The 72089-nt window shown below is 43.3% G+C and overlaps 2 protein-coding genes across 2 annotated transcripts in view; one reads left to right on the top strand and one right to left on the bottom strand.

The window, feature by feature from the left end:
* The first annotated feature begins 1511 nt into the window (after positions 1-1511).
* On the top strand, positions 1512-24615 carry LOC130276403 (borealin-2-like). The gene is made up of 10 exons (XM_056525721.1): positions 1512-2082; positions 17920-18048; positions 18247-18290; positions 18367-18427; positions 18513-18598; positions 19777-19841; positions 20303-20386; positions 20466-20583; positions 22175-22261; positions 24434-24615. Exons 1-10 carry the CDS (start codon positions 1944-1946, stop codon positions 24494-24496), a joined length of 876 nt encoding a protein of 291 aa, XP_056381696.1. The 5' UTR covers positions 1512-1943; the 3' UTR covers positions 24497-24615.
* A 24566-nt stretch (positions 24616-49181) lies between these two features.
* Positions 49182-72089, bottom strand: part of DNAJA2 (DnaJ heat shock protein family (Hsp40) member A2) — a 33565-nt gene continuing 10657 nt past the window's right edge. The window contains exons 2-9 of the mRNA XM_056525722.1: positions 69136-69195; positions 61444-61667; positions 61285-61365; positions 56359-56492; positions 55279-55475; positions 51897-52041; positions 51682-51809; positions 49182-49843 (exon numbers count right to left, since the gene is read on the bottom strand). Of these exons, the coding sequence (XP_056381697.1) occupies positions 49655-49843; positions 51682-51809; positions 51897-52041; positions 55279-55475; positions 56359-56492; positions 61285-61365; positions 61444-61667; positions 69136-69195 (1158 nt within the window). The 3' untranslated portion in view covers positions 49182-49654. The remainder of the gene's footprint in view (positions 49844-51681; positions 51810-51896; positions 52042-55278; positions 55476-56358; positions 56493-61284; positions 61366-61443; positions 61668-69135; positions 69196-72089) is intronic.

Here is a 72089-nt window from a genome sequence, read left to right on the forward strand (position 1 = left end):
CTCCTCATTATCATAGGTAGGATTACATTCATGGCTGGCATAAATATTTCTGGGAAATGATTCCTCCCATTTTTTTTTTTTAATGGAGGCTGGAGACTGTGTAGTGAGAGTAGTGGATGCACGGAATAGCTTTCCAGAAGTGGTAGCTGCTAAACAGTTAAAGGGGTACTCCCGTGGATTATATATATATATATATATTTTTTTAATCAACTGGTGCCAGAAAGTTAAACAGATTTGTAAATGACTTCTATTAAAAAATCTTTATCCTTCCAGTCTTTACCCTTCCTTTTTGAATTTCTATTACTATTAAAAAAAATCTTTACACTTCAAGTACTTTTTTAGAAGCTGTATGCTACAGAGGAAATTCTTTTCTTTTTGAATTCTTTTTTGTCTTGTCCACAGTGCTCTCTGCTGACACCTGATGCCCGTATCAGGAACTGTCCAGAGCAGGAGAAAATCCCCATTGCAAACCTATGCTGCTCTGGACAGTTCCTGATATGGGCATCAGGTGTCAGCAGAGAGCACTGTGGACAAGACAAAAAAGAATTCAAAAAGAAAGAATTTCCTCTGTAGCATACAGCTTCTAAAAAAGTATTTGAAGTGTAAAGATTTTTTTAATAGTAGTCATTTACAAATATGTTTAACTTTCTGGCACCAGTTGATTAAAAAAAATGTTTTCCACTAGAGTACCCCTTTAAGCATGCATGGGATAGGCATAAGGCTATTCTTCATATAAGATAGAGATAGGCATAAAGCTATCCTTCATATAAGATAGGGCCAGGGACTATTTATAGTATTCCGGATATTGGGCAGACTAGATGGACAGAATGGCTCTCCTCTGCTAACACATTCTATGTTTCCATCCTATTTTCTTGCCTCCATTAGTCTTATCTGTCAGCAGGGAAGCATCGGACTCCAACAACTTTTTCTGCTGAATAGAGTCACCTAGTGACACAGTTCGGGACTATCCGCTGTTTTCATCGGACTAAAAAATGCGGGCTCCTGTGCTTTTAAAATAGCGCATAGGTCCCAAACTGAGTCACTAGGGGACCATAGAAGTCAATGGGGTCTGCTGGTCCCATTAAGAGTATACATCGGCATCACGTTTTCAGAAGGATGTCGACGAATATGAATAATGGGGACGCAAACTAAAGTTTGCAGGAGACAAGGAGAATCAGCAGGGGTCCCTTTCTGATTACAATGAAAAATGACACTTTTATATAGATAACTCAAGGTCCACCATTCACAATAGGTGAAAATCACATCCCCTTCCCTCTATAATAACCTACTTGGGATACAGAGCATGCCTAGAAAACACTTCTAATCTAATGACAACGCTTTAGACTATTGTTTCCTATGGGCCATATGGCTACTGTAAAGCAAATCTCTAAAAGCTGTTAAAAGCAGCTCAACCTAGAATTTCTCCTTCTTAATCATCTAAAGAAAACATGAAAATCTACTGGAAAATACAAATATAAGAAGAAAAGACTGGGTTTCGGTATCTGGTTTTAATTAGTTAAAAAATATAAGGAAAAAAATCTACATTACAAGAAGCTTGTAGCCTTATTGATGGAGGAGGCACTAGGTATAACTGACAAGTCCTCTTTCATGCATAGGCTCTATATGGAGACTCTGGGGTGATTTATCAAACCTTTTGCAAACAGGAGTAGTTGCCCATAGCAACCAACCAGAGTCCCGCTTTTGTTTTTCAGCGGCCTTTTTCAAAATGAAAGGTGGATTCTGGTTGCTATGGACAACTGCTCCCTTGCACAGGTTTGATAGATCTCCCTCTCTGTCCTTACCTCATTCCCTGTTAGAGTGACTCCGCCCCTGTGTTTGCAGCCGCAGGTGTTACAATGCAGCCTCACTTCCTCCTAATATAAAGACAAGCTCTGGAAGACTTGTATAGTTTACTTGCAAGGCCAGTTTGATTTCCTAGGAAAATGCCCCCAAAGAGAACCAGGAAGAGGTTGGGATCCAGGGCTCAGGGGAGTGGGGATTCTGGGTTGGGAATGGTGGATCCACTGCAGGAACAGAAGAATGAGAAAATCCGACTATTCATGCAGGACTTCATACAGCAAAGTGAGTGTCACTCAAATATATTTTGTGGGGCTTTTCAATTCAGACCAGACTGAGTGTTGCAGCTTATAAAGCTGATATAAAAAGTTGACTTTCACAATGAGCTGATGGTCCTATGGTAAGAAGCGGATGTTTTCATAGCTGATGGGGAGCCATGACTGATAAAAGTAACTGTATGACTAATCTTTTCTATGGCCGCTGCAGCTCAGCACACTAGCCACATTTGGACTTTATAAGAAGCGTATGTAAAACAGAACCTTTCCAATGCGCTGTTTTAATGATTTTTTTTTTTTTCCTTTATCTGTGAGGAGTATTTGCATAAAAAAAAAAAAGCCTTTACAGACCTGCTTTTAGGGTAGGTCCACACTGTTTCTGCGCGCCCCCCCTTAATTATATCTGTCAGTATAATGCTGAAAACTGGATGTTAAAATATACTATTAAAGGGAGCAGCAGTTTTACTTCTGTGGCTGAACAGAGTGAAAAGCACAAGACTGTTTTTAAGGCCACTTAAAATAGCGGCTGCATCCCAAATGGAGTTACTAGGAAGTTTAGCCATGAACGTGTTTTGTCCGCTGGTAGCATTAACAATTTATCAACTGACCTGCTGTAATAACTAATACTATTACTGGGGGCCGGAATGCAGTGTGGACCTACAGCAGCTTTGAAGCCAAAACCAGGTGTGCATTAGAATATACAAAATGCAGATATTACTTATTTAATCTTTTAATTCTATTTCACACCAGGCTTAAAAAAGATTACAAGTAGCATCTATTCTTTACACACCATACATGCTGGGAGTTTTACAACAGCTGGAGGCACACCGGTGGGGAATCACTGAGTTTGTTACCTAAGAGTTTCCCCACCAGTGTGCCTCCAGCTGTAGCAAAACTACAACTCCCAGCATGTATGATGTAAGTGCATGCTGGGAGTTGTAATTTTGCAATGGCTGGAGGCGCACTGGTGGAAAACCCGGAGTTAGTACAGGGTACATGCACATGGTCGGGTTTACAGGGAGTTTCCCTGCTGCAAGATTCAGCTGCAGCAAACTTTTTCCCGTGTGCATCTACCCTAATGACTACACTACACAAAATAAGAGTAAAACACTACGGGGGAGACTGATCAAAACCTGTGCAGAGGAAAAGTTGATTGCTTATTTTACAGTGGCCTTGTTAAAAATGAAAGTGAGCGGATTGGGTCCAATGGGCAACTTTTTCCCTCTGGTTTTGATAAATCTCCCACACACACCATAAAAAGTTAAATGGATTGTACAGCACTGTATTCTAAATAGAGCCTCCAGCATTGCCGGACAGCTATTGACTGTCCAGGCATGTTGAGATTTAGGGCTGGGCGGTATACCGGTTCATACCGACATTTTTGGGCTGCACGATATGAATTTTAGCCCATACTGCAATACCGGTTTGTCCCCTCCCCCTTGGGAATGTATTATCAGCACAGCGTTGTCCTGTGCTGGTCAATGCTGTCCGGGCATGCTGGGAGTTGTAGTTTTGTAACAGCTGGAGATCCGCAGGTTGGAGACCACTGCTGTACGCTGTATCCCTATGTCGGCTGCAAAAGATAAAGAAAATAAACTTTTAACTTGCCTACGTCTGCCCTGGAACGCCGGACAGCCATCAGCCTATCACCGGCCGGTGGGATGTCCCACCCCTGCCAGTGATAGGCTGAGCCCACTGTCATGTAAGAAGCCGGCTTCTTACATGACAGTGGGCTCAGCCTATCCCTGGCAGGGGCGGGACATCGCTCCGGCCGGTGATAGGCTAACAGCTGTCCACGTTCCAGTCCCCTGCGTGCGGCCGAGGTGGGAGAGTTAAAAGTTTATTTTCTGTATCTTTTGCAGCCCGGGCATAGGTATACAGCATACAGCAGTGGTCACAAACCTGCGGACCTCCAGTTGTTGCAAAAAACTCCCGGGCATGCTGGGAGTTGTAGTTTTGCAACAACTGGAGGTCCGCAGGTTGGACACAACTGGCATACAGTGAGTTTCAGCGCCCGGCGGCCCCCAACAAAGAGGAGAGCAGTGCTTGAGATCTGGGAGTAGTACCCCGCTGGTCTGATCATTAATTGGGGGGGAGCAGAACAGTGCTGGCTGGGGTCAGATGATTTGGGGGGGGGGGGGGGAAGCTAAACTCCGCGCGCTGGTCACATGGTGGGGGGGGGGGGGGGGGTAGAACAACGCTGTCAGGTCACATGATTTGGGGGGGGGGGTGAGAAAATACCGTTACATACCGTGGAACCGCCGTAAGTTAAAAAAAAAATACCGTGATACACATATTTGGTCATACCGCCCAGCCCTACTGAGTCTTGAAACAGCTGGAGGCACCCTGTCTGGGGAAACACTGCCTCACAGTATTTTTGGTGCTTTCATCCGGGTCTGCCCCTATGTAAATACCAAATTTAGGCCTCAAATGCACATGGCGCTCACTCCAGAACCCTTTCGTATTTTAAGATAACAATTTAGTTCCACAAATGGGTTATTTCCATACTCTGGAATAGTTGTGCAACCAATTTTTTTTTTTTTTTTTTTTTTTTTTTTTCCTTCTCCTTTTACCCCTATGAAAAAGAAAGAAGAAAGTATGGGGCAACACCAGCATGTTAGTGTAAAAAGTTTATTTTGTTACATTAACATGCTGGTGTTGCTGCTTCCTTTTTTTTTTTTTTTTTTTTTTTTTTTTTCTTTTTCACAAGGAGGTAAAAGGAGAAAAAGACCAAAACTTGTAAAACAACTTGTCCAGCGTACGGAAGTACCCCATATGTATACGCAAAGCGATCTGTGGGTGGATAACATGTCTCAGGAGTGACAGCGCCATGTACATTTGAGGCCTAAATTGGTGACTTGCACAGGGGTGGCTGATAGTTGCAGCGGTTCTGACATAAAACCACCCACGTGATCCCATTTTGGAAACTACAACCGTCTAGGCATGTAATAAGGGGTTTACACCCCACTGGCGTTTGACAGATTTTCGGACAAGTGGGCTGTGCAAATGAAAAATTTTAAAAATTACATTTTTCATTTGCACAGCCCACTGTTCCAAAAATCTGTGAAACGCCAGTGGGGTGTAAATACTCACTGCAGCCCTTATTACATTCCTTGAGGGATTTTGTTTCGAAAATGGGGTCACATGGTGGGAGGGGGGGGGTTGTCCACTGTTCGGCCACCATGGGGGCTTTGTAAATGCTCTTGGCCCTCGCTAGAGATGAGCGAACTTAGAGTAAATTCGATTCATCACGAACTTCTCGGCTCGGCGGTTGATGACTTTTCCTGCATAAATTAGTTCAGCTTTCAGGTGCTCCTGTGGGCTGGGAAAGGTGGATACAGTCCTAGGAGACTCTTTCCTATGACTTTATCCACCTTTTCCAGCCCACCGGAGCGCCGGAAAGCTGAACTAATTTATGCAGGAAAAGTCAGCAACCGCCGAGCTGAGTTCGTGACAAATCGAATTTACTGTCAGTTCGCTCATCTCTAGCCCTCGACTTCAATTTCAACCAAATTCTCTCTCCAAAAAACCAAATTTCTCGGTCGCTCTTCATTGGGGGGGACACCTATACTGATGGGTATATGCTCTTGCCACTAAGAGGCGCTGACACTAGGGGAAAAAGTCAGCTACTCCTTGGCAGGATATAACCGCCCACTGGAAGTGAGGTAATCGGTTTTATCTAGTGTCATTAGGAGGCAAGACATGGGTCTTGGAGTTCCCCAGACCATGTCTCTTTTTTTTATTTTCTAGTAAGGGTTGTTTAGTTTATTATTTTTTTTTTTTTCCCCTCCCTTTTGTTTCCCTTTTTCAGGAGGGGGTTCAGGAGCATGGTGCTACCTGGTTCCCCCCCCCCCCCCCCCCCCCCATATGCGACAAAGGGGCACGGAACATAGAGTATGGGCTGTCAACCCCTTATCCCCCAACAGCTAGTGCGTGGAGGTTGTACCCTGGGTCCGGGTCCCCTGCTTGCCCCGCTATATTAGCCTGGTACGATGCAGCGTGGCCAGAAGCTGGTTGAAGACTTCAGGGTGACTATGTACTACAACCCCCTCTCCCTCCCTCTGGCTCATCCAGGGGTCCCCGTCCTCTATGTGCCCAGCTCCTCAGTCGCCATTACACAAGGCTGTGCTGGGCCAGATGGTGAACCTTTCCCTCCCCCACATGTATTGGGACCAGGCACAGTGCCCTGGCCACGTTATCTTTACTACCGGCCGGAGACTCTATGCTGCTGCTCCAGTTTCAGTCTCTGGGGCAGCAGGTCTCCAGTTCCACACGGCTGCCCGCTTAACACCTTGTGTGGCCAGGTGCAGTGTCCTGGCCGTGTTATTTCTAAGGCTGGGTTCACACTACGTTTTTGCCATACTGTTTTCAATCCGTTTTCTAAAGAAAACCGTATGGCAAAAAAACGGATGGAACAGTATGGAAAAAAGTAAACAGTGTACTGTTTAAAAACGCATACGGTTTTTAAAAGTGCATACAGTTCCGACAGTTTTTATAGAAAAAAAAACCCATACGTTTTTGAAAATTTTGACCATTCTTAATGGGAGGGGTCTTTGGTGGGGACTTTAGGATTCAAATGCGCATGTGCAAAGTAAAAACATATACGTTTTTCCCGTATGGAACCGTATAAATGTGCGTTTCCCATTGACGTCCATGTTAAAAAAAATAAAAAAAAAAAAACGTATGCGGTTGCAGTACGGTTTTTAAACCGGAGACAAAATTGTGGTCAACCACGGTTTTGACTCCGGTTTAAAAACCGTACTGCAACCGCATACGTTTTTTTTTTAACATGGACTTCAATGGGAAACGCACATTTATACGGTTCCATACGGGAAAAACGTATATGTTTTTACTTTGCACATACGCATTTGAATCCTAAAGTCCCCACCAAAGACCCCTCCCATTAAGAATGGACAAAATTTTCAAAAACTTGTGGGGGTTTGTTTCTATAAAAACTGACAGAACTGTATACACTTTTAAAAACAGTATACTGTTTAAAAACGCATACAGTTTACTTTTTTCCATACTGTTCCATCCGTTTTTTTTGCCAAACGGTTTTCTTTAGAAAAACGGATTGAAAACAGTATGGCAAAAACGTAGTGTGAACCCAGCCTTAGGCTGACTGGAGACCTAAAGCTGCAGGCAGCGGGTCTCCAGTCCCAGGCTTATTCCATCCTTGCGGCCAGGCACAGTGTTCTGCCCGCATTCTTAATGGGCTGACTGGAGACCTACAGCTGCAGGTCTCCGGTCCCATGTGGCTAACTGCCCTCAGTGCAGGCAAACCAGCCTGCTTACTGCTCCCCATGTGGCTGGGCGCTTCCCCAGTGGGGGAGGAACCGGCCGTGTCTTTCAGCCAGTTCCTTATCCCCCTTCCTGTAATGGTCGCAGATTGTGCGTGGCCGGCGCCCCGTTCATGCGGCTGGGTGCCGCATCTTACTAAAAGTCCACGGCTCCGGGGGTGGTGGTCTTCCAGCATGCCCTCCCTTCTTGGCGGGCTGCACTGTCTGTAAAAGTTTAAAATAAATCAAAATGTCACCACTGGTCACTCAGATGGTTGTGGTGGTTGGTGCCCTCTTGTGGTCATCAATTGTATTGCGCCCTGGAATTTTCACTGCTTCTTGAGGCACCCCCCCCCCCCCCAATGGCAACAAAGCGCTATTAGTCTTGACCTGTCACATCTGGTTTTTATCAGTTTAATATCTGCAGGGTCCCTTTTATAGGGATGGAATCGGGGAGGGCCGCTTTATTCCTCCAGTCTCCCTGTGCAGTGGCCTGCATTAGACTTTCAGTTGTGGTATGTGGTATGCCGGCTGCTCAGTCGGGCTGTTTGGGACCACCGCGGTGAAATCGCGGCGTCCCGAACAGCTTACAGGACACCGGGAGGGCCCTTACCTGCCTCCTCGGTGTCCGATCGACGAATGACTGCTCCGTGCCTGAGATCCAGGCAGGAGCAGTCATGCGCCGATAACACTGAGCACAGGCGTGTTAATACACACCAGTGATCTGTGTAAAAGATCAGTGTGTGCAGTGTTATAGGTCCCTATGGGAACTATAACACTGCAAAAAAAGTGTTTAATAAAGGTCATTTAACCCCTTCCCTAATAAGTTTGAATCACCCCCCTTTTCCCATAAAAAAAAAATGTGGCATCGCCGTGTGCGTAAATGTCCGAACTATAAAAATATATAGTTAATTAAACCGCACGGGCAATGGCGTACACGTAAAAAAAAAAAAAATTCCAAAGTCCAAAAAAGCGTCTTTTTGGTCACTTTGATCACTTTTTTTATTCTTTAATGGTATACAAAGTCTGATCAAAACAAAAATGGTACCGATAAAAACTTCAGATCATGGTGCATAAAATGAGTAATCATACCGCCCTGTACGTGGAAAAATAAGTTATAGGGGTTAGAGGACATTTTTAAACGTATAAATTTTCCTGCATGGTTATATGTTATTTATTTTTTTCCCAGAAGTACGACAAAATGAAACCTATATAAGTAGGGTACCATTTTAACCGTATGGACCGACAGAATAATAAGGTATAATTTTTACAGAAATATGCACTGTGTAGAAACGGAAGCCCCCAAAATTTACAAAATGGCGGTTTTTCTTTGTTTTTTGTCGCACAATGATTTTATTTTTTTCTGTTTCGCCATGAATTTTTGGGTAAAATGACTGTCACTGCAAAGTAGAATTGGTGACGCAAAAAAGCCATAATATGGATTTTTAGGTGGAAAATTGAAAGTTATGAATTTTTTTTTAAAGGTAAGGAGGAAAAAACGGAAAAACCCTGGTTCCTTAAGGGGTTAAAGAGCGGCTTATTTAATTTTTTTTATCCATTGGGTCCGACAAAGACCTGGGAGGCGGCCACAGCTTCTATTAGAACAAATGTAGCTTCTACATGTGTCGCTTGCTCTCTAATAGTCTGGGTTTCACAATTATAATCCCATCTTGTTAACCCGACCCCTAGAGAAGAGAGCTTAGAATCCTTATCTGTAATCTCCTCCAAGGGGGGGGGGGGTGTGTGTGTGTGTGTGTGTGTTTGTTTTTTTGCATACTCTTCGGCAGATTCAGGAAGATTGGGCGCCAGAGCAGCCGCTCTATCTAATTTTTCTAGGAGAGCCACATGGCTTAGGCAGTGGAAGGGTGCTGTGGGCTCAAAAGGCAAACTATGTTCCATCCCTTACATTGGAGATTGCCTTTTTGGTCCTATCTTGGACAAAGTTCTTGAAAAGGGACTGCAAGAAAACCACTTTAAAATCTTGACTCGCTGGTACAAAGTACCTGAATTCTTACATGCACATGTCCTCTCTGAATCGAGCCTTTGCTGGAGATGCAATGCGCACATTGGCTCACATGCACACGTTTGGTGGCAATGCCCTCAGATTGTGCCCTTCTGGAACGAGGTGGAATCTGTACTCTCCACACTCTTAGACACGACCATACAACTCTCTCCTGAGGGGGTCCTATTGGGATGCCCATCTGTCTCATATGTTCCCTCCTCTGACCTGTTAGTGACCCATCTCCTAGCTGCGGCTAAGAGCCAATCAACTGGCTTCTGCCAATCCCTTCCTCCAGACAGGACTGGCTCGCCAAGGTTGCCCAGATATGCAGGTTCGAGGAAATGTCCAGTAGAATTAACAGAACTCATGACTCCTTTCTCAAGATCTGGTTAGATTTGAACCTTACTGCCCTTGGTAGTGGACCCCCACCCTGACTCTTTTTGCCTCCAACCATAGCCCTCTGACATTTCCTCATCTTCCATTTTCCTTTTCTGTGCTGCCTTCCTTTGCTATGCTGCTACCTGCCTCTTCTGGATTTGCTGAACATCGACCCACCTATTCTCTTCTATTTTCTTTCTTCTCGCGCTTTTTTTTTTTTTTCCCTCCCTTACCTCCATCTCGCCTTCACGCTCATCATTCTATGCCCATCACATGTTGATAAGGGGGGGTAAATACTGTGGAACCGCCATGTTGTTCAATGTGCATTCTGTACTGTAAATGAATAAGCCCTGTCCTGAAAATAGGCCCTAGTGTGTTTTTTGTGGCTAAATTTAATAAGACCCGGTGCTATTTTCTGAGAAACACGGTTATACCATATTAAGCTCAAAACCTAGCTTGTTGCTACCCCTTCTTTCTTTTCCCACACTTAGTGTAGCGATGTACTCCTCCTCAGTCCGGACAACATTTTCATTCCCAACGAGCAAAATTGTGTCAGGTTCGATATAACTGCACCTCCCCTTATTTTGTCGTATTTTGATATCGTTTGTATATGTTTTATCTTTGATGCTTGTGATTATTGAAAATTACGGGCAATGCATTCTACCCCACCTGCAAGTGGGATGGACTGTCAGTTCTACGTTTTTGTGATACAATGTGCTCAATAAAAATTATAGTTGAGAAAAAAAGTTCTTGAAAAGGCTTCTGAGAGGAAGAGAGGATTTCCCACTCAAGGTCGTGCCCCTGATTCCTTTTGTAGCAAAAAACGATCCAGAAAGCTTAATCAGAAGTTTCAGGACAATAGGAAATTTAAAGTCCCTAGCAAGGGTAGAGGTTTCCTCTTCAATCCCAACAGTCTAGTTCTAAAGATCCCAAACAATGACTGCTTTCTCCTTGGGGTGGGGGGGGTGCCTGTCCAGGTTTGCGGGGGCCTGGGAGAAAATTTCTTCCAGCCCCTGGTTTCTTACCACCCTGAGATCGGGTTTCCTTCTGGTGTTCCGGTCTTTTCCTCCGGACAGATTCTTTCGCACTGGGATAGTGAGAGATTCCCTGAAACAAAAGGCCATGATAACAGAAATAAAATCACTTTTGCTCAAAAAGGTCCTGGTTCCAGTCCCCCAGGGGGAGGGGATTCTATTTCCCTCTCTTCTTAGTTAAAAAAAAAAGCTCTTTCAGAGTTATTCAGGATGGAGTCCCTAAAATCAACAACCCCTCTTTCCAAATTGCATGATGGCCAATGTAGATTTAGAAGACTCCTACTACCATATTCCCATCCACAAATCTGATGGAAAGTTACTAAGAGTTTTAGTGTTTATGGAGGGTGCTTGGGTCCATTTAAAATACAAGCCCTTGCCTTTGGGGTCTCTCAGGCCCCAAGGATATTCACCAAAGGGATGGCGGAGGAGGCTGCTTTTAGAAGAACCCAAAACATTGTTAGTGCCATATCTGGATGATTTACTGATTGTATCAGACTCCCCAGAAACCCTTCACTTGCACGTTAAAGTTTGCGCCATACTGAAAGATCTAGGTTGGAATCTAAAAGTCAAACTTAACCCCTTCCAGGCAGTGTGTGTTTTCTTAGGCATCCTTCTAGATTCAGTGTCTCCGCTCTCCCTTCGGCCTCTAGCCAAACAGATCCTCATCAAGGACAGAGTAGAAGTTCTTTTCCGGTCTCGCCTATGCACCTTCAGGGAAGCAATGTCAGTACTAGGTCTTATGACTTCTTGTATTGTAGCAGTGAAATGGGCTCAGTATAGATGTCCTTCAAAAGTAAGGGTCTCCTTGATATGCTGGATGAGCCCCCCAACAACCTATCTCAAGGGGTACCTTGATCTCACTTGTCGGTAGTGACTATAACTACAGACGCCAGTCGTTGGGGTGCCTCCTGCAGCCAGCGTCTCCTTCAAGGCAGATGGTCTCCTCAGCTGAATCAGTCTACATCAAATTACAAGGGTCTCTATGCAGTGTTTCAGGCAATAGCTCTGCTTATTCCTCAAATGAAAGGGAACAATGTGCTGATATATTCAGACAACACCACCACTGTAGCTCACCTAAACAAACGGGGGGATAAGATCAGACTACCTGTTAAATCTCTCCTTCCAGATTTTTTAATTTTTTTTTTTCCCTAGCAGAAGCCAGGTTGGCTTCTCTCTCTCTGCGATTCACCTGAAAGGGAAAGACAACAAGGTGGCAGACTTCCTCAGCTGAGTTCATCTTCAGTCCGAATGGTGTCTAAACAAGGAGATATTTGGAATGATAGGAGAGGTTTGGAAAATTCTCTATAGATCTTTGCTTACAGGAATAATCACAGGTTCTATTCTCTCATCCTACTGCATTATCTGACAGCAGTAGACGCCTTCTCTCAGGACTGGGAAAGAGGGTATGCTTTCCCACCTCTTCGCCTTATCCATCAGATCTCAAAAAAGACAGGACAGAGCCTTAGTGCTACTGATAGTGCCCTTCTGGCCTTGAAGGCTCTGGTTTACCTTTCTAAGGACAATGTCAGTCTCGTAGCCATGGGTTCTTCCAAACAGAGAGGATTCACTGTACCAGGGACCAGTTCAAATCCTCAGTTGACTCTCCTTCATCTGACAGCCTGGATGCTGATCTAAAAAGCTAGAGGCCTCTCTGACCAATTAATAAACACCTTGCTTACTAGTAGGAAAGACATAACATCCACCATATACCTAAAGAACATGGAGAGCCTTCTTAAAGGGGTACTCCGGTGGTCAATGTGTTTTTCTGTTTTTGACTTACCATATTTGTTTTGTTTAATTTCTATTCTTGTTGTTTAGCCTACTCTATTTCCGTTCTTTGTCTTTTAATCCCCACTTTGTTTTCCTATCTTTGCTTCTATTTCCTGTTTCTTGCTGTGCTGAAAACTACAAATCCCAGCATGTCACATGCATTGCTGGTTTGGGGCAGCTCCTATTTTATTAATTTTTTTGTTCCGCCCTTTACCCACCCTACTATTTTTCCCAGGTCGGCCCCCTTATACACAGCACACTAATATAATCAGCCTGGTTGGGATACATTGGCATACACTCTCAAAAGGGACTACAACTCCCAGCATGTAATTCAGGAGTCTTCAGTCTGTGGTATAACACCAGCATGCTGCCTCTGTAGTCTCCTGGGGGTTGTAGTTCACCACACCTCTCTAGGGCATACAGCAGTGTTTCCCAACCAGGGTGCCTCCAGGTGTTGCAAACCTACTACCAGCATGCCCGGACAGCCAAAACCTGTCTGGGTATGCTGGGAGTTGTAGTTTTGATACAGCTGAAGACACCCTGATTGGGAAACAATGCACCTTGTTTGTGATATGCTGAATTGGCTAGGCCAGTGTTTCCCAGTGTGCCTCCAGCTGTTGCAAAACTAAAACTCCCAGCATGCCCAAAGGCTGGAGGCACACTGGTTTGGAAACACTAGCATACACACATAACAGGGACTACAACTCCAAGCATGTGTCATTCAGGAGTGGTCATCGTCCCTGCCCCCCCCCCCCCAATTCACACATAGAAATGATCCCCCAGTCTGAGATTTATTCCCTTGCAGTCTATACATCCCCAGCCCGTGCACTTTGTTATCCTCCCCTTCAGATAACACTCTTATCTTCTGTCTCCTTTCAGTGCAGACCTGTGTCCTCAGAAGAGACTGACTGTCGTGCTCTCCCTTCTGTCTCGTCCTCTGTCTCACCCTCTCGTCTCTCTCATGCAGTTCTGAAATAACGGGGGGGGGGGGGGGGGGGGTTTGGAAGCCCTGGTGCGTTGTCCACAGCCTAATCCTAACATGGCTGACGTTGTGGACAACAGTAAGAGATCCAATACAGAACTGCCTGGCCCACAAATGGGTAAGAAAAAGACACATGCTACACAAACATATAATACATGTCAATTGCAAAAAACATGAACATTAAAAGAAGATACAATATAGACAAAAATCTTAACCACCGGAGTACCCTTTTAAGAGTAGTAGGACCTGCAGTCGATCCATTGGGAGATCCTAATATCCCTCAAATCCTTCATTTCCTCCAGTAAGGCATGGATAAGAAGTGGTGTCCTAGTACCCTTAAAGTACAAACTTCAGCTTTCTTAGATGACAGAGTAGTAATGACAACGTTACCATCTTTTCTGCCAAAAGTGGTCTTAAATCTCAGATTATTCTTCCCTCTTTTTGTGATGAGCCAAGACATGAAGGTGAAATTTAAGTTCCATTACCTTGATGTCAGAAGATGCCTCCTAGAGTATCTGGACTCTAAGGACTTTCGTTCTACAGAATCTCAGTCCAATTTTCTGGCCCTAACAAAGGAAAGATTGTTTAGAAGCAGTCTATTAGTAGATGGATCAGGACATCATCTACTTTAGCTTATACTACAGATTTAGGATCCACCTTCCTTTTTCAGCTCTCTACCAGAGCAGTGGCTTCTTCCTGGGCAGAGAAGCCTCTTTGGAGCAGATCTGTAGCTACATGGTCCTCAAAACATACTTTTTTTTTTTTAAACATAAAGGTTGCAATTAAATCCTGTTCCTGATCTTTCCTTTTGAATGTAAAGTCCTTCAGGCGCTAGTCCCGCCCTGATTGGTTGCTATTCTAAGTCTCCAAGGGTGCTGTCATGAGCGATTAGGTAAAGAGAGATGACTTGCCCGGTAATATGTTTTTCATTAGCTCATGACTAGAGATGAGCGAAGTTTCAGTGATTCAATTAGTCACGAACCTTGCAGCTCGGCATTTGCTGACTTTAGCCTGCATAAACTAATTCAGGTTTCAGGTGTTCCGGTGGGCTGGAAAAGGTGGATACAGTCCTAGGACTCTGTCGAGCCGAGAAGTTTGTGACTAATCAAATTACTGTAACTTTGCTCATATCTACTCATGACAGCCCCCCCTCATGTATCCCACTTTAAAATTAAAAAAATTAAATAAAACATTTAAAGAATGAAACATTAATTTTTCCTTTTTTTACTGGCTCCTTTTGGAGTACATTACTTTGAACTGAGGTGTGGAGAGGCATGTCCCATTTTATATTCCCAGGTTTCCTGTCCTGCGGTGGGAGGTCCTCTCCAAGGGTGCCGTGGTAAGCTAATGAAAAACAGATTACCGGGTAAGTAATCTTTCCCCTCATCTATATAGGTGGGGTACCTGGCTGGGCCCTTGGTGTGTGTTGTCTCTCTTCCAGGTGTTCCACAGTGTGTGTACCTGTGGGTTCTTGGGACCTTTTTCTTCCAGTCGGTCAGTGTGTCTGCATTTTCCAGCTCCACATTCTTCATCGTCTGAGTCTGCCGCCTTGGTGTCTGGCACCATAGGACATTTTAGTGTGGGCTTTTTTTTTTTTTTTTTTTTTTTTCTGCAGGTCACAAGGACTTTCTCAGCAACAGCAGCATCACTCTGTTGTCCTTTCTTAGTTTGCACTCTTGGTCTGCTAGAGGCATACCTCCCTTTCTGCTGGTCCCTTCGATGTCTGCAGTTTCTTTCGTGTCCACAGTCTTTGTACCCCACTGCTATTGTAGTGTGCCCATGTCTGGGTTCCTACATATGCTAGCACCACCCTGTAGGTATGGAGCCCCCACTTTCCTTTTTGTTCAGTGGGGTGTGCCTCGGGGCTTCCAGGGACTTTATTTCCGCAGTTCTGTGGTGGTTGAGCACTTCTGTTCTGACATGGGGCCTGCTGGGGCGACAGTCTATTCAGCTTCTCCCTATGCCTCCAGGGGTGTTTCCCGGGGTTTTGCTCTGGGGTGGCTCAGGCACCTACTCGTCACTGTCTGTCTGGAATGGCTCTAAACACATCTTGTAGTTTTTGCCCAGCTCCAGTGTAAAGGATTCCGATCCTGCCACAAGGTGGCTCCTCCAGACAGTTGGGTTGCAGTTGGGGCCTGGGGCTCCATCCTCCCAGTACTTGTTCCGTGGCTGTGGGGCTGCATTTCCCTGCTCCTCCTGCACCTGGCACGCTTTACCATTTCCCTTCCACAGGGGGTACGGGGATCTGGGTGCTTGGCATGGGTCTATACTTGAGTTTTCCTTTCGACCACCCTTGTTTTCCCTCCTGGAGGGACTTTTTCTGGCCACATGTGCACATATGATATTCCGGTCATGCACTCATTTAGTTTATTCAGGCATATGATCATACACTTGGGCCATACTGTCATTTAGTTTGTTCTGCGTATAAGCCCATATAGTTTGTGCTGTACATACACACACCGAACCAACTATGTGACTATTTGTTTAGTGTGTTCTGGCAATTCGTTTGGATTCTAAGGTCGGTGCATTCAGTCCTAGGTTCTCCTGGGTATACGCGTTGATAGTCTGCTCTGTCTACACGTCCTGATAGCCTGGTTGGTGAGAATAAGTGTTTCATAAATATGGGCAGTGGGAGACAGCGTTGGTAGGAATTCATGTATAGTGTTACGCATCAGGGCGTTTGGCAGTCATACAGTTCTGGCCATGCGTGATATTGGGCAAGTGTTCGTATAGTCGGTGCATACACTCGCTCATGTAGTTCTTTTTAGCCTCACGTTCATATAGTTTGTGCAGTATAGGCTCGGTCGGTGTATACTGTCGTGGTGTCTGGTTTGGATATGTGTTATTGATGTACACATGGTCTGGTTGCTTACGCTGGGCCCACGTTCAGTGCTATGCTCATCATATGTGTCAAGGAGTTAGGTGTACGCTTATAGCATTAATACTCGGTACATGTTCGTATGCATTCGGCACATACGTTACTTTTGTGTTTTTCAATTTCGGATTGACCAGTCATGTCTACAGGTCGGTCCGGATACAACCTGACACGGCTTAAGGTTGGCGATAATGTCATTACATACGTTGTGTTTAGTTAGCAGTTGGGTTAGGCTACAGCGGTTCTGAAAGGTGTGCTAAGAAGTCAAGGATCCAAGCCTTCTTCCCATCAGCCTTTGTCGGCCGACTTGTTCAGACAGTGAGTCGTTGTTCCAGACAGTGCCCCGTTCGGCTTCAAAGAGTCTGTGTTGGAAAGCAGCTTTGTTTCTGGGTTACTATAGCTATCTCAGACCTGGTGAATTCACTAGTGAAACATTAAATGATACTTGTTTGAGGCTGAATCAACTAAAATGGAATTCTGACCACTATGAGCTTGAGTTGAGCACTACCAAAATGTCTTTACCCGGGCTAGTCATTACCATCCGCTGCTTTTCCACATTTCATAGGTGGTGCCGGTTCGTGTTCTAGATAACCTGTTGATCACATGCCAGGGAACCAGTAGGTCGCAGCCGTTATTATTATTCTGAGGTGTCGCTCTCACCACTCCGCAATTCGTTAAACAAGTATGCATTTTAGTGGTAGGTTCAGGGGGTGACCCGGCTGTGTTATGTGGACACTCCCTTCGCATCGGTGCTGCCTCATCAGCATCACGTCAGGGGATGCCAGCCCGTGTGATTCGTAAACGGAGTCACTGGAAATCTAGCTAATACATGCGCTTCATCCTCAATTCAAAGTCTGGAATGTCCCATGCTTTCGGTCTCTGGTTCGGTAATGTTGTCTTGTTTTAATAAAGCGTTTTTGTTTCAAATATTGAAGTTTTGCCCTCTATTTTATTCAGGTGTACCTACATGCGGCAGTATGTGTCACAACTCAGACTGCCTGTTAGTTTGCATACCATGTGGTTAGGCTGTTAGGTAGGTACGTAGCGTACCTACCTAACAGCCTAACCACATGGTATGCAAACTAACAGGCAGTCTGAGTTGTGACACATAATGCCGCATTTGAGCCGCCGATCACAAGTGTGAAGGCTAACGCAGTAAGCCTGTATTTGTGAGAGGGGGCAGGGGTTATCATTATAAGAACCTGTGGCGTCCCTAGCGCAGTACGCCGCGGGTTTCCTCACGTCCCAAGAACGGAGAAGTGGTCTGTGGTCACCACCTACAGAACCACTCTTTTATTGGTTGTCTTGCTAATTGCCTATAATTTCCACCTGTTGTCTATTCCATTTGCACAACTGGATGTGAAATTGTCAGTGTTGCTTCCTGAGTGGACAGTGTGATTTCACAGTAGTGTGATTGACTTGGAGTTACATTGTGGTGTGTTTTAGTGTTCCCTTTATTTTCGTGTGTGTGTGTATTTTTTTTCATATATAAAATGTTACTATATATAATTTTTTTTATTCATCCAGGGAAGGAACGTATGAAAGATGTCAAGAAGGAGCTAGAGGTTCTCACAATGCTCCCAGACCAAATCCTGGAGGTGGAGCTTTTGAAGATGCCCATGTCCGTAAGACAGATGACGGTTGGGGAATATTACAGTGAGTGGAATATTTTGAATGGAGCCGAAACCATAGGTGTTCAATTGTGTTTAAAAACTTTTTTTTTGTTTTTTTTTGTTTTTACATTTGAAAAACCTACTGTCCCTGAACATTATTGTAACTCTTAGTATGGGACAAGTAATTTTGTACTGTTTTTAAAAGGTCAATTTGGACTTTAACCTCTGTTTTGCCTTTTAGAGCTGATGGAATTGAACAAGGCAGAGTCTGCTCCTGTTCTGAAGGTGAGGTCTCCTGACTGCAGTGCTTTTGTATCTCCTTGGAATTGCATTATGAACTACGCAGGTTCCTCCGTTGCAGGCTGACAGTCTGGATGAAGAGCTGCGAGAGGCAAAAGTTGTAAGAAAGAATAGCAAGAAAGGTAAGTGTGTGTGTGTGTGTGTGTGTAACAGGATTTGGGCGACCCTTGTTAAAGGAGAAAATTTACCAGCAGACTCTGTTCTCAGTTAAGGTGACCACATCTGTGGAATATCATGAAACTTTGGCCTCTAAAGTGATGTCCACAACGCAGAAGAATAGGACCATCCAAAAGGTGAGCATACAGAGTGCAATAAGCAGGAGGTGAAGTACAGTCTCTAAATTCATGTTTCCAAATGAAGGTATCTGCATATGGCAGAAGGAATCTCCTAGATCTCTGTGCAATAGCTTGTTCTGTTGCCACCACCCGTGGCCTTACCATATGTGAGTGACTAGAGATCAGCGAATCGTACGATTTCTAAATATGTATAAGTGATGTGAATTCTATTCACATCACTGGCCAGCCGGAGTATAGTGCAGAGATGCGAGCACAGGAGAAAGCTGCTCCATCTCTGCAATAGAAAGGACAGTCGCATCGGGTGTCAGTACAGGTACTACAGCTCCCATCATGGAACAGTTGTTCCATGCTAGGAGTAGTAGTAGTACTACCTAAAAAATTAATAGGGGGGTGAGTGAAACACACACACTTTATTAAACACAATTAAATTACTAATATAAAAAAAATAATTGTTTGGAAGAGATGTATATTTTTCAATCTCTATCAGCAGCGGTCATAAGTTGTTCTTTTCCACAGGTTGACATTGAATAGAACTAATGATCAGGACTAACAGCAAAAATTGGGGTTGGGGTGTGTGTGTGTGTGTGTAAAATATATACATCTATACATTATACGGGACGATCGCTTCGGGTGTCAGAAGTTACACTCGCTGTGATCGGTCTTTTGCGGGTACTACAGCTCCATGTTGGGAGCAGTAGCACCTGCAGTTAAAGACAGATCACAGCTGGTGTCCCTCCTGACACCCGATGCTATCATCCTATCTAGATGCGAGAAAGCCGCCCACAGCGATACACTATACAGGACGATCACAGTGGGTGTCAGGAGTGTTACCTGGGACGATCTGTCTAGCACAGGTGCTACTACTCCCATCATGGAACATTTATTAAAACACACTTTATTTATTCTGATCTAATGTGGTTTTTTTTTCCTCATATCTAGTGAGGACCTACACAAGACCTTTGTAAGAATCCTCTACAGTGTTCTGTGTGTGTGTGTGTATAGTATATTATGTTATATATTATAGCATTGCTTAGGAAATTTGAGTCATTGTGCCTCCATGCTGACTGCATATAGTAGTGCTGTACTTGCCATTTGGGACCTACAAGGTCTCGGATGTAGAAGTCAAGCTATAACTGCTACCCTGCTAATATACCTATTTTATTTCCATTTTCTAGGTTTCCAAAAGTAAATCTCTTGTTTCACTCGTAAATGATGGGAAGAAAACGCCATCTCTAGCCAGGTAACTCCAGTTCAGCACTGTAGCCTCTGAATGCAGCAACATCAGTAGAATGACCTAGGATGCACAGACGGTTTTATCAGACCTTTACATTGGTTTTCTCCCATATCAACAAAAAAAAAATTACATGTCATAATAGGCAAGTTAGTGAGCCCCATTGAGCAGAAATGTTATTTGAGCTTATAGAGCATAGGCCCCAGTGCAAAATCATTAACTAACTGGGCCCCTCCACGTACGATTTCGAATGCTGGTGGGTATTACATTAAAGGCTTTTGCGATCCCTTGGGTACAACTGATACACCTGCAGCCCCTGTATGCTAATATACTGACTTTCATGAGAATATATATATATATATATATATATATATATATATATATATATATATATATATATATATATATATATATATATATATATATATATATTAATTTTTTTTGTTTGTTTTTTTTGTTTCCTTTCATAGGTCTATATCTGCAACTCCACTTAATAAAGCTTCCAAGAAGATGGCCTCAGTATCTTCTTGCAGAACTGCATCCAGAACCTCAAGGTGCCTGTAGCCTCATGCCTGAGCACTATGGGTGTCCTTTGGCTGCCCATTGCTTGACAAGGAATTTTTATCTTGACAGAAATGCCACAGGCCCTCCCACTCGGTCCTCAAAAACCAGAGCCTTCTCATCGCTGAGTGACAACCTTCCATTACATGAAGGCCTTCCGTTTGTACATATACCATTGTTGGATGGGCAGGTAATGGCATGGCACCTGCATGCTGCTGTAAAGGAGTGACTACCACATATCCAAGGCCAGTGGCATACAAAGCAGAGAGTAGGGGCCACTTAACAGTGATGACAAAATGGGCCCTTATTAGGCTTTGCCCCCCCTTAAACAGAACAAATTTGTTCGTCGTTCCATCCCATAACATTTACATGAATGAATGGTGGGCCACTTTCCTGCCCTTTTTTGTTTGCTATCCAGTTTCTTTGAAAAAGAGTTCTGCACAGGTTCTAGCCACGCAAAAGGTATCAAAGGGAATGTAACAAGAATATAACTAATTTCCCATCAAGGGTCATAGAAGGTGTGTGTGTGTGTGTGTATTATGTTCTGCACACCTCTTTAATAGTTCGTAATCTAATAAAGGTGTGTGTGTGTGTGTGTATATATGTATATATATGTATATATATATATATATATGTGTATATATGTAATTATATTATATTATATTATAATAAATTATAAATTATAATTATAATTATAATTATAATATTATATATTATAATTATATTATAATATTATATTATTATTATTATAATATTATATTATTATTATTATAATATTATAATATTATATTATATTATTATTATAATATTATATTATATTATTATTATAATATTATATTATATTATTATTATAATATTATATTATATTATTATTATAATATTATTATTATATTATTATTATAATATTATTATAATATTATTATTATAATATTATTATTATATTATTATTATAATATTATTATTATATTATTATTATAATATTATTATTATAATATTATTATAATATTATTATTATAATATTATTATTATATTATTATTATAATATTATTATATTATATTATTATTATAATATTATTATTATAATATTATTATATTATATTATTATTATAATATTATTATTATAATATTATTATTATATAATATTATTATTATTATATTATATTATTATTATAATTATAATATTATTATTATAATTATAATATTATTATTATATTATAATTATAATATTATTATTATTATTATTATTATTATTATTATTATTATATTATTATTATATTATTATTATTATATTATAATATTATTATTATATTATAATATTATTATTATATTATAATATTATTATTATATTATAATATTATTATTATATTATAAATATAATTTTATGAAAAGGAAGAGCAGCACTACTAGTTCAGTTGCAAAAAGTACAAGGTGCACGCTGGTAAAAAGACCTTGGTAAGGGGTCCTCACTAAAGTAGAAATCCAAGAATTCAGCAGCACACAAATTTGTGAAAAAATAGGTGGGTGTTTATTGCATCACCAGAAAAACGGAAGCAACGTTTCCGCGACCTCTCGCCGCCGTTATTGCCGCCGTTATTTTTTCACAAATTTGTGTGCTGCTGAATTCTTGGATTTCTACTTTAGTGAGGACCCCTTACCAAGGTCTTTTTACCAGCGTGCACCTTGTACTTTTTGCAACTGAACTAGTAGTGCTGCTCTTCCTTTTCATAAAATATATTTATATTATATATATATTATAATTTTTTTTTTTCTTATGTCTGCAGACTTTATCATCAGAATATGATGACCTGGAGTCACTGGATGTGGAGCTGCTAAGACAAGACACTGTGCAGCACATACACACGCTTGTGGTAAGTGGTCTGAATATCGAGGCATGTAGTTTGTCTATGCTGTAGCGCTAATAAAGACTACTAGACCTCTACTAACCTCTCGTGCTATTGTAAATTATGCCTTCAGAAACAAGCAGGTTTAGACTCTAAACTTTTGGCTTTGAGATTCTCTTGTCAAGCCTGTCCACTGTTAATCCAGCAACCATACCTGTATTGCCACACTATTGGTAGCCTTGCACGGATGCAAGGATGAGCATATATAAACACAAATGACTGACCCTTGCAGAGTGCCACAGCTCCTTTACTGAATAGCAAGGTTGCCAGGAGACTACAGTGACCCCTCGACCTACGATGGCCCCGACATACGATAATTTCAACATGCGATGGCCTCTAAGAGGACATCGCATGTTGAAGGCAGCATCAACATACGATGCTTTTTTTATGTCGGGGCCATCGCATAAACGGCAGACTGCTTCAGCTGCCGCCGGATAGCCGTTTACTGTGCCCTGTGAGCTCCGGTGATTGTCACTCACCTGTCCTCGGGGCTCCAGCGTGTCCTCTTCGGGATCCCTTGCATCGTCGGCGCTCTTCGTCGTCATCCAATAGGAGCGGCGTGCGTAGCGACGTGATGGCGGCGACGACAGAGCGGGGAAGCAGAGGCCTTACCGGAGCGTCGGGGACGCGGCGGCAGCAATTCACAGCGACATCCTGGGCAGCGGTGGTGATGGTCCGGAGCGGCAGGGACAGGTGAGTACAACTTCCTCTAACAGTGGTCTACAACCTGCGGACCTCTAGATGTTGCAAAACTACAACACCCAGCATGCCCGGACAGCCAACGGCTGTCCGGGCATGTTGGGTGTTGTAGTTTTGCAACATATGGAGGTCCGCAGGTTGTAGACCACTGTCCTATACTTTACATTGCACGGATCCCTCAACATGCGATGGTTTCAACAAACGATGGTCCGTCTGGAACAGATTACCATCGTGTGTGGGATCACTGTATAGTATATAATCAATTTCAAAAGCTTGGATGACCTCCTTTTAAAACCACAAACATCCAGTGAGGGCCTGACACAATGGGGTATTCCAGGATTTAGTCTGTCATGGAATTGGCTTGACAAGGTTTGGATTGAATATAGCTGTACTTTTATAAAAATAAAATAAAAAGTTTCACCATTTTGAAGATCGGTGAATGGAAAATTTCTTGCTTACATACTGAGGCTACTAAAAAAAAACACAACTGTCAGCTGTGAGATGCAATTTGTGAAGATGTGTTATAAAGTGAATCTGTTAATGGTACCCTCTAACCTAGCTATAGTCTTGTAGTGCAAGTGACACTGATAAAATTGATACCTGCCATCCCTTGATCATGCCTCTGTTTGGCAATATACTTGCTTTAAGAAAAAAATATGAGCTTTAAAAAAAGGCGTGTTATCGCTTAAGTCTGTGAGAGCCGTGCCTCACCATGCCCTGCACACACTTCCTGAGTTTGGTCTCCTGCCAGGCTGAAAAAACAGCCACTAGGTGGCTCTGTTCCCTGCACAGGTCAATCACATAAAAAACAAAGGTTGAGAATTTTAACAGCAAGTAAATAGCAAAGTGTCTTATTACATAAGGAACAATATACTAAGTTTAGTTTGGTGACGGTACTCTTAAGACGAGTGTTTAATTGACTGTCAGATTTGTTATAGTTGGAACGTGATCCATGCAAATTTCTATCACTCTTAAAGGGGAACGCTGGTTAAACAGATTTGTAAATTGCTTTTATTTAAAAAAAAAAAATCTGAAGCTTCCAGTACTTATCAGCTGCTGTATACTATAGAGAAATTTGTGAATTTATTTTCTGTTTAACAGTGCTCTCTGCTGACACCTCTGTCTGTTTCAAGAGTTGTCCAGAGCAGAAGAAAATCCCCACCTCTTCTCTTCTGGACAGTTCCTGATACGGACAGAGGTGTCAGCAGAGATCACTGTGGTCAGACTGGGAAGAACTTCACAAATTTCTCTGTAGTATACAGCAGCTAAGTATAAAAGGGGTTGATATTTTTAAATGTAAGTAATCTACAAATCTGTTTAATGTTCTGGAGCCAAGTGTCTTAAAGAGGAACTCCAGTGGAAATAAAATGTTTAAAGTGATGGGCTTTGTAGAGACTCTTGAAGTACCTGTGTAGCACCAATCACCTTTTGTCTCCTCAGGGACAGCTTACCAGCCTATGTGCAAAAGCATCAACGCAGCATCTTGCGGGTGGCCAGGGGTAATTTTCATGACGCTGTAACTTTGGCTCAGTCGTTGGGTGAAGGACAGGAGGCCATCCCAGCAGTAGTTTTAGTAATGTCTTTATTTATGTGAATGACTTTGTAATACAAATAAACATTAATTGGTCATGTCCTGAGCACTGAACTGCATGAATCTTTGCATACACATGCTGCTGCCACAGATTGACCTCCATGTATCTATTAACCCAAATAATTGGTATGTGAGAAGGTAAACCCAGAAGTGGAAATTGTCAGTGTCTTTAACCCATTAAGGACACAGGGTGTACTTGTACGCCCATGGGAATTCCGGTCCCCGTGCCAACCCCTGGGGGAGTCCTGAGGCAACCACGGGGGGAAAAAAAGGGCGATTGCTGCAGTTATGGAACAGCCGGAGGCACACTTTTTCATAACTACAACTCCCACCATGCACGGAAAGCCAAAGGGCATGCTGGAAGTTTGTGTTTCGCAACCAGTGTGCCTACAGCTGTTGCAGAACTAAAAAACCCAGCATACAATGACAGCCAAAGGACAGGCTGGGAGTTGTAGTTTTGCCCCACCCCCATGTGAATGTACAGGGTACATTCACACAGGTGGGAGTTTACAGCGAGTTTCTCGCTGCAAGTGTGAAATGCAGCAAATCTTCCACTGCAGCACAAACTCCCAGCAGGAAACTCGCTGCGAAACCCCCCCCCCCCCCCGGTAAAAAATGAAACGTCTGGTATGGCAGCGTTTCCAAAACGGGCCTCCAGCTGTGCAAAACTCCCAGTATTGCCAGACTGCCATTGACTGTCCAGGCATGCTGGAAGTTTTGCAAAAGCTGGTGGCACTGTTTGGGAAAACGCTGCCGTAGGGTAATCTTGGTATCGGAGGAAAGTGTAATTTTTGTATCTGGGTCTGTCCCATGCAAATCCCTAATTTAGGCCTCAAATGCGCATGGCGCGCTCACTTTTGAATTTCAAGGCAACAGTTTAGTGCCACATATGGGGTATTTCTGTACTCAGGAGAAACTAACAAATTTTGGGGGGCTTTTTCTCTCTACCCCCTTATGAAAAGGTAGTTGGGGTCTACACCAGCATGTTGGTGTTAAAAAAAAAAAAAAAATTCCTGTTTTTGCCTTATACTTTTTCATTTTCACAAGAGAGAAAAGGAGAAATTGCATTACAAATTTGGGTCTTTTTTCCGGAGTACGGAAATACCCCATATATGGACATAAACTGCTCCGGGCGTACAACGAGGAGCGAGAGCGCCATCTACATTTGAGGTGACTTGCACAGGGGTGGCTGATCGTTACAGCGGTTCTGACATGCAAAAAAAATGTGACCCCATTTTGGAAACTACACCCCTCACGGAACGTAACAAAAGGTATAGTGAGCCTCAACACCCCACAGATGTTTGAAGAATTTTTGTTAAAGTTGGACGTGAAAATGAGAAATTTGGGAGAACACCAGCATTTCAGTAAAAAAAAAAAAATATTTTCATTTTCACAAAGGGTAATAGGAAAAAAGCCCCCCATAATTTGTAACACCATTCCTTCTGAGTATATAACTACCCCATCTGTGATCATAAAGTGCTCTGTGGGTGCACTACAGGGCTCAGAAGAGGAGCACCATTGGGCTTTTGGAGAGAGAATTTGGCTGGAATTGAAGGCAATGTGTGTTTACAAAGCTCCCATGATGCCAGAACAGTGGACCCCTACCACATGTGACCTTATTTTGGAAACTACACCCCTCATGGAATGTAATAAGGGATGCAGTGAGTATTTACACCCCACTGGCGTTTGACAGACTTTTGGAACTGGGCTGTGCAAATCAAAAAAAAAAAAATCTGCCAATGAAAAATGTAATTTTTCATTTGCACAGCCCATTGTTCCAAAAGTCTGTCAGACACCAGTGGGGTGAAAATACTCACTGCACCCCTTATTACATTCTGTGAGGGGTGTAGTTTCCAGAAATAGGGTCGCATTGGGGGGGTCCACTGTCGTGGCACTATGGGGGCTTTGTAAACTCGCATGGCCCCTGACTTCCATTAAAAACAAATTCTCTCTCCAAAAGCCCAATGGCGCTCCTTCTCTTCTGAGCATTGTAGTGTGCCCACAGAGCACTTTACATCCACACATGGGATATTTCCATACGCAAAAGAAATGGGGTTATAAATTTTATTTTTTTTGGGGGGGGGGGGGGGGCAGTTTTCTCCTATAACCTCTTGTAAAAATGGTAAATTTGGGAAAACTGCATTTTGGTGAAGAGAAATAAAATTTACACATCCAACTTTAACAAAAAGTCGTCAAACACCTGTGGGGTGTAAAGGCTCACTGTACCCCTTGTAACGTGCCTTGAGGGGTGTAATTTCCCAAAATGTTTTTTATTTTTTGCTGTTATGGCACCATAGGGGATTTCTAAATGTGACATGCCCCCCCCCCCCAAAAAAAAACATTCCCGCAGTTCTTTTTGCATTCCTTGCTTACCCTGATACCCAAACCCCGGAAAGATCCCCACGATTGCTCCAGCTATCGGCCTACTGCCCTCTTGAACACTGACTTTTTTTAAGTTGTTTTCCAAAGTTTTAGCAACCCGCCTTTGTTGTCTCCTCCCGACACTTATCCATAAGGACCAGGTGGGAGTCATCCCCTGCAGGCAAAGGGGTGACAACATGAGGCGGGTGATCGATTTTAATAGACTTGGTTAATCGCAGGGCTGAACAGGCCATAGTCCTTAGCTTGGATGCTGAGAATGCCTTCGATAGGCTGGGCTGGCCTTTTCGGTTTGCTACTCTTAAGAAGTTTGGGATCTCGGGTGCTTTCCTCACTGCACTGCGGGGCCTTAATTCCTCTCACGGCTTCTCTCAAACTTCCGCATGCCCCCTCTCCCTCCTTCCCTATAAGTAACAGTACCAGGCAGGGTTGTCCGCTGTCTCCTCTGATCTTTGCCTTTACGTATTGAACCCCTAGCTGCCATGATCCAGGGATCAGCGGACATCTCGGGGTTTACTCTTCATGATGGGGAATTTAAAATCTGACTCTTTGCTGATGATGATCTTCTTACTCTTGCCAAACCTATCCTTACTCTGCCTAACCTTTTATAGGGTCCTGCACACCTATGGCATTGTCTCCGGCTACAAAGTCAACCTCTCTAAAACTGAAATTCTACCCTTGAACCTCCCTCCTTCCCTGTCAACTCTGCTTAGGGCTAACTACTCCTTCCGGTGGTCCCCCTCAGCGATTACTTATATTGGTGTCTGTCTTACCTCTAGCTATGCCTCTCTCTATTCTACTAACTACACTCCTTTAATTTCAGCAGTTGCGCGCGCTCATTGACTCTTGGCGTTCTCACTAGATTTCTTTTTTTCGGCTGGATAGCGGCGGTGAAGATGACTATTCTCCCCAAATTGCTTCACTTTTTTGAGACTCTCCCGGTTCGGGTGCTGCTGGCCACCCTTGAGGCCTTCCAATCCGCCATTTTCCGTTTTTATTTGGGACAGCAAATGACACTGACTTCCGATGTCGGTTATGCTTGTGTGTAGGGCTGGGGGGGGGGGGGGGGGGTGTTGTCGGTACCGGATGACACTAAGTATTATTGGGCTGCCCATCTGTGCCATTTAGCTACGTGGTCAAAGTACTATGCTTCGCTGGATGGAGTTGGAAAAGCTATGGTTGGTCCCGATCCATCCCAATACATTCCTGTTGGGCCTTATGGCCTTTTCACGCTATGTCAGGGGGGGTATTGCTCTCGGAAGTTCCAGCTCTCTTCTCGTACCTCCCCTTTGCAATCTTTTCTTTATCATCCGTCTTTCCCTCCCAGGCCTTACATCTCCCATGGTTGGGGAATGGGGGGGATAGGGAGCTTTTCTGCTGGGCAGACCTGGTTAACCCCCTCACCCGTATATTACTACTTTTTGAGGATCTGGTCTCTATCTCGTTTTGGTCTTCCCTCCTCTGAACAGCTTTATTATCTTCAACTTAGACACTTTATGATGTCGACCCTGGGGTCCTATGAGGTTTCCCTGCTGTCGGCTTTTGAGCGACTTTGCCGCTCCGGGCCACAAACTAAAGGCCTGCTCTCTGACATTTACTCAATTATTATAGCCCCTCCAGATGGGCCTGCCCCATCACATTGATATATGAGCTGTTGAGAGGAGGCATTGAACACCACTATCTCCTTTCCTCAGTGGCAAATTATTTGGGAGAGGGAGTCTAAGGCTTCCATATGTACTGCCTACAAAGAGACACAGTTGAAGATGCTGATGGGTTGGTATCATACCCCTGCTTTGTTGAATACTTTAAATCCTGATATACCGCCCCAGTGCTGGCATTGTGGGGTAGGGCTAGGAACGGTCTTCCATATATTTTGGTCCTGCCCTTTTTGGTTATACCTTATTGGGCTATGGTTAGGCGCTTGGTGGAGGAGGTGACTGGGGCGGAGGTCCCTCTAGACCCATTGGTGTATTTGTTATTCCTTTGTTGTAGGCTCCTTCAACTCATTATGCATATGGTCTTTGTGGCCAAAACTCTGATTGCCAAACACTGGAAGTCTCCCCTTCCCCCTTCTGAGTTAGACCTGATGGGTAGAATTTGGGAGATCTCTAGAGTCCCTTACTGCTTCACCGACAATACCTAGGCTCTTTCTCTCTGGGAGCCACGGGACAGGTTTGTGAACTGTCAAACTCCTTAGTTTTCTTCCCCCCCCCCCCATTCTGTCTTGTGCCCCTTCTTTGGTTGTGTGTGGTGTTCGTGTACTTGTTAGTTTTTAGTCTGTCTGGTCTTGTGGCATGATGTCTTATACAAGAACCCTGTGGGTGTCTCCTGGACCACTCCGGGAGCTTAATAGTGCTTAACTTTTTGCTTGACGATGTCTTAGCCTGATTCAACATTGTGCTGTTCTCGTATTCCAATTTCTATATGTGCTTGTTGTTGTACTTATAAAACTTTTAAACTTTAATAAAAATTTACAGTTGGGGAAAAAAAACGTCACCTTTATGATGCAAGCATAGTAGACATAACAAATTATGTATTCATTCACATATACCATTTGTCTATTTTCCTTACAAGCAGAGAGCTTTAAAGTTGGAAAAATGCTAAATTTTCTAATTGTTCATGACATTTTGGAATCTTTCACCAAGAAATGATGCAAGAATCGATGAAAAATTACCACTGCGAAAGTAGAATGTCACGAAAAATACTTTCTCAGAATCAAAATCGTAAGTAAAAAGCATCCCAGAGTTAGTCATGCTTAAAGTGACAGTGGTCAGATGTGCAAAAAATGCTCTGGTCTTTAAGGTTCTTTATGGGCTTGGTCCTTAAGGGGTTAAAATCTTCCAATCACACAACTTTAGTGCTTGGGTGAGAGATCATAAATTAAAAAGCAATATCAGCTGAAATTTCCAAACTGCTGACAACGTGATCTAAAAGGTATGGGTCTCCTTAACCTATATCTGTTTTTGACTACATGGAAAAATGATCTTTCTATGATGCTAAGTGTCGGAGTTCCCAATCCCCTGACAAGCTGAAGGCTGGAACGCCTCCCCTGGCCCTGCTTGATTGATTGACAGTCAAGCCCTGTTTTCAATCTCATACTTGTGCACAATTTGTATACAGAGCACATAAGCTAGATATGGAAATGGGACCCTGCATCAAAAAAAGATATATGAAAAGGAACTGTCTCCATGGTGATAGAAAAAAAAAAAAAAAGGCTAATATATAACAGGTTACAATGTCAGTAGTTTGGAACATGATTTGCAGCCAAAAGGTCACGTTTAACTGCAGGATGTAAAATGGAATGTTTGAACGATGTATATACCATCTAGGTGATGGCAAACCTTTTTGAGCCAGAGTGCCCAAACCGTAATGCACGCCAACTTTTTTTCCCTCAAAGTGCCAGCACAGCAATTAAATCACAATACTGAGGTTTAAGTTTAGAAAAAACTCCTACAGTTGCCATAACTAACATCATTTGTTTGAGGGGTGCTGTGTGGGGGTCTGCTGTTTGTGGGGGATGGGGTGCTGTGTGTGAAGTGTAAGTATTTAATACATTTAGAAATGCTCATTTTATTTTTATTTTTTTAAGTTATTTCCCAGGCCCCCCCCCCCCCCCCCCTCTCTTCTTCTTACCTTTTGGAGAAGGAGGGGGGAGGACACAGTCAGTCCTGGTGGTCCAGTTGTAAGTATGGTTTCTTCAGCGCAGAATGCTGTGTGGCGCAGCAACACTCCACACAGCCTGCTCTCAGGAGGACGGATCTTTTCCGATTCCTCTTCCAGTCTTCAGGGTAGCGTAGCGGAAGTCCGGCGCTGGCGGAGCGCATCAAAAGGCATCCATGGCGAACTATGGCCGCGTGCCCAAAGAGGGGGCTCGGCGTGCCACAGGTTCGTCATCACTGATCTAGAATGAACTGGCACAGCAAATGGGTGAAGACTTTAGTGTCATAATTGTCAGATCAGGGAAAAGTTACTGCTTTCTGTATAAGAATAGAAAATGAGATGATACTAATGGTATTTGCAAGAGCAATTGTTTGTCATTGACAGTGCTACCTTTTGGATTTAATAGGTGGGGGAAATGTGGTCAGTATGGATATCGTGCAAATTTATGAACATCAGTAAACACCAACCTATAGGTATTAAAACCTATTTCAGTTATTGTACTGTCTAGGAGAAGAGGTAAAAATGACAGGTGAGGTTTAAATTGGAAGGGATGATTTCCCCCACCTTCATGTCCTACTGAAGGAATAAATGGAAAAGGAGGAAAATGGGAAAACTGAATAACCCCTTAAAGGAGAACTCCGGAATAGGAAAATTATCGTCCATACTGCCGCAGTAAAAAAAAAAATAAACAGGTACATACCTTCCTTCTCTCCTCCGGTAACCGGCCTCCGCCGCGATCCTCTTCCTGGTTGCCAGTGGTCGGCGAGTCATACTGCGCTCAGCCAATCACCGGCTGCAGCAAAGTCCTGACTCGGCTGGCGATAGGCTGAGCGGCAGTGTGACGTTTTCGGCCCCGGCAGCAGATGCCGGTGTAGTGAAGAATTGTGTGTCTTGAAGTGTTCTCACACTGCCGCTCAGCCTATCACCAGCCGAGTCAGTGCAGTATGACTCGCCGACCGCCGGCAACCAGGAAGAGGATCGCAGCGGAGACCGGAGCTGGTTACCGGAGGCACTGGGGGAGCGAAGGAAGGTATGTACCTGTTTATTTTTTTTTACTGCCGGCAGTATGGACGATCATTTTCCTATTCCAGAGTTCTCCTTTAAGGACCAAGGTCATTTCGGCCTTAGTGGTCAGATGTGCAAAAAAAATAAAAAAAATGCTCTGGTCCTTGTCACTAGAGATGAGCGAACTTCTCGGCTCGGCAGTTGATGGCTTTAGTCTGCATAAAATTAGTTAAGCTTTCAGGTGCTCCCGTGGGCTGGAAAAGGTCAATACAGTCCCTAGAGGACTCTTTTCCTAGGATGCATCCACCCTTTTCCAGCCACCGGAGCACCTGAAAGCTGAACTAATTTATGCAGGATAAGTCAGCAACTGCCGAGCTGACAAGTTTGTGACGAATCGAAATTTACTGTAATTTCGCTCATCTCTACTTGTCACTTTAAGCATTAATAACTCTGGGATGCTTTTACTTATGAATTTGATTCAGAGATTTTTTCGTGACATATTCTATTTTATCATAGTGGTACATTTTTGGCGATACTTGCATAATTTCTTGGTGAAAAATTAGAAAATACCAAATGTTCTATTGATTCACATATATAGTATGTCAACTTTATGCTTGCATCATAAAGTTGACAAGTTTTTAATTTTGGAAGACATCAGAGTGCTTCAAAATTCAGCAGCAATTTTTCACACAATTTTCAAAATCTGAATTTTTCAGGGACCAGTTCAGTTTTTGAAGTGGATTTGAGGGGTCTTCATATTAGAAATACCCCATAAACTACCACATTAGAAAAACTGCACCCATCAAAGTATAAAAAATGATATTCAGAATGTTTGTGAATAGCAGCAAAGTGAAGGAGAAAATTCCAAAATCTAATATATATATATTTTTTTTTAACACGAACATGTTCTTGTAGACCCAGCTTTTGAATTTTTACAAGGGGTAAAAGGAGAAAACTCCCTCTCCCCCCCCCCCCCCCCCCCCCCCCCCCCCGTAAGGACCATTTCTCTCGAATAAGGAAATGCCTAATATGTGAATGTAAAGTGCTTTGTGGGTGCACTAGAGGGCTCAGAAGGGAGGAGCGACAATGTGATTTTGGAGAGTGAATTTTGCTGAAATGATTTTTTGGGGCATGTCGCATTTAGGAAGCCCCTATGGTTCCATAAAAGCAAAAAATAAAAACACATGGCATACTATTTTGGAAACTACACCCCTAAAGGCGCGTAACAAGGGGTACAGGGGTACAGTGAGCCTTTGACAACTTTTCATTAAAGGTCAGATGTGTAAATAAAAAAAGTTTTCACTGAAAATGCAGCCCCCCCCCCCCCCCCAAATTTTACTATTTTTACAAGAGGTTATAGGAGAAAATGCCCCATAAAATTTGTAACCCCATTTCTTAGGAGTATGGAAATACCTCAAATGTGGATATAAAGTGCTCTGCTCGTGCACTACAATGCTCAGAAAAGAAGGAGCATCATTGGGCTTTAGGAGAGAGAATTTGTTTGGAATGGAAGTCGGGGGCTGGTGCGCGTTTACAAAGTCTTCTGCATGGTGCCAGAACGGTGGACCCAACCACATGTGACCCCATTTTGGAAACTACACCCCTCACGAAATGTAATAAGGAGTGCAGTGAGCATTTACACCCCACTGGTGTGCAACAGACAGGCTGTGCAAATGAAAAATTAGAATTTTTCATTTTCATGGACCACTGTTCCAAAAATCTGTCAGACACCTGTGGGCTGTAAATGCTCACTGTATCCCTTATTACATTAAGTGAGGGGTGTAGTTTCCAAAATGGGGTCACAGCGTTCTGGCACCATGGGGGCTTTGGCATTGAAGGCCATGTGCGTTTACAGACACATTCTCTCTCCAAAAATCCCAATGGCGCTCATTCTCTTTTGAGCACTGTAGTTCGCCCGCAGAGCACTTTACATCTACATGTGGGGATTTATATACTTGGGGGGGGGGGGGGGGGAGAAAATTTGTAACCTCATTTCTATTACCCCTTGTGAAAATGAAAATTTGGGGTAACACCAGCATAAAATTTTTCATATTAAACGAAAATTCTTCAAACACCGGTGGGGTGTTGCAGCTCACTATACCCTTTGTTATGTTCCTTGAGGGGTGTATTGTTCCAAAATGGGGTCACATGTGGGTGTTTTGTCAGAACCGCTGTAACGATCAGCCAACCCTGTGCAAAGCACCTCAAATGTACATGGCGCTCTCACTTCTGAGCCTTATTGTGCGCCTGCAGAGCAGTTTACGCCCCACATATGGGGTATTTCCGTACTTGCGAGAAATTGTGTTACAAATTTTGTTTTTTGTTTTTTTAACATGCTGGAGTGGGTCCCAACTTTTTCATAAGGGGGAAAAAGCCCCCAAAATTTGTTAGGCAAATTTCTACAGAGTACGGAAAAATCCCATGTGTGGCCCTAAACTGTTGGCTTGAAATACGACAGGGCTCTGAAGTGAGAGAGTACCATGCGCATTTGAGGCCTAAATTAGGGATTGCATAGGGTGGACATGGGTGTATTCTATGCCAGTGATTCCCAAACGGGGTGTTGCAAAACTCCCAGCATGCCTGGACATGACGGCCAAATTGCAAAGCCTCTATACAACGCTTACTGCGCTGGAGACCTTGCATAAACAATCTCTCCAGGAATCCACCATACGGGACCTGATTAAGGTACACCATGACATCAATACCCTCCTGAACGACTCTTACAAACCTTTTCGACAACGATGCTCCAAATGATTTTACGAATGGGGCAACAAACCTGGGAGATACCTAGCTAGAGCCCTTAGAGCGGCCCTTTATGTAAACACGCAGGGTGGGACTAAAAGCCACCTTACCAGAGACAAGCGAGCTTTTGAAGCCTACTACGCCGATTTATATAATCTCCCTCCTCCGCCTGACCATTCTCCTGGGGCTGGACCTCGTCCTACTCTAGAGGACTTGGAGAGGCCGTTCGCGGAGGAGGAGATTGAAGAGGTGATAAAGGTATTACCCTCTGGGAAAAGCCCGGGCCTGGACGGTTTTACGGGCAAATTCTTTAAATTACTTAGAACTGAACTTGTCCCCCCCCATGTGTAAATCTTTTAATAGCATTGACGCTTCAGTGAAATTCCCTGCCTCGGCGCTTACTGCACTCATCAGTCATACCCAGAGGGTAGGGATCCAAACCAGTGCTCCAGCTATTGTCCAATCTCCCTGCTTAACGTGGACACGAAAATATTTGCGAAGCTGTTGGCAAACCAACTGGTGGGGGTCCTGAGGCCCCTAGTTCACCCCGATCAATCTGGCTTAATTCGTTTGCGAGAAGCCCGAGATAACAACACTGTCCGCACGTTCTCCATAATTGACCGAGCCACAGCTCGCGACCAACCACTGATGCTCCTCTCGCTACACGACAAAAAGGCTTTTGATCGGGTGAGCTGGGGGTTCCTGGAAGCCTCTTTGACTCAGCATGGAGGGCCCGATCCCAATCTGAGTCGTATTCTAGCCCTATATGACAATCCCCGAGCACAAGTTCGGGTGAATGGCTCCCTATCCTCCCCCTTTCCCATCCGCAATGGTACGAGGCAGGGGTGCCCGCTCTCTCTATGTTTTATGCATGGAACACCTCATTGCACTTCGTAAGAACCCGAACTTTAAGGGATTCGAGGTTGGGGGCAGCTGGCATCTCTGTTCTGCCTTTGCGGACGACCTCCTTTTTGTGTCCTCTCCGATCACTTCCCTTCCCGCTATTATCCACACCCTACACTCCTATTCAGTCCACGGCAATCACAAGGTTAATACGTGTAAGAGTGTGGCGCTAAATGTTACACTTCCCCCTGCTGACCTGACCGTGGCCCGCTCCGACCATCCGTTTCGATGGGCGTATACGTTCTTCAAATATCTGGGCATCCAAGTCCCCCCCAACTTGCAGGATAGCTATATGCTCAACTTTCTACCTTTTTACTCTCAACCCTGGAACATGACCTGACTCGCTGGTCGAGAGGTACGTTCTCCTGGCTGGGTCGGTCGAATATACTGAAAATGAACGCTCTCCCCTGCCTATTGTACCTTTTCCAGACTATCCCGATTGCTCTGCCGCTTGCCTTCTTCAAGAAGGTGGAGAGGCTTGTCCGCTCCTTCATCTGGGTGGGGCGGCCGTCGAGGATCTCCAGAAAGACTCTCACAAGACGCAAACGGATAGTGGTCCCGGACTGCAGGGCCTATTATCTCTCTGCAACGTTGGCTAGGTTTCTGGATTTCTTTCACGGCCGCTCTTCCAAAAGATGGATTGAGGTGGAGTTGGGGGGAACGGACTTGGAAATGACAGCTCTACTCTGGCTGCCACCCAGGGTGGTGTCCGTGCGGACTGGGAACGCTCTTCCATGGGTCTCAAGGGAACTACTTACTGTCATTCGTAGGTACTTGCCTAAAGATACGCTATTCTCCACAGATGGACCCCTGACACCAATCTTAGGTAAACCTCAGTTCCCTCCCGGACTACGGGGCTCTTCTTTCCTCGGAGTCTCGGAACCACCTGCCCTACCGTTGAGAGTATTTCTGGACGGTATGGCTTTACGCCCCTATGAATCTCTGGTCCCAGCCCAACTGCGAACACCATTGCTACACATGCAATATCGGCAGCTCAAACACTTCATAGCCACGGAAGGTAGCCGCCTTCACTTAGCCAGACCTCTCTTATCCCTAGAGCAGCTGTGCATTTCTTCCTGCCTGCTTGAAGCCGCAGCTGAAACCCCACCGGCCTTTGTTACGGCTTGGGAGAACGAACTGCAGACCTCTTTTGCCCCCTCTGATTGGAAAGCCTCCTTTACGTTATGCCACAAACTTTCGATCTCGTGTACCAATTATAAAATTCTCTCCCGATGGTACAGGGTCCCGGTGACCTTGCATAAAATGTTCCCCTCGGTCTCTGAGCTTTGCTGGCGTTGTGGTCTTGAAAGAGGCACGATGACACAAGTCTGGTGGTCTTGCTCCCTCCTCACTCCCTTCTGGATGGCAGTGGTATCTCGAATAACTTCGATTACTGGTGTAATATACCTGAATGACCCCAAGGTCTTACTCCTGACTATCTTGCCTATGTCCCGCAAGTCACCGGCCACAAGACTGCCCAGTTCCTGTTAATGGCAGTGCGTATGGTGATTCCCAGAAAATGGAAGGACCCCAGCCCACCGACAATGTCTGAGTGGTACTCAGAAATCCTTTTCCTAGGATGTAGGATGGAGGAGTTGATGGCCAACTCCTCAGGCCGCAATGAACGGCTCTCATTTGTAGATTCTCCGCTGTTTAGAGAAAATTAGGTCATACCCATATCTTTAAATATGAAAAAAAAATATTTTTTTTTTAATAGAAGTAATTTTCAAATCCCTTTAACATATTTGCCTGTGACATCATGGCAAGAGGGAGACTGATAAATGCCTGTCAGGCATCACATAGAACTAAGTCCCAGCTATTAAGAGGCAAAAATAAACTGACTAAATCATACACAAGTAACCTGACTACATGACACAATAGAGATGAGCGAACTTACAGTAAATTCGATTTGTCACGAACTTCTCGGCTCGGCAGTTGATGACTTATCCTGCGTAAATTAGTTCAGCCTTCAGGTGCTCCGGTGGGCTGAAAAGGTGGATACATTCCTAGGAAAGAGTGCTCTAGGACTGTATCCACCTTTTCCAGCCCACCGGAGCACCTGAAAGCTGAACTAATTTATGCAGGAAAAGTCATCAACTGCAAAGCCGAGAAGTTCGTGACGAATCGAATTTACTGTAAGTTCGTTCATCTCTAGGACACACCTTTAGGGATAACGATCTTGTGGCGACATATCGCCTGTACACAACTAGATTTGAGAAAGCACCTTACCTAAAGACTAAACCAGACTGTACAGTCAGCCACACCATAAACCGCCAATATTCTGACACGAACTGACCTCAGGAGTGATGGCCCACTGGAGGTGACTGATCCCAGCATAACCATTGTGACCCATACCAGGGATGTGGAAATCCTATAGCCCGACGCCTCCAGCTGTTGCCCTGGGCATGCTGGGAGTTGTAGTTTTGCAACAGCTGGAGGCACCCTGGTTGGGAAACACTGGTGGATATGTATGGTGTGAGTGTATGTGTGTATGATGTCTATGTAATGTATAATGTGTGTATAATGTCTGTGTGATGTGTATGTAATGTATAATGTGTGTATAATGTCTGTGTGATGTGTATGTAATGTATAATGTCTGTGTGATGTGTATGTAATGTATAATGTGTGTATGATGTCTGTGTGTGATGTGTATGTAATGTATAGTGTGTATGATGTTGATGTGTATGTAATGTATGATGTGTGTATAATGTCTAAGTGTGATGTCTGTGTATGTGATGTATGATGTGGGGGGGCAGCGGCAGGTGTATGTATGATGTGTGCACATGTATGGTGTGAGTGTATGTGTGTATGTAATGTAAGATGCGGGGGGGGGGTGTATGTATGATATGGGGGCAGTGGCTGGTGCATGTATGATGTGTATGCATGAATGTTTTGTATAGGAGCGGAGTGTCACGTCGGGCATTAGGGCAGTTGTACCATCTCATTTTATTTATTTTTAGTGGCCCCCGCACTAAATTGCACCCCCAGAATCCCCCCTTCATACTCACCCGCCAACCAAGAGCCCCACGGATGCACGCAAACACGCCTGAACCAAAACTACAACTCCCAGCATGTTGGACCATAACCTAAACTGTAGAACTATAAAGTGTAACATGCTGGGAGTTGTAGTTTTGGTTCGGGTCAGCTGCAGAGCTATAGGCTGCATCAGGGCATGCTGGGTGTTGTAGTTACTAACTGTAATTCCCAGTATTCCTTGACACAGACTATGGCTCTGCAGCTGACACAAACCAAAACTACAACTCCCAGCATGTTACACAATAACCTTAACTGTACTACTATACAGTGCAACCTGCTGCAACACCCACAGAACCATAGGCTACATCAGGGCATGCTGGGTGTTGTAGTTATCTAGTAACTAAATGCAACTTCCAGCATTTTCTGACACAAAATGCACCATATAAACTGGAGAAGCAGAACCCCCCCCCCCCCAGTAACATAAAAACTGAAAAAAAGTGATTAAAATATTTTTAAAAAGTGCGTATATATGTGAATAAGCCCCTTTCCTAATAAGTTTCCAATTTTCTTTAAATAAAAATAATGTACAAAAATAAACATAAGTGGTATCGCTGCATGTGGAAATGTCCAGACTATTAAAATATAATGTTAATTAAACCGTACGGTGAACGGTGTAAATGTAAAAAATAGTCCAGAATTGTTCATTTTTGGTCACTTCATATTAGAAATTTTTTATAAGGATCAAAAAGTAACATCTAGACTTTTCTGGGCTTGTCTGGGGTGTAAGAGGATCTACAGCTCTCCCCCCGCTAATATCCTGACATACTGTGATCACCTATTAACCCATTAGATCACCGCTGTCAGCAATGTCTAAAGGATCTTATATCCATCCCTGGTGGTCTAGTGGGGGGGATCGTACTATTTTGGTGAAAATTATTTTATCTACCAGGACAAGTGGATTTTCTTGAGGGACAAGTAGATTGTGTTCCGCTTTAGTCCCTTGGACAAGTAGTTTTTTTTTTTATATTTCCACACCCCTGCATACATGACTAAACTTGCATAGCCATCGTGCCTGTAAATGTGACAGGTCTTGCACAACCTTAATTTTTTTTTCCACCACCTGTGTCTCATGATGTTATTGCTCTGAAGACGTATCCGTAACAACTACCGTACGCATTATTTATGAAAAGGGTGCTCGGACTTGATAAATATTGCGTTTTTTTTTTTTTTCATTACCTTAGAATGCATTGGAAGCCGCCAAAAGCAGTTTGTCTTATAAAACAGTATACTCAGCTAGGTGAGAGTTGTTTAGCCAATTTTGACCTGAGGATAAATGGTGGTCAAAATTGTCAAGAACCTGGCGGCTCGGTGGTTGCTGACTTTAGCCTGCACAAATTAGTTCAGCTTTCAGGTGCTCCGGTGGGCTGGAAAAGGTGGATACAGTCCTAGGAGAGAGTCCACTGGAGCACTTGAAAGCTGAACCAATTTAAGCAAGCTAAAGTCACGAACCTGACGGCCAAGCTGTTGCTGACTAATCGAATTACTGTAACTTCGCTCATCTCTAACCACAATCTGAAGAAACCAAACACAGAAATTTTTCATTGTCAAAGGGTTAAATAATTTAACCACGCTGTGCTATTTACAGAACATAAGAAAAATACAAACTTGAAATGACTGAAAATGAAAAAAAAAGTTTGTATTTCTTTAATGAAAAATTATACACCATTCTAACAGATGCAGGCAGGAGGAGATATTAAAGAAAAACTGTTACAGAAAAAAGGCAGAATTGTACATTGGAAAGAAATGAGATTTGGTACATTAAATTGGTTAAGTAATTTAAACATGGATACACGCCATCTGTTTAAAATTGTAAATGCAAGAGTGTGGGGGAAATAAAATACCGGTTGGGTTTAACCTTAAGGACCTAGCTGCCTAGCAGGTCGGTCCTGGCGGCTAATGAAAGACGGGACCTTGGGCTAATAGAGTGCAGCACCGATTGTTGTGCCGTGCGCTATTGACCCTTTACACGTGGCGTTCAAAGTTGATCACCACGTCTAAAGTAACAAAAATACACTCCTGACATCTCAGTCAGGCTGATCGGGACCATCGCAATGAAATCGTGATGTCCCAATTAGCTAGAATACGAGCGGAGGGTACGTTACCTGCCTCCGGCGCGTCCGATCAACGATTGATTGCTCCAAGCATGAAATCCAGGCTTGAGCAATCGACCGCCGATAACACTTATCATTGCCGTGTTGATGCATGGTGGTGATCTGTGAAGATCAGTGTGTAGTGTTATAGCCCCTAGAGGGGGCTATGACACTGCAAAAAAAAAAAAAGTGTAAAATTATAGTTATCCCCTTCCCTAATAAAAGTAAGAATCCCCTTCCTTTTCCCACAAAAAAACCCTAAATAAAAATAAACATGGTAGCGATGCGTGTGGAAATGTCCGAACTATAAAAAATATCAAACCGCACGGTTAATGGCGTAAGAGCAAAAAAATTCCAAAGTCCAAAACAGATTATTTTTGGTCACTTATATCATGAAAAAATGAATAAAAAGCGATCAAAAAGTCCGACCAATACAAAAATGGTACCTATAAAACAAAAAAATTAGCCCTCATACCACCACGTACACAGAAAAATAAAGTTATAGGGGTCAAAAGATGACAATTTTAACCTGTTAAGGACCCATGTCGTACCGGTACATAATGGGACCCTGTTAGTTAAGGACCCATGACGTACATGTACGTCCGTGGGAATTTCGGGCCCTGCCGTGTGCCAGGGCGGGGACCAGGTGACTGCCGATATCTATCAGCTGGCACCACGCGCAAATGCCCAGGGGGTCATCAGAACCCCCCCCATGTCGGCAATCGCCACAAATCACCGGTGAATTCACAGGGTCTATGGTGACACGGAATATAAGTGGGATCGCAGTTGTCCAAGAAACCCACGATCCCCCTGAAGGGATAGGAGTGAGGTGGAAGGGGTGCCACCCCTCCTATCCCTGCTATTGGTCATCAAGAAGCGACCACCAATAGCAGATCGGGGTGGGGGGTTAACTTTCGGTTTCCCTGTTCTGCCCACCCACAATAGGCGGAGCAGAACGGGGAAACCGAGGAGAACCGGCGCTGAAGTCCACTTACCCATCGGCGGCGGCGGCAGCGGGTGGTGACCGTCGCGGGGAACGGCGGAAGAGGACGGCAATGCAGCTCCCTGGATCCTACGTAAGCCGGTGAGTTGCCTATACAGTGGTCTCTAAACTGTAGCCCTCCAGATGTTGCAAAACTACAACTAGCATGCCCAGACAGCTGTTTGCTGTGTGGGCATGCTGGGAATTGCAGTTTTGCAAAAGCTGGAGGGTCACAGTTTGGAGATCACTGTGCAGTGGTCTCTAGACTGTGACCCTCTAGATCTTGCAAAACTACAACTCCCAGCATGCCTAGACAGCTGTTTGGGCATGCTGGGATTTGCAGTTTTGCAACATCTGGAGGGCTACACTTTATAGAGACCACGGCACAGTGATCTCCAAACAGCAGTCTCGGCATGCTGGGAGTTGTAGTTATGAAACAGCTGGAGGTACGCAACTACATCTCCCAGCATGCCCTTCGGCGATCAGTACATCCTTGGAGTTGAAGTTTTGCAACAGCTGGAGGCACACTGGTTGGAAAATACCGAGTTAGGTAACAGAACCTAACTGAAGGTTTTCCAACCAGTGTGCCTCCAGCTGCTGCAAAAGTACAACTCCCAGCATGCATGGTCTGTCAGTTCATGCTGGGAGTTGTAGTTTTGAAACAGCTGGAGGTTTGTGCCCCCCATGTGAATGTACAGGGTACATTCACACGGGCGGGTTTACAGCGAGTTCTCTGCTTAAAGTTTGGGCTGCAGCAAATTTTTCGCCGCAGCGGAAACTCACCGTAATCCGCCAGTGCGAATGTACCCTAAAAACACTACACTACCACAAAGGGTAAAACACTACATATACACCCCCTTACACTGTCCCCCCCCCCCCCCCCCCCTAATAAAAATGAAAAACGTATTGTACGGCAATGTTTCCAATACGGAGCCTCCAGCTGTTGCAAAACAACAACTCCCAGCATTTCCGGACAGCCACTGTCCAGGCATGCTGGGAGTTAAGCATCAGCTGGAGGCACCCTGTTTGGGAATCACTGGGGTAGAATAGCCCTATGTCCACCCCAATGCAATTCCGAATGTAGTCCTCAAATGCGCATGACGCTCTCTCCCTTCGGAGCCTTGTCGTATTTCAAGGAAACAGTTTAAGGCCACATATGGGGTATTTCCGTACTCGAGAAATTGCACTACAAATTTGGGGGGCTTTTTCTCCTTTTACCCCTTATGAAACTGAAAATTTGGGTGCTACACCAGCCTGTCAGTGTAAATTTTTTAAATTTTTTTACACTAACATGCTGGTGTTGCCCCATACTTTTTATTTTTACAAGCGGTAAAAGCAAAATTTGTAACAATTTCTCCTGAGTACGGAAATACCCCATATGTGGGCATAAAATGCTCTGCAGGTGCACAAGAGGGGTCAGGAGTGGGAGCGCACCATGTACATTTGAGGCCTAAATTGGTGATTTGCACAGGGGTGGCTGATTGTACAACTGTTCTGACAAACGCAAAAAAATACCCACATGTGACCCCATTTTGGAAACTATACTCACAGAACGTAATGTATAGTGAGCTTTAACACCCCACAGGTGTTTGAAGAATTTTCATTAAAAGGTAGCTCCCATCACTTTTTCTTTTTTCTGTCCCTGCCTATTACCCATCTATCCCTAACACTCTCCCTGCCTTAAATTTTTTTTTTTACATATTATAAAATGCCTTTTTGTCTGCCTGGTAGTGTGCTCACTACCAGGCAGACTTCCCCAGCAGGCACCACGTCACTGATGCCTGCTGGGGCCGACACTTCCGCCCATAGTTCACCTATACAGGGCGCCTCCAGCTGTTTCCCCACTGCAACTCCCAGCTCGTCCTGACATCTATTGGCTGTCAGGGCATGCTGGGAGTTGTAGTGGGGGAAACAACTGGAGGCATACTGTATAGGTGAATGGCCGCACATCCCGCCGCGAAGCCCGCAACCCCCCTGGGCCCGCTGCCCGCAACCCCCCCTGGGCCCGCTGCGCCCCACTACCCCCCTCCTCTCCCCCCGCAAAAGCACAAAAACCCATTGAAAACAGACGCAACATAGATATTTTTACCTGTCGCCGCGAGCCTGCCAGGGATCCTGCGCGTATCCTCTTCTTTCAAAGCGCTCGCTCCCGCCTGTCTGACAGGCGGGAGCAAGCACCGCAGTGAATGAATTCCGACTCGTTGCCAGGCTTTAACGAGTCGAAATTCATTAGTGACGTCACTGCCTAATGCATTCGGCCAATAGGAGGGCGACCCCTAGCGGCCGAATTTAAAAGTGATTTTAAACTAATTAAAAAAAGTGATTTTAAAACAAAGTATATTAGAGTTATGTTGTAGTACTTAAGTACTACAACATATACGTTTTTTGATTTCATGACAGTGCCCATTTAAAGTTGGATGGGAAAATGAAAAAAATTTCTCACTAAAATGCTGGTGTTTCCCTAAATTTTTCATTTTCACGAGGGAAAATAGGAAAAAAAAAGCCCACCAAAATTTGTAACCCCATTTCTTAAGAAGTTAGAATATACCCCATATGTGGCTGTAAAGTGCTCTGCGGGTGCACTACAATGCTCAGAAGAGAAGGAGCACCATTGGGCTTTTGAGGAGAAAATTTGTCCGGAATTGAAGGCCATGTGTGTATACAAAGCCCCCATAGTGCAAGAACAATGGACCCCCCCCCATTTTGGAAACTACACCCCTCACGTAATGTAATAAGGGGTACAGTGAGCATTTACTCCCCACAGGTGTCAGAATTTTGGAACAGTGGTCCGCGAAAATGAAAAATGTAATTTTTCATTTGCACAGCCAACTGTTCCAAAGATCTGTCAAACACCAGTGGGGTGTAAATACTCACTGCACCCTTTTATGAAATTCTGTGAGGGGTGTAGTTTGCAAAGTGGGGTCACATGTGGTGGGCCCACTGTTCTGGCACCATGGGGGGGCTTTCTAAACGCACATGACCCCTGACTTCCATTCCAAACAAATTCTCTTTACAAATGCTCCTCCTCTCCTGAGCATTGTAGTGCGCCAGCAGAGCACTTAATGTCCACAGCAAAGAAATGGAGAGTCCAGCTCACCTCCCATGTCGTGCTATGCACGGACCGGTGCCCGGCCAGGCGCCCCGGATACTGGAAATGAAGAAGGAGTCCAGCACTGCAATGAAGGCAGCTTTATTAAGTGAGGAGCAAGCAATAAAAGCACACTAGTCAGCTTGATGTCCACACATGGGGTATTTCCATACGCAGAAGAAATTGGGTTACAAATTTAGGGGGACATTTTTTCCTATTACCACTTGTAAAAATGTAAAATTTGGGGGGAAAAACTGCATTTACACATCCAACTTTGACAAAAAGTCTTCAAACACCTGTGAAGTATTAAGGCTCACTGTACCCCTTGTTATGTTCCTTAAGGGGTGTAGTTTCCAAAATAGTATGTCGTGTTTTTTTTTTTGCGCTGTTCTGGCACCACAGGGGCTTCCTAAATTTGCTTTCCAAAAACCAAATGTGACTCCTCTTCTGAGCATTGTAGTTCACCCGCAGAGTATTTTACGTCCTAACATGGGGTATTTACAGACTCAAGAGATGGGGTTACAAATTTTGAGGGGCATTTCTCCCATTACCCTTTGTAAAAATTGGAAATTTGGGGAACAACATTTTTTTTTTTCTCATTTACACATCCGGCTTTAACGAAAAGTGGTCAAACACCTGTGGGGTGTTAAGGCTCACTGGACCACTTGTTACGTGCCTTGAGGGGTGTAGTTTCCAAAATGGTATGCCATGTGGGATTTTTATGCTGTTCTGACACCATAGGGGCTTTCTAAATAGGACATGATCCCCAAAAACCATTTCAGCAAAATTCACTCTCCAAAATCCCATTGTCGCTCCTTCCCTTTTGAGCCCTCTACTGCACCTGCCGAACACTTGACATACACATATGAGGTATTTCTTTACTCAAGCGAAATTGGGTTACACATTTTGGGGGGCTTTTTCTCCTATTGCCCCTTGTAAAAATTCAAAAACTGGGTCTACAAGAACAAAAGAGTGTAAAAAAATGAAGATTTTGAATTTTCTCCTTCACATTGCTACTATTCCTGTGAAACACCTAAAGGGTTAACACACTTACTGAATGTCATTTTGGATACTTTGAGGGGTGCAGTCTTTATAATGGGGTCATTTATGAGGTATTTCTAATATGAAGGTCCTTCAAATCCACTTCAAAACTGAACTGGTACCTGAAAAATTCAGATTTTGAAAATTATGAAAAATTGGAAAATTGCTGCTGAACTTTGAAGCCCTCTGATGTCTTCCAAAAGTAAAAACATGTCAACTTTATGATGCCAACATAAAGTAGACATATTGTATTTGTGAATATATAATTTGGAATGTCTGTTTTCCTTACAAGCAGAGAGCTTCTAAGTTAGAAAAATGCAAAAGTTTCAATTTTTTCATCAAATTTTGGATTTTTCACCAAGAAATGATGCAAGTATCAACGAAAATTTACCACTAACATGAAGTAGAATATGTTACAAAAAAACAATCTCTGAATCAGAATGAAAAGTAAAAGCATGCCAGAGTTATTAATGCTTAAAGTGACAGTGGTCAAATGTGCAAAAAAATGTCTGGGTCCTTAAGGTGAAAATGGGCTGGGTCCTTAAAGGGTTAAATGACAATAAAATTTCAATTTAAGGGGATGGAAGGTTGGACAATGGTACTCTAAGTACGGTCACTGTGGATGTTTCCAGGAGTGGATAAGCTTCAACAGAGGTATTCATAGGTGTGGACCCTGGAGCTTAGACATAATCCTTCAAAAGATCTTAGAACAGAGGTCTATTGAGAAAACTGGTGGTCTGTCAGCTTGAGTGAATTATGACACATCTGCCCAAAAAACACACATTATGACACATTTGCCCCACTTCCGGTATCTACTCCCAGAATCACACTGGTTGCGGCAACACCTCCAGCTCTCGGACTACCACACGCACATACTGTAATTGCCCAGTGCTACTGCAGAGCTCCATTCCATTTCTTTCAGCCACCAGGACCAACAACAGCCTCCATCAACCTTTCACTCAGAGAAGATCGGGAACATTTTTTTTTTATAAAACCAGCACAGAGAAACCAGTTGCCCATAGCAACCAGATTACTTTTATTTTGAGAGGCCTTTTTAATAACTAATCCAATTGGTTGCTTTGGTAAACATTTTCTTTGCGCAGGTTTTGATAAATCCCCCCCATTTTTTCAACACTGGCCGAGCACCAGCACTCACACCAGAGCATGCTCATTGACCCAAGGTTGGTAAAAGGCCTATTTAAGCTAGAGGGAAGGGAGAGACCATGAAACATTACATATCTCCAATTTTCATTCCTGGCTTCAGAATTGTAATAGGTGACCCCCAACTACCAAAAGTATTGATAAGCCCTAAAACCCCATTTTGAGGATACAAATTGGTAGCTCTCCTTCCACATAAATCTACTAAGCATAAAGACAAATCTGGCTTTCATCCAGAACACATGAAAATACCCTATAAGTCATCATTTGCTAGTTTGTCAGTATGCCCTCCAACCTAACAAACACAATATTTCTATGTCTGATAATACAGAACATTTCATAAGAAGGCACCACGTAAATGCCACATTAAAGGAATGTTCTTATACAGGGTGGGCCATTTATATGGATACACCTTAATAAAATGGGAACGGTTGGTGATATTAACTTGCTGTTTGTGGCACATTAGTATATGTGAGGGGGGAAACTTTTCAAGATGGGGGGTGACCATGGTGGCCATTTTGAATCCAACTTTAGTTTTTTCAATAGGAAGAGGGTCATGTGACACAAACTTATTGGGAATTTCACAAGAAAAACAATGATGTGCTTGGTTTTAACGTAACTTTATTCTTTCATGAGTTATTTACAAGTTTCTGACCACTTATAAAATGTGTTCAATGTGCTGCCCATTGTGTTGGATTGTCAATGCAACCCTCTTCTCCCACTCTGCACACACTGATAGCAACACCGCAGGAGAAATGCTAGCACAGGCTTCCAGTATCCGTATACACTGCTATATACTACTATATACACCGCAGGAGAAATGCTAGCACAGGCTTCCAGTATCCGTATACACTGCTATATACTACTATATACACCGCAGGAGAAATGCTAGCACAGGCTTCCAGTATTCGTAGTTTCAGGTGCTGCACATCTCGTATCTTCACAGCATAGACAATTGCCTTCAGATAACCCCAAAGATAAAAGTCTAAGGGGTCAGATCAGGAGACCTTGGGGGCCATTCAACTGGCCCACGATGACCAATCCACTTTCCAGGAAACTGTACATCTAGGAATGCTCGGACCTGACACCCATAATGTGGTGGTGCACCATCTTGCTGGAAAAACTCAGGGAACGTGCCGGCTTCAGTGCATAAAGAGGGAAACACATCATCATGTAGCAATTTCGCATATCCAGTGGCCTTGAGGTTTCCATTGATGAAGAATGGCCCCACTATCTTTGTACCCCATATACCACACCATACCATCAATTTTTGTGTTCCAACAGTCTTGGAGGGATCTATCCAATGTGGGTTAGTGTCAGACCAATAGCGGTGGTTTTATTTGTTAACTTCAGCATTCACATAAGAGTTTTCCTCATCACTGAACAAAATCTTCTGCGTAAACTGAGGGCCCTGTTCCAATTTTTGTTTTGCCCATTCTGCAGCACCTGAAACTACGGATACTGGAAGCCTGTGCTAGCATTTCTCCTGCGGTGTATATAGTAGTATATAGCAGTGTATACGGATACTGGAAGCCTGTGCTAGCATTTCTCCTGCGGTGTATATAGTAGTATATAGCAGTGTATACGGATACTGGAAGCCTGTGCTAGCATTTCTCCTGCGGTGTATATAGTAGTATATAGCAGTGTATACGGATACTGGAAGCCTGTGCTAGCATTTCTCCTGCGGTGTTGCTATCAGTGTGTGAAGAGTGGGAGAAGAGGGTTGCATTGACAATCCAACACAATGGGCAGCACATTGAACACATTTTATAAGTGGTCAGAAACTTGTAAATAAGGCTGGGTTCACACTACGTTTTCTACCATACGGGAGCGTATACGGCTTGGGGGGAGCTGAAACATTGCGCTCCTGTATGCCTTCGTATGCCTTCGTATGCGCTCTCGTATGTCATTCATTTCAATGAGCCGGCTGGAGTGAAACGTTCGGCTCATTTTTGCGCTGTATGCGCTTTTTCCCCGGACCTAAAACTGGTCAACCACGGTTTTAGATCCGGTTGTAAAAGCACATACAGCGCAAAAATGAGCCGACCGAACGTTTCACTCCGGCCGGCTCATTGAAATGAATGACATACGGGAGCGCGAGGTTTCAGCTCCCCCCTGCCGTATGCGCTCCCGTATGGGAGAAAACGTAGTGTGAACCCAGCCTAACTCATGAAAGAATAAAGTTACGTTAAAACCAAGCACATCATTGATTTTCTTGTGTAATTCCCAATAGGTTTGATGTGTCACATGACCCTCTTCCTATTGAAAAAAACTAAAGTTGGATTCAAAATGGCCACCATGGTCACCCCCCATCTTGAAAAGTTTCCCCCCTCACATATACTAATGTGCCACAAACAGGAAGTTAATATCACCAACCATTCCCATTTTATTAAGGTGTATCCATATAAATGGCACACCCTGCAGTGTAGACTTTAAGATACCACAAGATGCTGACTCCTGACCATTCATCTGCCGCCATGAGTTGACAGTAATTAGGTTAGCAATAGCGGAGATACAGACCAGGAAATTGTTTATTCTATATGTAAGCAGGTCATTTAAGTGCAGCCAAATACACAGCTCCAGAAAAAAAACAAAAAAACACACATTTACAGGTATGAACGTAAATAGGAAACTAAATCTACACAGACTGATAAAAATCAAGCGGTCAGTACAAAGAGCGGCAGATTCATGTCTTGTCTTCCTTTTTTTGGAGGATTTTATTATTTTCACTATAGAACAGTCAAAACTGCAGGTAAAGCCTTGTGGTTAGTTTTACGGTTTAAATTATACACTCTGAAAATACTATAGAACCAATTTAAAAGTTACACGTACAGCGACAGATGTCCGTCACATCTGAACGATTGTTTGGGCGATTCACTGGGTCGCGGAAACAAAAAATAAAACAAAAATAGAACAGGCAAAAAAAAAAAAAGTTATAATTATTTGAAAGAAAATCCTTTTGTTGTGCAATTCTGTATATAAATGGTTACTGGTGTGCACACTGCACTCCGGGGCCGTGGTGGCTGCTCTCATCATCTGAACTATCATTGTATGCCTCACGTCTCTGTCCTCCTGCTGAGCCACGGGTGCTGTCAAATTCTTGAAGGTCTACCTCTTCTGTTTCTCCAGTGATGTTGGCGGTTTCTGGTCTGGCTGGAAGCAAATCTTCAAGTTCCTGTGGAAAAAAGGATAATTAACTATGACATCATGGCCTGTGAGAGAATATCCACACATAAAGCTATGGTCAACAGAAACCACCCCACCCCAAGTCTTTTATTAAAAAATATTGTGGGAAAACTACTCTAAACTACATCAATGGAAAGCTGGCATGCCATCTTTGCATTGTTTCCCCCAACTTATGCAAATGGAGGACCAACTATGGCAGAAGGTGAAGTACACAATAGAACTCCCAGCAAGTATATTCTAAGTTAGTAACAGATGTGAGAGCCATAGGTTGGAGAACACTGTAAATAGAAAGTCTTAAACAATGTTCCATTTATTTGTGGGTGGTGTTTCAGTGTACAGACTCCTCCCCCAGTAACAGATTCTGATGAGCCTGTAGCAACACTTAGGGGAAGATTTATAAGGCTTTTAGTAAGATTTCTTTGGTTAACCATAGCAACTAATTAAAACTTTGCTTTCATTTTTCATATTGCTCTGGTAAAATAAGAATCTGAGATAGAAGAAAGAGAATCTTGCTATTAAACAGCTTCATAAATCTCCCTCTAATCATTTGCACAGACATACATTTCTAGCTGTTTGCAGCCACAAAAACGGTGGAGCTTAATGCATTGTATCTTATAAATCTAAGGAAATTAAGGCCTGTCTGCAGTTTTAGACCTAAAAACCGCATAATAATCCAGGGCTCAAGAAATCCTAGATGTGGTGGCATCTAGGAGTTTGTCAGAAAAAGTTAGCCTGCCACCTGTTTCCCACCCGCACTTAGACGAGTGCCTTGGTCCCAGCAGAGAGGACTGCGAAGACTGCACCTCTGCAGTGAACTGTAGTAACTAATATTAAATGTACTCAGTACCCTAGTCAAGGAGAAGCCGGTGCTCCTCCCACCCCCACATCTGTACGTTGCTTTCTTCTCCTGGGACTGGTTTTGGCTGTTCGCTACGTGGCAACCTCCACCTGGGGCTCTTCCAGGGTACCACTGGCCCAAGCAGGGAGAAACTGAGATAAGAGGCTTCTCTACTCTCCCAGCCCCTTCAGAAACCAAAGGAAACCCTGAAGAACATCCGTGGGGATTCCCTCCTCTTGGGGGCAACCCTTAAGGTTGTCATCACCTGATAATGTTGCTGGGGCAATGGGAGATGAAGGGGTCAATGTGATCATATGATGTCACGTTGCATGATGTGCAACATCTTGGCTTCTAACTTTTTCTCTACCTCCGAGATTTGTAACATTTGTTTAAGCGTACCCGTCAGATTCAACAAAAACAAAATTTTTAAAAATATATTACTTGGTACCTAATCCTACCTATGTACATCTAATTTGTATGCGTTCTAGCACCTTTATTTTTTTTATTACACTTAATTTAGCTCACTAGTCTGAATTCTTCTCAAAGGGAGGGGGCGTGGCCTCACTGTGCAGGTCTCCGCCCCCTCCCTCAGTATGCTATCTGCTCACATCTCCCCTAGCATTAGCAAAACTACAACTCCCAGCTTGTCCTCACTGACAGTAGCGGGACCCAAGCTGACAGTGGGAGGATTTTTCCTGTGCTCACAGCTGTCAATCAAGGAAGTGTGTCCATGACGTAGGTGATGATGCATGGACACAGCAGGACTAGTACGTATCCCAGGAGGCAGTTTGACTGGCTTTTTCAGCATGAAATACTAAAAATTTTCTAATGAAAGCAATTGCAAAACCTATTGGTTTTGCATGCATTACAACATATCAAAAGTTTTTGTATCTGATAGTGCCCATTTAAGCCCTGTCATAACCTTTCATATGTGCCTGGATATATCATAGTAAAAGGCAGGCAGACAAATCTAATCACGCTAGGCTCACCGTAAGTTTTTCTGGGTTAATCCAATTGTTTTCTGGAAATTGGACATCAAACTTGATGAAGAGGTCACCTTTTTCAAACGGATTACGGTACTGTGGCATGCCTTCACCCCGAACAACACGAACAGAGCCTGGCCAGGAAAAAAACAAGTAGGTAAATCCTAAATCAGATAGAGTGCCAACTATTTCAAGGCCTGAGTAGGGAATGGTACAATTACCTGGCTCAATTACTTTTCCTGGAGGATATTTGACAACAATCTGACGTGCATCAAGGTGCTTGAAAGAAAACTGAAACCCACACAAAGCTTCAACAAGCCCTATCTTGTGTGTCATGTGTAGATCATTGCCATCTCTCTGAAAAGACTACAGACAAAATACATATAGTTAATTTACTTCCAGGTTACATTAGGGATGATAAGGCTGTAAGGAGGAGAAGACCTTTCAAACTTTTTGCACTGAAGAGCATATATGGGTCCTAGCTCTGTTAAGTAAATACTCCCCGTCGGCTTGGCTTTTTGACGATGATATTAATCTTATTTTTTCCCTCTCTATGGACTATCACTCAGCCCTTGGTAGTCCCGCTGCATTGCCATAGAATGAAATTTGCCATAGAATGAAATGCTCCACCTCCATCACATCCTATTGGCTCACACTTGCCACGTGACATTTAACAGTCACGCATTGATGCGCACAGCAGTCTCAGTTTGGCTATCACAGGGAGAGGATCTCCTCTCCCTGTGATAGCTGAAGCTGCACGGAGCTTGCGCCCGATGCTCTACTGTATGTTAACTCCCGAGAGTTAACGGGGGACGGGGAGTAGAGCTGTGGGCGTGGGGTGTAATAAGCGCTCGTGGGGAGGCACGCTGATGACAGCGCTCTCGGGCATAGGGGTCCTGATAGCGCTGTGGATCTATCGCGCTCGTGGGGAGGCACGCTGATGACAGCGCTATCGGGCATAGGGGTCCTGATAGCGCTGTGGATCTACCGCGCTCGTGGGGAGGCACGCTGATGACAGCGCTATCGGGCATAGGGATCCCGATAGCGTTGTAGATCTATAAAACAGTAAATGTAATAACAGAGTAAATGTATGAGCCGTATGAGCTAAGTAAATTTATGATCTTCTGTGGCCCGATTGAATCGGGCCACAGAACCCATGTGAGCTCCGTGCAGCTTCAGCTATCACAGGGAGAGGAGATCCTTTCCCTGTGATAGCTAAACTGAGACTGCTGTGCGCGTCGATGCGTGACGGTTAAATATGTCACGTGACAAGTGTGAGCCAATAGGATGTGATTGAGGCAGAGCATTTCATTCTATGGCAAATTTAATTCTATGGCAATGCACCGCCCCTCCTGCCCAACTGCGTCTCGCTTTGTTCCGTCGCTTGATTCGCTCCTTCTTATATGTTCTCTGGCGGATTAATCACCCTACTGACAAATCGTTCTACTCCCACCCACAAAAAATACATACACGTATAGACTACTTTTTTGGCAATCTACCCATGGTTCGCATGCGCTCTTCTGCTTCTCTTGACCCTTTTTCCTGGTCCAACCATAGTACGGTCCTCCTGTCTTTCTCTCCTTTCACCTCCTCTCCTCGATCCTGCCACTGGCATCTTAACGATTCCCTACTTAAATCCTTGCCCTCCCGGGATTCGATCCAGAATACTTCGCTCTCAATCAGGGATCGGTCTCTTCTCAGGCTGTTCTCTGGGAGGCGCATAAATCAGTAGAGGGCATTGTATTGCCTTGGGCTCCTGCGATGCCTTGGCCAAACCCGGGAGTTGCAATCACAAGAGGCAGCGCCTCCGCCTCCCAATATCTGTTATGTTGGTGAGTAGGCATGGGGGGGGGGGGGGGGGTTTGTTGGTATAAGATGTTGCTAAGTATTACTGGGCTGCTCATTTGCGACATCTAGCTTCTTGGACCACATATCACGCATATAGACGTTGGATGGAACTTGAAAAACTGTGGCTAGCACCGATACATCCAAATACTTTCATCTGGAGTACCTCCCCCCCCCCTGCAGTCTTTCCTGGCCCCTTACTAGGACCTATATCCTTCTCCAGATATGTTTGGGGGTATTGCTCCAGGAAATTCCGGCTTTTCTCTCGTGTCTCCCCCTTGCAGTCTTTCCTTTACCATCCAGCTTTCCCTCAGAGCCTCACCTCCATTATGGTCAGGGAGTGGGCTCTTTTGTTGGGCCCACTTAGTTGACCCCCTATCCCGTGCACTGCCGTCCTTTGAGGACTTAGTTTCCCAACACAGTCTTCCCTCCTCCAAATGACTTCATTATCTCCAGCTCAGGAACTTCATGTCATCTGTGCTGGGAACTCATGTGGTCTCCCTGCCTACGGCCTTTGAGCGGTTATGCCGATCGGGGCCGCAGACGAAAGGGCTTCTCTCTGACATTTACTCTATTATTACTGCCCCCCCCCCCCCCTGACGGGACTGCCCCATTTCACTGGTACATGAGTCGTTGGGAGGAGGTTTTGAACGCCAATATCACACTACCCCAATGGCAGATAATTTGGCAGCGGGCATCTAAAGCTTCCATTTGTACAGCATATAAGGAAACGCAATTTAAGATGTTAATGGGCTGGTACCACACCCCTGCGCTGCTTAATAAATTGAACCCAAGTATTCCCCCTCAATGCTGGTGTTGTGGGGTGGAGCTGGGCACGGTCTTTCACATATTATGGTCCTGTCCTGCGATTGTTCCTTATTGCGAAGTGGAGAAAAAACTGATATTGGAAGTTCTAGGGGCCCAGGTCCCCATGGACCCCCTGGTCTACTTGTTATACCTCTCCACTAAAAGCTTACCCAAATGGACATTTAAGTATCTCTAAGCCTCTTTCCCTACCCTCCATGTCTTCTTTGTGTCGTCCTGTCATTGTCAATGTTTGTTTTGTCCGGTAGAGATTTGTTCTAGTCTTTTTTCGTAGGGGCTTGACAAAGGGCCTTTTGGGATTCACTCAGGAGATTTTCTAAAGTCTACGCACTGACAGCTGAGTATTGTATGAGAGATCTGTGAACTTGCTTACTAACTTGCCTGCTCTTTTCCTGGTACCTGTTTTTGATTCATACTTTGGGCTAGAATGTACTTTGCGTTATTTTTCAAAACCTTAATAAAAATGTACAGTTTAATAAAAATAAAGAGCATATATGTCCAGCTATTAGGTAGACTAGTGCAGCTGAAAGTAAGGTCACTTTAAAATGCTGTAATAATTTTGTATTTTGGATGCAATAACCAGAACTCCCACAGCTCAGAGTAAGTTCACCGTAAACTGTCGTGGTTGAACTTTCCCTGGTTATGGTATCACATCTGCAATTAAGCCACAAAAAGAACCCATAATACCACCATCTGAGGAAAGCAACAAGTGGGAGGTCAATGGCCAACAGTGGAGGAGGCAGGGTTCACAGCAGAACAGAGATTTTCAGGAAAGTTTGCTAGTTTTTCTTGTGGCATTCAGTAGATCACAGACTGATAATGGAAAGAGCTGAGTAATGAGTGATCCATATTACAGGGAATGGACTATGTATATCACAAGGGATATGAAATCGCCTGGGAAAACACAAAAATGTTTCAGAGCATGCCTCCTACCTCATGTTCTTTCTCTTGCAGAACCAGAACAATATCCCCAGGCTCCACTCCAGGGGCCTGATCTGCTTCTCCAGCAAATGTGATTCTCTGCCCATGCTTCATGCCTTTATCCACATGAACCTCCAGAATTTTCACTTCTTTTATAACTTTTTTGCCTTCACATTTTTTACAGCGGTCTTTCTCATTAATTACTTCCCCTAAAATAATACAATTAATGCATAAGAAAAATACAATTACCAGGTGAAGAAAAATAGTGTTGCATAAAGCTACAACCCAGGTACAAAATATAGTGACCAGATAGGTTACTATGGGAGTGTTTTTTTTTAATCTCTGCATAAAATGTTCATGCACTGCTTTAAAAAGGGAATTAGTCAGCATATTTTGACCAAATGAGCTGGAGGCATGCCTTACATAGAGGACAATGTGGGTATGAAGAACATTCCTCTGCTGCCCAAGGTGGTGAAGCAGTAAGTTCTAACAACACTTTTTCCATGCAGCTCAAGTGTTCAGGAGGCAGGGCAAACTGCTTAAAGAGGCACTGTCATTATGAAAAACTTTATATTTAGTAGTAATACTGTTAAGATGACAACTATATGAAGAAAAAGTCAATTACCAAAATAAAAAATGAAAATAGCCACCACTAGAGGTCATCTATCATTATGCAGACAGACTATTTTGAAGCATACTAGATACCACCACCTTGGCACATGTACGTACTTAACACCCATACTGTACATGTAAGGGAGTCTGCAGCTCATTTGGTCAGAATGAATGAGTTTCCCTTTCAATAATGCACAAAGTAACTTTATAGAATTTAGAGAAGAAAACCAGAAAAGAAGTAGGGGATCAAATGGAATCACACATAGTAACTGATAACAATTGTATTATCCTTTTATGAACTGGCATAAGGTTCGTTGCTGTGGGGGTTATCATTCATATTTGCTTTTCTTTCATGGAGAAGTGTAATATGAAGATCCTTGTACACGTGCCTAAACACTTACAACTATTGCAGTCTTTTGGCAGTGGCATCACTGGGCCCAGAGAATACTGCACCCTGAGCTATGTAAACCATTTCCTTACCTTCTCCATTACAGTCTGAACAGACAGACTGCATCTGCTGTACCATGCCTGGAGCAAGCTGTCTGATCATAATGCGGACACCACGGCCTCTGCAAGCTGTACATTTCTGAACTGCTCCAGTCTTACCACCTTGTCTGAAAAAAGAAATCTATGTATTAGACTCTGTAGGTGGAGAAGCCACTGACCAACTGCCTGCCTATCTATATCTATCTATATCTATCTATCTCTATCTATCTCTATCTATCTCTATCTATCTCTATCTATCTCTATCTATCTCTATCTATCTCTATCTATCTCTATCTATCTCTATCTATCTCTATCTATCTCTATCTATCTCTATCTATCTCTATCTATCTCTATCTATCTCTATATCTATATCTATCTATATCTATATCTATCTATATCTATATCTATATCTATATCTATATCTATCTATCTATCTCTATCTATCTCTATCTATCTATCTATCTCTATCTATCTCTATCTATCTATCTATATCTATCTATCTCTATCTATCTATAGTGTATGGTATGGTTCTTAAAAATATAGAGTATGTAGCAGACTGACCTACAAACCAGCAGTATGGACTGTCAGGCACAATGGGGGAGATTCATTAACCCCTTAAGGACCCAGCCAATTTTCACTGTAGGACCCAGCCATTTTTTGCACATCTGACCACTGTCACTTTAAGCATTAATAACTCTGGAATGCTTTTACCTTTCATTCTGATTGCGAGATAGTTTTTTTGTGACATATTCTACTTTATGTTAGTGGTAAAATTTTGTCGATACTTGCATCATTTCTTGGTGAAAAATTCCAAAATTTGATGAAAAAATTTTAAAATGTTGCATTTTTTTTTTAACTTAGAAGCTCTCTGCCTATAAGGAAAAAGGATACCCCAAATAAATTATATATTTATTCACATTAGAGATGAGCGAACTTACAGTAAATTCGATTCGTCTCAAACTTCTCGGCTCGGCAGTTGATGGCTTTTCCTGCATAAATTAGTTCAGCCTTCAGGTGCTCCCGTGGGCTGGAAAAGGTGGATACAGTCCTAGGAGACTCTTTCCTAGGACTGTATCCACCTTTTACAGCCCACCGGAGCACCTGAAGGCTGAACTAATTTACGCAGGATAAGTCAACTGCCGAGCCGAGAAGTTCGTGACAAATCGAATTTACTGTAAGTTCGCTCATCTCTAATTCACATATACAATATGTCTACTTTATGTTTCCATCATGTTTTTACTTTTGGAGGACATCAGAGGGCTTCAAAGTTCAGCAGCAATTTTCCAATTTTTCTCAAAATTTTCAAAATCAAAATTTTTCAGGGACCAGTTCTGTTTTGAAGTGGATTTGAAGGGCATTCTTATTAGAAATACCCCACAAATGACCCCATTATAAAAACTGCACCCCTAAAAATATCCAAAATGACATTCAAAAGGTTTGTTAACCCTTTAGGTGTTTCACAGGAATAGCAGCAAATTGAAGGAAAAAATTCAAAATCTTCATTTTTTACACTCGCATGTTCTTGTGGACCCAGTTATTGGATTTTTACAAGGGGTAAAAGGAGAGAAATCTTCCTAAAATTTCTCTTGAGTAAGCACATACCTCATATGTCTATGTAAAGTGTTCGGAGGGCGCAGTAGAGGGCTCAGAAGGGAAGGAGCGACAGTGGGATTTTGGAGAGCGAGTTTTTCTGAAATGGTTTTTAGGGGACATGTCCCATTTGGGAAGCCCCTATTGTGCCAGGAAAAAAAAAAAAAAAAAAAACACATGGCATACCATTTTGGAAACTACACCCCTCAAGGCACGTAACAAGAGGTCCAGTGAGCCTTAACACCCCACAGGTGTTTTACGACTTTTCGTTAAAGTAGGATGTGTAAATTATTTTTTTTTCTCCACACTAAAATGCTAGTTTTCCCTCAAATTTAAAATGTTTACAAGGGATAATAGGATAAAATGCCCTACAAATTTGTAACCCCATCTCTTCTGAGTATGGAAATACACCATGTGTTGACATCTACACTACAATGCTCAGAAGAGAAGGAGCGCCATTGAGCTTTTGGGAAAAAATTTTTGGAATGGAAGTCAGGGGCCATGTGCGTTTACAAAGTCCCCCGTGCAACCAGAACAGTGGACCTCCCCCACATGTGATCCTATTTTGGAAACTACACCCCTCACAGAATTCAATAAGTGGTGCAGTGAGTATTTAAACCCCACTGGCATTTGACAGATCTTTGGAACAGTGGGCTGTGCAAATGAAAAATAAAATTTTTCATTTTCACAGACCACTGTTCCAAAAATCTCTCAAGACACCTGTGGGGCATAAATGCTCTCTGTACCCCTTATTACATTATTGAGGGGTGTAGTTACCAAAATGGGGTCCCTTGGGGGGAACCATTGTTCCTGCACTATGGGGGCTTTGTAAACACACACGGCCTTCAATTCCGGACAAATTTTCTCTTAAAGCCCAATGGCGCTCCTTCTCTTCTGAGCATTGTAGTGCACCCATAGAGCACTTTACATCCACATATGGGGTATGTTCTTACTCAGAAGAAATGGGGTTACAGATTTTGGGGGGCTTTTTTCCTATGTTCCCTTGTGAAAATGAAAAGTTTAGGGTAACACCAGCATTTTAGTTAACATTTTTTTCATTTTTCCATCCAACTCTGAATTTTCATTAAACACCTGTGGGGTGTTAAGGCGCACTATACCCCTTGTTATGTTCCGTGAGGGTTGTAGTTTCCAAAATGGGTTCCCATGTGGGTATTTCTTTTTTTGTGTTTATGTCAGAACCACTGTAAAATCACCCACCCCTGTGCAAATCACCAATTTAGGTCTCAAATGTACATAGTGCGCTCTCACTCCTGAGCCTTGTTGTGCGCCCGCAGAGCATTTTACGCCCACATATGCATTTTGCTTTTAACGCTTGTGAAAATAAAAAGTATGGGGCAACACTAGCATGTTAGTGTAAAATGTTTTATTTTTTTACACTAACAAGCTGGTGTAGCCCCCAACTTTTCCTTTTCATAAGGAGTAAGAGGAGAAAAAGCCCCCCAAAATTTGTAGTGCCTTCTCCCGAGTACGGAAATACCCCATATGTGGCTCTAAACAGTTTCCTTGAAATACGACAGGGCTCCGAAGTGAGAGAGCTCCATGCGCATTTGAGGACTAAATTAGGGATTGCATAGGGGTGGACATAGGGGTATTCTACGCCAGTGATTCCCAAACAGGGTGCCTCCAGCTGTTGCTAAATTCCCAGCATGCCTGGACAGTCAGTGGCTGTACGGAAATGCTGGGAGTTGTTGTTTTGCAACAGCTGGAGGCTCCGTTTTGGAAACACTGCCATACAATAAGTTTTTCATTTTTCAGGGGAAACAGTGTATGGGGTTGTATATGTAGTGTTTTAACCTTTATTTTGTGTTAGTGTAGTGTTTTTAGGGTACATTCGCACTGGCGTGTTACGGTGAGCTTCCCGCTAGGAGTTTGTGCTGCGGTGAAAAATTTGCCGCAGCCCAAATTTGAAGCAGAAAACTTACTGTAAACCTCCCCGTGTGAATGTACCCTGTACGTTCACATGGGGGGGGGGGGGGGGGGGGGGGCAAACCTCCAGCTGTTTCAAAACTTCAACTCCCAGCATGCACTGACAGACCGTGCATGCTGGGAGTTGTACTTTTGCAACAGCTGGAGGCACACTGGTTGGAAAACCTTCAGTTAGGTTCTGTTACCTAACTCAGTATTTTCCAACCAGTGTGCCTCCAGCTGTTGCAAAACTACAACTCCCAGCATGTACTGATCACCGAAGGCCATGCTGGGAGATGTAGTTATGCAACAGCTGGAGGTACACAACTACAACTCCCTGCATGCCGAGAGATGTTTGGGCATGCTGGGATTTGCAGTTTTGCAACATATGGAGGGCTACAGTTTTAGAGAACACTGCACAATGATCTACAAACTGTGGCTATCCAGATGTTGCAAAACTACAAATCCCAGCATGCCCAGACAGCAAACAGCTGTTTGGGCATCCTAGGAGTTGTAGTTTTCAAGATCTGGAGGGATACAGTTTAGAGACCACTGTATAGTGGTCTCAAACTGTACCCTCCAGATGTTGCTAGGCAACTCACCGACTTCCGTAGGATCCAGCCGCACGACATCGTCGCCTGCCGATCTCCATCACCCGCTGCCTCCGGATGGGTAAATGGTCCTCTTCGGTTTCCCCGTTCTGCCCCACCTATTGTGGGTGGGCAGGACAGGGAAAACGAAAGTTAAACACCCCCCCCCCCCCCGTTCTGCTGTTGGTCGTCGCTTCTGGCGACCAATAGCAGGGATAGGAGGGGTGGCACCCAGATCTGTGCTGAGGTACAGTTGACCAGTTGCCCTTAGCAACCAGATTGCTTCTTTCATTTTTGAAAAGTTCTCTGAAAAATGAACTTGTCGACTTCTGTCTGCACAAGTTTCGATGAATCTCCCCCAATATTCTCTCAGCAATGCTTCTATAGGAGAATGATTCCACAATACAATTTGTCTGACAATTCAGCCCTAAGCCCAAAAAAAAAATGATGCACATCTGATCTAACAGACCACCTGTGAGCTAACTATTGTGATAGGATGCATTCTACATTCATTGATACCTTGCTGTCAACTATTAGAACATGAAAGACTTCTACTTGATACCAAAGGTTTGTTACAGTTTGTCCAACATACAGTCCCCTGTGCATTAGGTCTGTACAGTCTCCTCTGCCCACTAAACTCACAGACAAGCAGAGAGCATGAAAATTACGGGGGGAAAAAAGTATATTAGCAGGTAGCAAAACTTTCCAGCATTCAGAGTAAGCATTATTCTGTATACAAAACAAGCTAAATGGAAGAGCCAAATAACTGAGCAGCTTGAAATGATGCTTCATACAGCCTGGTCAAGAAACTCACCCATTACAGGAACTGCACAGCACATTCTTACTTAGCTGAAGTTTGGTTGTCTTTCCATTGTATAAATCTTCTAATGATACTCTACAGAGGAGAAAAGAATAGAGCAGTTATATAGGATAAGGGGTCAGACTGTAATACCGCCAGTAAAGTGACACTCACTTTAAAGGGTGCATCATGTCCTCTCCTCTCCGTCTACCGTTGCGACTTCGACTCTGTCCACCCATGAAACCAAACAGACCACCACCGAAAATATGGGAAAATATGTCATCCATGCCACCGCCTCCGCCACATCCTTCCCGCAGGCCCTGCTCCCCATATCGGTCGTACAGCTCTCGCTTCTCTGGGTTGGACAGGACTTCATAGGCAAAGCTAATTTCTTTGAACTGTTAATCAGAAAAGAAGTCTGTAAAGAAAAGATCTCCCCTCCAAAGCTAGGACAAGTGATAATAGTGGTACATCAGGATGAAGAATGGTCTCCACTAAAAAACAGCTGATACTATGTTACAGTGTGGTGCGCTATCTTTTTATACTTAAATCATGTTCATTTTTTGGCCAGTGTGTGTGTGTGTATTTTTATTATGCAATTGGTGATTACGTATTTGTCCATATTTCAATGAAAATACATTTTAAAAATATATTTTGATACTCCATTAGTGTGGCAAGCATGCGTGTTAACCCCTTAAGGACCCAGCCATTTTTTGCACATCTGACCACTGTCGCTTTAAGCATTAATAACTCTGGGATGCTTTCATTTTTTATTCTGATTCCGAGATAGTTTTTTCGTGACATATTTTACTTTATGGTAAGTGGTAAAATTTCGTCGATACTTGCATCATTTCTTGGTGAAAAATAATATGAAAAAATTGAATTTTTTTAAAATTTATTATTTACTTTGAAGCTCTCTGCTTATAAGTAAAATGGATATTCCAAATAAATTATATATTGATTCGCACTTACAATATGTCTACTTTATGTTTGCATCAGAAAGTTGACATTTTTTACTTTTGGAAGACATCAGAGGGCTTCAAAGTTCAGCAGCAATTTTCAAATTTTTCACACAATTTTTAAAATTGGAATTTTTCCGGGACCAGTGCAATTTTGAAGTGGATTTGAAGGGCCTTCATATTAGAAATACACCACACATGACCCCATTATAAAAACTGCACCCCCCAAAGTATTCAAAATGACATTCAGTAAGTGTGTTAACCCTTTAGGTGTTACACAGGAATAGCAGCAAATTGGAGAAAATTCTAAATCTTTATTTTTTACACTTGCATGTTCTTGTAGACCCAGTTTATGAATTTTTAGAAGGGGTAATATGAGAGAAATCTTCCTAATATGTGTAACCTAATTTCTCTCGAGTAAGGAAACACCTCATATGTGTATGGAAAGTGCTCTGTGGGTGTACTAGAGGGCTCAGAGGGAAAGGAGCGACACCAGGATTTTGGAGAGTGAGCTTTTCTGAAATTGTTTTTCGGGAGCATGTCACATTTAAGAAGCCCCCATGGTGCCAGAACAGCAACCCCCCCACGACATAATATTTAGGAAACTACACCCCTCAAGGAACGTAATAAGGGGTACAGTGAGCCTTAACACCCCACAGGTGTTTGAAGACTGCTAGTTAAAGTTGGATGTGTAAATTATTAAAATTTTTCTTCACTAAAATGCTAGTTTTCCCCCAAATTTAAAAATGTTTACAAGTGATAATAGAAGAGATGGGGTTACAAATTTTGGGGGGGCACTTTCTCCTAAGTATGGAAATACCCCATGTGTGGACGTCAAGTGCACTGCGGGCGCACTACAATGCTCAGAAGAGAAGGAGTCACATTTGGCTTTTGGAAAGCTAATTTTGCTGAAATATTTTTGGGGGCATGTTGCATTTAGGAAGCCCCTATGGTGCCAGAAAAAAAAAAAACACATGGCATACTATTTTGGAAACTACACCCCTCAAGGAACGAACAAGGGTTACAGTGAGCCCTAAAACCCCACAAATTTCCGCTGAAGTTGGACGTGAAAATGAAAAATGGGATTTTTTTCACAAAAATGCTGGTGTTACCCCAAATTTTTCATTTTCACACCCCTCACAGATTTTAATAAAGGGTGAAGTGAGCATTTACGCCCTCATAAGTGAGGGGGGGGGGGTCCATTTTTCTAGCACTATGGGGGATTTGTAAACACACATGGCCTTCAATTTCGGACACATTCTCTCTCGAAAACCCCAATGTCGCTGCTTCTCTTCTGAGCATTGTAGTGCGTCTGCACAGCACTTTACATCCACATATGGGTTATGTTCTTACTCAGAAGAAATGGGGATAAAAATTTTAGGTGGCTTTTTTCCCCTATTCTCCCTTGTGAAAATGAAAAATTTTGGGTGACACCAGCATTTTAGTGAAATGTTTTTTTCACATTTTCACATCCAACTTTAACGAAAATTCGGCAAACACCTGTGGGGTGTTAAGGCCCACTATACTCCTTGTTACATTCCGTGAGGGGTGTAGTGTCCAAAATGGGGTCACTAACCTCCAGCTGTTGCAAAACTATAACTCCCAGCATGCACTGACAGACCACACATGCTGGGAGTTGTAGTTATGCAACAGCTTGGTGCACACTTTTTCATAGAAAAATGTGCCTCCAGCTGTTGCATAACTACAACCCCCAGCATGCACAGACTACCAAAGGGCATGCTGGGAGTTGTAGTTGGAACTCCAGCTGGTGCAAAACTACAAATCCCAGCATGCCCTTCAGCTGTGCATGCTGAGAGTTGTTGCTAAGCAACAGCAGGAGGTGAACAGGCCTCACCTCCTGCTGCCTGCACCGCCGGGACCATCGCCGCTGCTTCCACCGCTCCTGAAGGGACCCCTGCCGGACCAGGGAAAGGTAGGAGACCCCTGCCGGCCCCGATCGCTGCCCAGCAGAACAGTGATTGATCGGTTGTTCCGACCAATCACTCCTGCTGGGTAAGGGTGAATGGGGCTGTCTCGGACAGCCCCATTCACCCTTTTTTTCCCAGGTCACCAGAGACCCCATTGTCCCGGAATCGCCCCTTAACTACAAGGAAGCCAGGGCGTACCCATACAAGACATGTGTGGCCATACCACATTATGGTAATTTTTATATATAGCAGTTTTATCAGTATCTTTTAGTGTTTTTTTTTAACCCCTTAACGACGCAGGACGTATATTTACGTCCTGCGCCGGCTCCTGCGATATGAAGCGGAGTCGTGCTGCGACCCCGCATCACATCGCGTCGGTCCCGGCGCTCATCAACGGCCGGGACCCGCGGCTAATACCACACATCGCCGATCGCGGCATTGTGCGGTATTAACCCTTTAGAAGCGCCGCTTCTAAAGTGAAAGTGAAACTATCCCGGCTAGTCAGTCGGGCTGTTCGGGACCGCCGCAGTGAAATCGCGGTGTCCCGAACAGCTTACAGGACACCGGGAGGGACCTTACCTGCCTCCTCGGTGTCCGATCAACGAATGACTGCTCCGTGCCCGAGATCCAGGCAGGAGCAGTCAATCGCCGATAACGCTGATCACAGGCGTGTTAATACACGCCAGTGATCAGCATGAGAGATCAGTGTGTGCAGTGTTAAGAAGTTTACAAAAAGTGTTAAGATCATTTAACCCCTTCCCTAATAAAAGTTTGAATCACCCCCCTTTCCCCATAAAAAAAAATAAAAGTGTAAATAAAAAAAAAATAAACATATGTGGTATCGCCGTGTGCATAAATGTCCGAACTATAAAAATATATCATTAATTAAACCGCACGGTCACTGGCGTACGCGCAAAAAAATTCCACATTCCAAAAAAGCGTGTTTTTGGTCACTTTTTATACCATTAAAAAAATGAAAAGTGATCAAAAAGTCCGATCAAAACAAAAATCATACCGATAAAAACTTCAGATCACAGCACAAAAAATTAGTCCTCTTTCCGCCATGTACATGGAAAATTAAAAAAGTTATAGGGGTCAGAAGATGACATTTTTAAATGTATACATTTTCCTGCATGTAGTTATGATTTTTTCCAGAAGTGCGACAAAATCAAACCTATATAAGTAGGGTATCATTTTAACCGTATGGACCTACAGATTAAATGATAAGGTGTCATTTTTACCGAAATATGCACTGCGTAGAAATGGAAGCCCCCAAAATTTACAAAATGGCGTTTTTCTTCTATTTTTTCGCACAGTGATTTTTTTTTCCCGTTTCGCCGTGCATTTTTGGGTAACATGACTAATGTCACTGCAAAGTAGAATTGGTGAAGCAAAAAATAAGCCATAATATGGATTTTTAGGTGGAAAATTGAAAGGGTTATGATTTTTAAAATGTAAGGAGGAAAAAACGAAAGTGCAAAAACTGTAAAAACCCTGAGTCCTTAAGGGGTTAAGGGGGGATAGTTCCATATTCTACACATTAAGCTTATGAGTACAGATTTGTTCTTTTGGACAGTTATATTGTAGTGATTCTTGCCAATCTATTCTTGAAGGATGAAGTCCACTTCCTAACATGTATATGTGTAGACCCAAACTATTTGCTAAGTAAATGGTGACTGAAGAAGACATTGTGGTGGTCAGTACATTCTTGTTTACGTCCAGAGGTGATAAACCTCTGATATTTTAGAAATACATGAGGTGCATGTGCAGCTGTGCTAGTGGTACTAGGTCAGGAAAGGTTTCTAGTCACCAAGCGGGTATCATAGCCCTTACCAACGCCATGCCATATGGCTCTGACATGTTGGGAGGTTGCACAAATCCAAAGGTCAGTTCAATACAAGATGCCTTATGTGGCAGTTAAGGAGAATCATTACTTAAATCCCTTGAGGAAGCAGCAAATTTTCATTCAGATTTTCTTTTTAGGCTTTTAAGAGTCATATGAGATCATGTATGAGGGCTGTGCAACCAATTGTACTTTGTAATGACATACTACCCAGAGAAAAAAATGGAGCTATTCACACAGAACAATCACGTGAAAATAATATACTCTTTATTGGTACAAATAGTGTAACAGATAATAAAAGCATATGTTTAAGAAGACAAGGAGGAATACAAGCAACAGAAGACTGCAACCTGGCACATACAGTGCAGCATCCAGGGACCTCTGGTACTCAAGCAGTGTGGTTGGTATAGTAGTCCACAAGTTGGTTGGTTTGTAACAATCTCTTTCTACACAGGCACTGTTCTATTGTAACTTCTGTCATGCAATCCTGTATTTAGAGCAATACATAACTGCCCTTGGACTTTGGTCCATTATTATTAGGATTACATGTGAATATACAGTATTTCCTATACTCCTGTGCTATTACCATTCCTTTTATCCACACTATATATATTTTTATGCTCATGCATTGATGCCCATGATTTATTTATTTTTTAAAAGAAGGACCGACGAGCGGTGCCCCGTGTATTACCCCAAGAAAAGCGTTGGAGGTGAGGGAGAAAAGGGGGTAACCCCACAGGGCTTATAGATGGCCGCTCACCTCTAAATAGAAATAACAGGCATATAACCCAAATATTTCAGGGTACCATCAACGTAGAGTTGCTGATAGGTCTGTGGGTTGCAGGTGCCAACCCAGATCGTCCTGCGGATACGTAGAGAGGAATGAGGCAAAAGAACCCTTAGAACACAGCGCTGCGACTCTTGGAGATGGAAATGACGAAGTCCAGGTTGTAGTAAAGATCCTCAGCAGGACCATTTATTGAAAGAATACAATAAAAAAAGGGTCCTGCCTAAGATTAGCTCACTTCCTATTAATGGCTGCGCGGACGGTTATACCCAGGCATTGGAAGAGTCCCCTCCCTCCGACCATCTCGGAATGGTACAAGGAAGTTCTTCTTTTCCTGTGCCGGATGGAGGAGTTGATGGTAGACAGAAAAGATACATTTCAATCTGGCAGCCCATGCTAGACTTCAATGACTCTCCCCTCTACACCGCTGGGGATAGCTCATGAGAAGTGAACCTGCTTTACTTAACCGACTGAGGTTTCCTTTGGAGAATGAGGCTGGAGTCGTGAGGTTGCGTTGACTGGATCCGTTTGTGGTGAGTGCACTGCTTTCTTTAACCATACTCTTACTGTCTGAGTGTTTCCTCCCCATTTGCCCCCGGCTTTGCTACCCTTCCCCCCCTTCCTCCCCCCCCCCCCCCCCCCCAATGTCTCTCCTTATTGTTTCCCCTTTTTTGAAACTTTTTTAATTCTGAAGATCCATTAGCTGTAGTGTCTGCACTGTTATCATAGAGGTTACATATATTGAGACTGGAGTCTTTTTGTAGACGGTCTACACTCTTGTTATTTCAGTGCTCTATGTACTGCTCGCTTTACAGTCATTGTGGTTTGTTATAGCTCGATATTACTGCACTGCTATGCTTTCAATGATGTATTCCTCATGCAGACCCCTGCTGTTTATTACTGTATTAATAAACATTTTTGTTTGAATAAAAAAAAATCAAAAACAGGGTCCTGATCTGAGGAAGGGAGGGCTCCAACCGAAACGAGTAATCATCTCTTTTTATTGTATTCTTTCAATAAATGGTCCTGCTGAGGATCTTTACTACAACCTGGACTTCATTTCCATCTCCAAGAGTCGCAGCGCCATGTTCTAAGGGTTCTTTTGCCTCATTCCTCTCTATGATTTATTTATGTCCCACGTTGCAGTCTTCTGTTGCTTGTATTCCTCCTTGTCTTTTTAAACATATGCTTTTATTATCTGTTACACTATTTGTACCAATAAAGAGTATATTTTCACAGGATTTTTTCTCTGGGTAGTATTCTTCAATTGGAGTCTATATTGCAGGCGATATTTTACACAAGTGGGGAGACTCATTTGTTTAGCCTTTTTTGGTGTATTACCCTATAATGTCCTGTAATCACTGAGCGTGGCACTTTATGAGTAAAATATTATTTTTAGTCCCCGGAGTGTGGAGTTTTTATGTTCGTTTTTTGTGTTTGTAATGACTTAAATGATTTAAATAAAAATATTTTAGTTGCCTATACTGAATATTGTCATGCTACTGCATAGCATTACTCAGTGTCATCAGCAATCTACTAATAGTCTACTAAAGGTTATGTTCACACAGTAGAGTTGCCGCAATCCTGCAAAAATATTTCAGCACAGCATGCTAAACAGATTGGCAGAATCCATCGAAATTCTAGACCCATTGACATCACTGACATTCTGCCATGGAATTCTATAAAGTATAAGACTGGTCTAAGATTTGAGGTATGAGGAATTTCCACAGAATGCCTGCCCAAAAAATTCTGTCGTGTGAATGGAACAGTGGAATCGCATGTGAATAAATGCACGCTAATTTCCAGCGGAATTCCAAACAGTTCCGTCATGTGAACATAGTTTAAGACCCTGGGACCCACACGGACTAGGTGAGGAGACCTCTGGTGGGCATTTACAATGATTGGACCCAACGTAAAGGGGTTAAAAAAAAAGGTGCTCTTACAGCAGGTGGGGTTGTCTATTTAGTTTTCAGCATACTTATGACAGGCTTTCTGATTTTTTTTTATAGACTGCAAACTTTTTTTTTATTTATTTTTTTAACCCAAAATCTTACAACTATCACAACTCTTACACCACAGTATGTAACCCTGAAGTAACTGGTTGGGAAAAGACAATATTAAGAAATGGGAAAGCTCATAAAAAAGGGAGACAATGACATGACCTGCCTATTATGAGCAACAATGACATTGTCACTGATCTCTCGTCATATCAGCAGCCACTGACAATACAGTACATGATGCCCATGCCTCAGGGAGCACAATAGAAGCCTAATGTATTGCAGATAATGACATGGTGCATTATTAATAAGACAAAAAAACACTGATACTGAATGTGCCTTGTGCACTTACCTTGTCTCCGGCATTTGGGTTCTTGTCTGGGTGATATTCCTTGGCCAGCTTGCGGTAGGCCTGTTCATAAAGGAAAAATATATACACAGATTACTACACAATATACAGATTCCAGTATGTTCTCTTACAGACTACAATGATCTTCCTATTCAAATAACTAGAGGGGACTAATGTGGGAGAGGGCATGTTTACCTACTAGATTCTATATAGACAGAACCTACAAAAGAAATCAAATCATTTTGATAACATCCCTCTTACCTAGACAATATACATATGCATGGCACAAGATTCATGTGGATTCTGTAGCAGATTTGACCCGCTGCAATCAATGAAATGTGACAGATTTTCTAATCCGCAGAATACCTAGGACTCTAATATCCTTTTCATTTACAAAGTACTGTGCTTTGCTGCAGTTTTTTTTTATATGAATATCAAAACTGTCACACCCCCTCCCATAGGCTTGCATTGAGGGGGCGGAGCCGTGACATCACAATACTCCAGCCCAGTGATCAGCAGTCATCAGACCTGGAGCGAACACGCTCCCGGGGCTGATAGTAACAGGGTGCTGCGTGAAAGATCACAGGGGTCCACAGCGGCGGGACTCCCGCGATCAGGCATCTTATCCCCTATCCTTTGGATAGGGGATGAGATGTCTTAGCGCCGGAGTACCCCTTTAAGAGCCAGAGTAAGTTTGCAATGCTCCTAATTAATGAGTGAGTGTGCACCAAGATACCAAAAATACAAGCAGACTTTCCAAAACTTTTCACTTAATTCCCCAAAAGTGCTGTACTGTCACCGTCGCTGTAGGAGGATGTCTATTCTACTTTAATGGTGCAGCTGTTGCTTGGGCATATCAATAAACTGTTCGAGAACCCATTGTGCACAGGCTTTCTTGTATCTGAAGTGATCATGCATTTTAGTCAGTCACATGGCTGTCTTACGTAAGTGCCACAGCTTTTCTGCTATGTGTACTTTTCTGCTATGTGTACCTTTTACCCTTGGAATATACTTACACAAGTCGCTTTGATGTTTGCAAAAATTGCGCCATTATGCCACAGTAATGGGGAGAAAATAATGAATGTAATTATACCCCAAGTTGGTCTGTCAGCCATAGCAATCCTTTAGTGACAATGCAAAACATTACTGATGAGCTGGTGCCAAGACAGTGCACCTGATGGTACGGCAAGGTGCTGGGCACCATGTTTAGCTAAGAAACCCTGCTGATTCCAATGTATTTGCTGTGTGACTCAGAAGCAGACATGTGACATACGTGACTACAAACTTACACATCACAATGTTCCCGCATAAATAACCAACATCAAACAGGAATAATTACATGTGTCATCAGATGCCTGGATATGAGGAATCAGGTCACCACAGGACATTGTGATTAATCCACCCACAATGACAAACATCATTTAGATTCTATTTGTCCACCATTTTATTTTAGTTTTTTTGGGGGGCTGGGATGTATTTGCCCCACATGTGCATTTAGAAAGTTCTAGCACCATTGTCCCAAGTTATGGAGGATAGTTATGAATCGGATTTTAGAAGCATGAAAAGTAAATAAGAACTATGGACGTAAAGTCTGGACACACAATGTTAATGCCAAAGGCACAACCAGATTATTATTAGGATACGACAGATGCAACTAAATCCCCTGCAGAGATCGCAGCCAACACTGACATCATGGATTTTCCTTCCTGCTGTGACATCATTGTCTTATTCCCAGGTGAGTGATGGATTACAGTATCAGAGTGATAAAGAAATCTCTGCTTCTCATAATGCTGCTGTGATGCTGTCATGTCTGTGGCGCTGCTGTCATCAGTGCATTGGGAAGATACGTATGTATCCAAACCATGATACAGCACTATGGCCGACATTTATCATGGTCTTTAGACTGTTTTTTGTGTCTACAAAAGGCGCAAGCAGGGTTTATTTGTGCCTTTTTTGCACCTTTTGGTTACACATTTCTGCTGATTTTGAGTTGCAAGCCACTGATTTTAGCAATACACATGATATGGACGGGTTTTTATCAACTGTGCCTTTTTGTGAAAGGTTGCAATAAAGGCGCAAAGCCATTGAATAGTTGCTAAAACTCCACCAGCTCAGACTCCGCTTTTTGCTGTATGTGAAGAGAGAAATTTCAGAAAATGTGACCTGCAAAACATCAAATGCTCTGTGACCATTTAATAAATTTGGTTCTCCTACACATTACCAGTACACAAAAAGAAGGTGTAGAAAAAACTGCTTCACTTACACCTACAATGATAAATGCCGGCCCATGACATTAACCCCTTAAGGACCAATGACATACCAGTACGTCCTGAGTCCTTTCCCTTTCTATAACGCTGTGGCCCCGCGTCATAGCGGGTCGGGCCCGGCCTCTAACAACGGCCAGGACCCGTGGCTAATAGCGCGCGCCAGTGATCGCGGTGCCGTGCGATATTAACCCTTTAGACGCGTCGTTCAAAGTTGAACGCTGCATCTAAAGTGAAACCATGCCGGTTAGCTCAGGGAGCTGTTTGGGATAGCCGCGGCGAAATCGTGGTGTCCCAAACAGCTGTTAGACACGAGGAGGGTCTCCTACCTTGCAGTCTGGTGTCCGATCGCCGAATGACTGCTCAGTGCCTGAGATCCAGACATGAGCAGTCAAGCGGCAGAATCATTGATCACTGGTTTCCTATGAGAAACCAGTGATCAATGTAAAAGATCAGTGTGTGCAGTGTTATAGGTCCCTATGGGAGATATAACACTTCAAAAAAAAATAAAAAAGTGAAAAAAAAGTGAAGATAATTTAACACCTTCCCTATTAAAAGTTTGAATCACCCCCTTTTCCCATAAAAAAAAACAAAAAACTGTGTAAATAAAAACAAACATATGTGGTATCGCCGCGTGCGGAAATGTCCGGATTATAAAAATCTCCTTAATTAAACCGCTCGGTCAATGGCGTA

This window comes from Hyla sarda, chromosome 6 (assembly GCF_029499605.1).
Source record: "Hyla sarda isolate aHylSar1 chromosome 6, aHylSar1.hap1, whole genome shotgun sequence".
Taxonomy (NCBI): Eukaryota; Metazoa; Chordata; class Amphibia; order Anura; family Hylidae; genus Hyla; species Hyla sarda.

Excerpts from the sequence above, each read along its gene's own strand:
- LOC130276403 (XM_056525721.1), top strand. The coding sequence starts at position 1,944 with ATGCCCCCAAAGAGAACCAGGAAGAGGTTGGGATCCAGGGCTCAGGGG. Across the intron at positions 18,599-19,776 it reads AGAATAGGACCATCCAAAAG|GTTTCCAAAAGTAAATCTCT; the intron begins GTGAGCATACAG and ends TCCATTTTCTAG. Across the intron at positions 20,584-22,174 it reads TACCATTGTTGGATGGGCAG|ACTTTATCATCAGAATATGA; the intron begins GTAATGGCATGG and ends TTATGTCTGCAG.